Source organism: Crinia signifera, chromosome 2 (genome assembly GCF_055691185.1).
Source record: "Crinia signifera chromosome 2, ASM5569118v1, whole genome shotgun sequence".
NCBI lineage: Eukaryota > Metazoa > Chordata > Amphibia > Anura > Myobatrachidae > Crinia > Crinia signifera.
In genome coordinates, this window is record NC_139218.1 from 175672526 (window position 1) to 175738861 (window position 66336).

At 42.2% G+C, this 66336-nt stretch overlaps 2 pseudogenes; one reads left to right on the forward strand and one right to left on the reverse strand.

Annotated features, from left to right (window-relative positions):
* The first annotated feature begins 20503 nt into the window (after window positions 1-20503).
* LOC146061464 (5S ribosomal RNA) lies at window positions 20504-20626 on the forward strand (annotated as a pseudogene).
* Window positions 20627-38552: 17926 nt separating this feature from the next.
* LOC146058460 (piRNA biogenesis protein EXD1 pseudogene) lies at window positions 38553-39659 on the reverse strand (annotated as a pseudogene).
* Window positions 39660-66336: the final 26677 nt, after the last annotated feature.

Consider the following 66336-nt stretch of genomic DNA (forward strand, 5'->3'; position numbering starts at 1 on the left):
TTCCCTTAACTCGTCCTTGTGTATATTTTTACCTAATATTTTATATATTCTTGATACTAACTTTGATTTATTGCCTGATTTTAGTATTAATTTTAGTGGAGTTTCGCCAAATACCAGGATTTTATTTTCATTTTTGGCCTGTATCGCACTTCTTAATTGAAGATAGCGAAAGAAGAAAGTCTGGGGTAGTTCAAATTCCTCTTTCAGCTGTGTGAATGATTTGATTCCTGTCAAATATTTGACTAAGTTTGGTCACAGCATGGGGGTACCATGCTGTTTTAATTTGCAGCGTCTCTGATTCATTAGTTGTAAGGTAATCTTCCAAGAAGTAATCAATGTCTATAAATTTAACTTCTAATAGTTTGTTGGATTCTTGCCAAATTGTAATGGCTTGGGTTATCAGGGGGGGATCTGTCTTAATCTTTTTTCCCTGTAGAATTCTCTGTGTTGGACAGGACTCTGGGGTCGAATATAATATTAAGGTGTTCACTGTTTCTCTGTATTGGTCTTCCTGACAGAGCCATGGCCTTAGATGAGACAATTGAGCTGCCATATAGTATCTCCTAAGATCTGGTAAACCCAGCCCGCCGTCTTCTTTCTCCCTCATCAAGTTACTCAGTTTAATTTTGGGGCGGGCGTTATTCCAAACAAACGAGGCCAGAATACTGTTCAATTTTCTAAACATCGTTTTTGCCAAATATCTTGGGGATTGTTTGACCACATAAAGAATTTTGGGGAGGACCACCATTTTTACCAGGTTTATTCTTCCGGTTACTATCAATGGGAGCCTCCTCCATGCTTTAATTTTTTTACCCAGCCAGTCAAATATCGGTTGGATGTTAAGTTTCTCAAAATCCTTAGGTTCCCAAGAAACCTCAATACCCAAGTACCTAAAAGATGTTACCCACTGAATTGGTAGGGGAGGGTAAGGTTGGTATTTGTACGGGGGACCTGCCGGGAAAATAACTGATTTGGTCTGGTTAATTCTGAATCCGGAGAATTCCCCATATTCCTTGATCTTTTCCATCGTCTCCCCAAAGGATACTGAGTAGTCGGCTAGATAAATCAGAAGATCATCAGCATATAGTGAGATCCCATTTCTCTGACCATGGCTTTTATATGCTGTCTCACTTTACAGGCCAAGGGCTCAATCGCGAGAGCGAACAAGGCAGGGGAAAGCGGGCACCCCTGTCTTGTTCCCCTCGAGAGGGAGAATGCCGGGGAAGTCCACCCGTTGACAGCAACCCGGGCAGTCGGGTGGTGTACAACAGTTGGATCCATTTAATGTATTTTGGTCCTAGCCCAAATGATCTTAGTACAGCCCATAAGTATGACCATTCTACAGTATCGAAGGCTTTTATAGCATCAATCGATATTACCACCGGTCTGCTATCATCGTTTTCTCCCGTCTGCAAGTAAGTATACAACCGTCTTATATTCGTAGAGGTTTCTTTCCCAGGCATAAAGCCAGACTGATCCGGGTGTACCAGCCCATGGATGTATCGGTTCAACCTTTTTGCCATTATTTTGGCCAATATTTTGGCCTCCGATGGGATCAAAGATATTGGTCTGTAGGACTCTAGTTCTTTCGCATTTTTTCCGGGTTTTGGTATTACCACTATCCTGGCCTCTGTCATTGATGATGGAATAACGCCCTCCTCAAATTAATTTTCGAAGGTCTCTAGAAGCATGGGGGCTAGTGTTTTAATATATTTTTTATAGATCTCTATTGGGATCCCATCAACTCCTTGGGCTTTCCCATTAGGGGAGTCTGCAATGGCTTGGGTTATTTCTTCAATTTTTAATGGGGCTTCAAGGTCGGTGTATGCCTCTATTTTTAATACCGGGAGATGGATTGTCTTTAGGTATTCCTCAATTTCTATTAAATTTTTACGGGATTGAGTAGTGTATATGTTTGAGAAGTATGATCTAAAAGCTTCTCCTATCTCGGGGGTTTTATATACCACCTCACCTTCTTCGTTCGTTATCATACTAATAGTTTTAGATGGTTGTTCTGCTTGTGCCAAAAAGGCAAGATGTTTCGCTGCTTTATCAGAGGTCATATAGTTTACTTGTGTTCTATATTGCATATTTTTTAAATTTCTAGTTTTATTACGTCTAACCATTCCTGTTGTGCTTTTTGCCAATCCTGGTATGTTAGGTCTGTGTTTTTCTCCAGATATTCTTTTTCTTTGGCTACGCTGTTATCTGCCACTTCCTGTATCCTAGCTCGACTCTCTCTTTTAATTTCGGCAATATTTTTTTTAAAAGTGCCTCGCAGGTAGGCCTTAAAGGCGTCCCACAATATGGGAGCCTTCACTGATCCTTTATTTAGTACCCAAAACTCCATCCATTCATCCTCCAAATCTAGTTTCGCCCCAGCTCTATTTAACCACTCTGGATTGAAGCTCAAAAAGCTACATCCCCTATCGTAGTCCAGAGATATTTCCATGTATACCGGCGAGTGGTCCAATATTCCTCTAGGCTTGTACTCTATTTTCCGGACTTGGGGAGTGAGACCTTTGGAGACTAAAATCAGGTCAATTCTAGAGAATGCCTGATGGGAGGCAGAGAAACATGAGAATTGCCTGGAAGAGGGGTTCCTCAACCTCCAAGGGTCTTCCAGACCTATATTTTCTACAAAGTTTGTGAAGTCTTTATTACTCCTAGGTTTACTCCTTCCACCACTACTCCACCTATCTAAATCGGGGTCTAACGTGTTATTAAAGTCGCCCATACATATAACTGAGGCATTAGGGGCTGTAGCCATAAACTCGGTAGCTTTTACCAGGATATTAAAAGAAAAAGGGGGAGGGATATAAATGGACAAAATAATAAGCTGTACTGCGTTAATAATACAATCAATAAAGATATAACAGCCGTTTGGGTCTACCCAGCTCCTATTACATGAAAAGGACAGAGATTTTTTTATCAATAATGATACCCCCCTTGCTGAGGAAGAGAAAGAGGTATGGTATACATATCTGATCCATGGTCTTTTCAGAGCCATCTGCTTCCCACCTGTCAGGTGGGTTTCAGTGAGCGCAATGATGTCTGGTCCGTATTTTCTCAGTTGGTTTATTACTAAGGACCGTTTTATTTTTTCATTTAGTCCCCGGACATTCCAGGTTAATAGCTTCACTGTCATTTACCCGTTAGAGAGTGCCCCCCGATTTCCCCCTCCTCCGCAGGGCGGGTCAGCCATGGATTGTACCCAGTAAACCAGCGCAGCAGCTTCACACTTTCAATCAGTTGTAACTCATAAACAAACAGACAACAAACAAAATAATAACCTACATTTCCCCCCTCCCCCCCAATTATTCCCCCCCCCCCCTGTATACCTCCCATCCCTAGGCATACCTTTATCCCCCAGTCCCACCCACCCCCGTGCAAGAAAAAAAAAAAAAAAGGTCAAAAGCTGAGCTCTACCCGATACCTTGGGGGCTAAAATAAAAAGTAACTGGCCACCAATTTGCGGGGAGCTCCCTGGTTCGGCCATTATTCTATTATATGGCCTATCCCTCTGCCAGCTGTCTGGACCCGGGTGTGTGCTTATCTAGCCATTTAGCGGCTTCAAGTGGATTTTGAAAAAATAATGTCTCATCGTTATGTATCACCCGAAGTTTAGAGGGGAACACCATGGAGTACTTCAATTTTTTTTCTCTAAGACGTTTTTTCACTTCAGCAAATTTTGCTCTCTCTTTCTGCACTTCCAGTGCAAAATCTGGGAATACAGAAACACGAGTCCCGTTATATTCCAGTTGCCCCTTGTGGCGTATTAGACGTAGAATCATGTCTCTGTCCTGAAAATTCAGAATTTTGACTATCAATGTCCTTGGAGGGGACCCGGGTGGCAATGGCCTGGATGGCACTCTGTGTGCCCGTTCTATCGCGAATTGCTTGGAGAATGTATCTCGCCCAAATTCTGCATACATCCAATCCAATATAAACTTAGGGACATCTAACATTTCCTCTTTTTCTGGTATGCCCACGAATCTCAAATTGTTTCTCCTTAATCGGCCCTCGACGTCTAACATTTTGGATTTAATATCTGTTACTTGTTGGGATAGTTTGTTCACCTTGCTGGCCCATTGATTATTGGCGTCTTCGAGCGCCGAAATCCGAGTCTCAGCTACGGTAATTCTTTCAGTCGTGATTTTAAGGTCGCCTTTAATGGAAGCAATTTCCTCTTGGACCCCTTTTATCTGTTCGGACAGCCGCTGTTCTGAGGTGTTAATTGCCTCCAGTACTTGTTGGAGGGTAATTTCAGGTGCCGGCGGGGGACTCTTACTTTTGGAGGGAGTTGAATGTGGGGTTGAGGTGGGGGTTTGTAAAGTATTCCCCCCTTGTGCTCGGGCATATCTCTCCAAACGTGCCGCAGCCGAGGTCGTTCCTGTTTTACCCATTTTCACGGTAGGTAGTATTGGGATTACTTATTACGTTAATTTATCCTAGAAAGATTTTTTTGCCCCTTCTCCTCCTAGTGTCCCAGTGCCTGCCGGAAGGGTGCCCTTACTCACTCCTGGCCCCAATTGTTTACTGTGCAGGTAGCTTGTGCCCAATATTCAACAGTCCAGTACAATTGCAATACTATTGCTCAGTTGTTCTATTCTCTATCTGGGCCGTCAAGGACTGACTCTTCCTGCGCCCTTATCCTGCTGCAGACGTGGGCTGTGGGGATGGTGGTACAGTCCCAACACTTAAATACTTTATTCAATACAGTCCGTCACAGCCGCTGTACATCCAGCGCCATCACTCGCACGCATGGGGCCGGATCAAGTGTAAGCCCAGACAACACAATAAATAAGTTAGAAATGAAGAGTTATACTGCACCAATCTGATGTTAGGATTCTTAATGGAGCCACGGCTTGTTACCAGTGTTCAGGCATAAAGGTGCTTGTTTGTTGATTGAGGGGTTGTTGTCTTCTCTCGAGTCCTGAAGACCAACACGGCTCTGCCCCTGTTTTCATGGGGTTCCTATCGTCCTTTATGGTGATTCCAGCTGCAGTTGTTGCTCTGCTGCTGCTGGTCTGTTAGGGCAGATTTACTATTCAGTCTGTGGCAGCAAAAAGCGGGTGGCTATGTAGAAACACCGCTTAGCCAGGTTAATACAGAAATAAGTGTTAAACTTTGTCCAGGGACGGGGGGCCCTCTCACAGCCCCTCTCAGTTGTAGTGTCCACCTGGGGCTGGTTAGAACCCAAGATCACAGTTCCGGCAAGTATGTTTATTTAATTATTTTCCCCGGCGGGTGCTGGCTCAGTATACTCAGAGAGAGGGGTACTCTCTCACCACCTCGATGGGACACCTGCGTCGGCAGGCAGAGAGCACAGTCCGTCAGGTGCGGGTGCTCCCAAGCTGTTCAGCCTCCGGCACTCCACGCTGTTCGGGCAGTGCCGCGTCACATACAACGCGACCGCCAGGGAGGGGGAGGATAGGCGCTCTCACCGTCTTCTCCTCCAGACGCTGCACGGCCGGGGGAATCACCAGACGCCGCACTCCAGGCTCTCTCACCGCCAGCAATGCGTCAGACGGGTGTGTGGTCACGTGCCGCTCGAGCGGCAGGAAGGGGGAAGGAGTAGAACGCTGCACTGCTCGTTGGACGGAAGTGCTCTGTTCCCGACAGCGGCTCCCTCGGGCAGCGACTGATCCGCCACAGAGATCCTGCAGGTAATGGCTGGTAGGCTGGTGGGTGAAGGGTGTTGTGCCGCTAATTATGCTTGTTGGCCGGTCCCGGGCTCACCAGACAGACGGCATGGTATTACGGATGTATGTTGCCCAGGGAGCTCACTCCTCCGACACGCTCACTCCCGCACCGCCGTAGCCACGCCCCACTCTTTTTACTGCAAGAAAGGAAACTAGGACACGAGGGCAAGAAAATTTTGTTCCCTAAAAAGAAAAAATTTCTTTACGGTCAGAGCAGTCAAACTTTGGAACTCTCTTCCTGGAGAGGTGGTGTTGGCAGATACAATAAATACGTTCAAAATAAGGTTGGACAAGCATTTATTGGATAAAAATATCCAGGGGTACTAATAAGAACCATATTCTGTCTTTTACAAGGGATAAGCTATTAAAACGTAGGTTGAACTAGATGGACGCAAGTCTTTATTCAGCCTTATCTACTATGTAACTATGTAACTCTTATGAGGGGGGCCCTCCTACCTCACGTACTCACCCTACCTCTTTACCTCACCAGTGCTCCTGCCCTGTTCTTCCCTTCCTCTACTTCATCTTTAGTCTCCTCAACAATTTCGACACTTACTTCAGAACTGATGCTCATTTTAGTTCTACCAGCTATACCCCTATTTATGCTGTATTTTATCAACACACCCTGTACGATACCTTGTAATTTGTTTTTGTTTGCTATATACGGCACTGCGGACACCTTGTGGCACCTTATAAATAAGCATACTACTACTACTTCTCCTCAAATAATACCTCTTTCTTAGAGGAAGAGGAGATATAAGCAGTTACAACCATTAAATGTTTGGAGGGCTGTCTGTTTTGCCGAGGGATGGGGATCTTATTAGTGTGTCTGTGGCAGACACAAACACAGCTTCCTCCATCCTGCAGCGCTGAGGTAAAATCTAAGCCTTATACACAGTAGAGTTCACATGCATGACCTGCCATGCATGGGCACTGCCTGTGCACACTAGTCACACACCTGAGGATAAGCACACCCCCCTACATGCTCCCCAGGATGAAAAATACCAGATATTGTTTTTTGGTGCATGGTGGTGTATATTTTTTGTTAATGAACCTGCCTAGAAGACATAACACTTTCATGTTCAAGTTGCTTTTAAATGGATATTAAAATGGATTTATTTCCTATGTATGTATACATTGTTTTAGTCATTGAGTCATGCTTAGCAGGGTCCAATTCTCATTTAAATTTAAAAAGGTTTTTGAAATTAAGTTAATTGAAGAATCTTTTTATATTATTTGTTCACTACTGTTGGTGTTATTTTGCAGAAACATAACTGATATGTTCTGTATTCGCAATGTAATGGCCCAATAGTTTTTAATTTAGATCAATTATCTTATTCTATTTGAAACTGAATTTTGAGCAAAAATCTAAAATATTTGATATGCCTTCTTTCTTTTTCATCTTAAACAACAGCAACTCAGAAAACCAAGGGACTGCATTGAGTGAGCTCACTTCATTCTCACAACAGACTACTCCTGGCTGCTTAATATGGCTATTCATCCATAATATCACCATTTCTATAACTGCTAAAACTTTGAATATCACTCTTTGTGATTGTATGTGCACTGTCTGTTTTGAAAATGCCCAGCTGTACCTCTAATGACTTCACCTCTCCTGCCTTTCCATTGTTAGTAGGTGTCCCCAACATTTTATTCTTGGCCCTCTTCTTCTCTATCTCTATACTTCCTCTCTGGGTGAGCTCATTTGCTCACTCTACTTCCACTATCTATGCTGATAATACTGAAATCTACCGCTTCTTTCCTGATCTCTCTCCCTGTATCCTCACTCATATCTCCAACTGTCTCTCTGCTGTCTACTCTTGGATGACCCAACGCTTTTTTAGACTTAAAATATCAAAGTCTAAGCTGACCTCTTCCCAGCCTCCTGCATAAAACCCGACCATCTCTCATCCTAACTTACTGTTTATGCTCACTATGTGTCACCCCAGTCTGTCTAACCCTCCCCTTTAGAATGTAAGCTTTCACGAGCAGGGCCCTCTCTGCTTATGTGCCTTTCTTAGAATATATAAACCTCTGCCACCCTTATGATTGCTTCAGTGTCCTGTCCCCTGATGCAACTATCCATATTTACCATGTACTTGTCCTAAACTGTCTTGTGCTGTAATTCATTATGTTTTTGCTCATAACTATTCTCTGCAAAGCACTGCAAAATATGTACAGTATGCTCTATATAAAAACCTGTTAATAAAGAAATAAAATAAAATAATCTTATGTTATGAAAATGTGTGCCCATCCTTTGCATATACTGTTAGACATGTGCACCAAGTTGCCCTGTGTTTAAGTTTGTGGATTTGTATTATTTATCATGTTTTGGTTTTCTACGGTATTAGGAACCTCAATAGCATTCATTTCCAGTCAATTTTGACCACCTCAATGCTAGTGTTCTTTACCAATATTGGCCAAAGGCTGGCTGTTTAAACTAAGCAATAGAGCAGCAGTACAAACACACATCAGTTATTTCAGTTTAAAAATGTGTAGCAAATTAGTAATGTATTAGAATTAGAGCAATAACCAATAAAAATGTCAATGCAAAAATGACCATTCCTAATGACACCCAAAACTACAGCCCATTATGAAAAGGGAAGGTGGTGCAATATTGAATTGTCTTTGGGAACTACCGCCCAAACTTATGCTGTATATCAAAATTTGCATGGGCAATCATTAACCAAACTTTTGAAAGGAATACCTCTGATTATTATTGAGGATATTGATGATGAGGGTGTTGGAGTGGAGACTGCATGGTCTGGTCCAAAGTGCTGGTAACTGATACTGTACTGTGTGTTGCTGTTGTCATTGTTATTATTGGCTTTTTGGGGTCCTATGTCCAAGCATGACAATGGCCTATTTTGTATCACAGGCAAAAGCAGCTGCTACTGGCGACTGACTTACATAAACAACTTCATCAACATTGTCATTATCAAATCCTCATTAGTGTCAGTGCACCAATATCCATCTAATCCAGTTGCTCTAGCAGATTAGCATTCTCAATTTCTATTATGTCGTCATTGCCATCTTTACTTGTACTACGCACCCCCTGTGCTGAGGATACATAAATGGTGGAATAAGTGTTCTCTATGAATACAGTTGGAGAAATCTCAGCCTCAAGCAAAACTTCTGTGGACTCCCCTAGACTCTTCTCAAAGATTTGTGAGCATACAGTTCTTTCTTCAGCTTTAGTGTTCTTTTCTAATTTGTTTTGTAGATAATACGTCTACCTCTAATTTTAACATTGTGTAATATTTCATCTCAGCTGCACTGTAAAACTTTTTGCCCCCTCTACATTGTTACTTTAGTAGATGTTGCAGTACTATCATGACTGACAGCAGCTTTGTAACATTTTTTTTGATTTCACATGCACTTCAGCACTGGCTTTAGTTGATTTAGGAAGTACTACATACTAGCATAACAATTATCTTGACTTACAGTCACAGCACTAGTATTTGGCTGCTGCTCCTGCTCTTCAATCAACTGATCCAGATCCATATCAAAAGATAGAGCTTGTACTATCAATGCAGTGGTATGGCACCTACTGTGCATTATTGTAAACCAGTACCACTGTCTGGCCCTGAACATATACTTTTTAGAAAAATAAACTTTTTTTTTTTTTTTTACAAATGTCCACAACCTCATAATGTTACTCACACAGTTTTTATATTATTAACATGGCAGCACAGCACCTACTGAGTATTATTGTAACACATTGTTTACTGCATGAAACATTTCTATATTGTGTAACATTCAAATTTTATATAAGTTTTTATACAGCATGCTTAAGAAGTCAAAGAGTGCCTTCCTCCTTTTGATAAATGATTAATGATGCCCCTGTACTAGAAGCTCTGGAAAGTTACATGCTCAGTGTGACTGTGCACCAATTTAAGCAAAGGGTTTATGCTTAAATAAATGCTGCCATGTTGGTATTATTTATGAGCTCTGGGTAGTGTGGAGCAGCAAATGTCAGGATTCAATTATTGTTAAATCCTATTAAGTAAACCAAAGGACAGTAAGTCAGGTGTGCAGTTTGCGTAAAGCTATGCCAAACTGTCACCCTTTATACCTAACTACATGCGTACCTAAGCATAGTGCCGTGTAGCATACCTTCTCAACTTTCCATTAGCTTACTGTAATAACTTGGCCGAGACAGATGGATAAAAGGTCCAAACCAATAACCATATGTATTTAGTCCATAGCCAACACAAAGGGGTAACAATGTAACAAGGTATGAATCAACGATACAATATTAAAATAACATCTAACATACACAGGGGATAATAAACGCAAGTACAATCAGCAATATACAATTACACAGCTACACAACAGTTACCATCATACATACACAGCACGTCCTGGGCCTGGGGTCTGTAGTCAAGATTGATCACAGCATACTGAGTTCCTATCCCAGGGAACAATACTTTAAAGGGAAAAACAATTGGATCCAGCAGGTCTTCCATTGGTTAGGGGGTCAGCTTTCACCTCTTCTGATTCAGATTCACAGTTGTGTTTTTGTTCCATGCTCGTCACCTTGCCCTAGGGGTCCCGCTGTGAAGCTGGTTTAAACTGGTTATCATATGTCCCCTTTCCATGTGGCAATGCCTTCATTATTATTACTATGGTTGATAACCTGTGAATAATATGTGCTACTATTTCCCTTCAAACACCGGAATACTGAGCATGAGACGCTGTTGATACCAAACATGAGAGAAAGGAACTATGTTTTAACCTTAAACTATGTGTAGTGCATTTTTAAGCTAAATTACTATATTTTACTAATATGAGAGTTTAAGTATAAGACTATTTGTAACATGATAGCTGCCATTAACAAGTGCATATTCTCTCGCTTCCTCTGTATAAACTTTACGTAAATACGTGAACGCAAATGGCGGCTATAATGCTCAAAGGTGTGTGTAGATGCAATTCAACTTCGACAGTATATAATGCTGCCCTGGCAGTCATATGTGTTGTGTCTGGCATCATGTGTGAAATGGCACCCAAATTACAGCAGGAGGTATTTAAATTGAATCCAAAACACATGACATCTGATGCTGGGAAGATATAGTTTTGCCTCATTTTGGAATTTAATCCTGGTGGGAGAACCCAAAACATGGCTTCGATTCACTGGGAAAAGTTTGGGCAAGTTTGGTTCTCTGAAAACATTGTCAATAGGTATACCAGGCATTCCCAAGCACGGGCCTCAAGGCACACCAAGTGCAGGTTTTAGTGATATCCAGGCTTCAGCACAGATGTAAACAAGAAAGGAGACTGCCCAAAGGCAGTCAGAGGGCGCTGTTATGGGATGTGAGTCAAGTGAAGCTGCTACTTGAAGGGACTGAGTAGGTCCCTAAAATGAAAAAGAATAAAGGAAGAAAAAAAGTAGCGCTTACCAATGAGGGATAATCAATGTAAAAAACATTTAATAGGCATATGACCATAAAAAATTACATGAAAATGATAAACAATAAAAGATAAATGTAAAAACTCTCATATGGCCCTCTCTATGTGCCACTGTGTTAGAGATGTTGATAGGATCCGCTCCTATTAATGCCGCCTTGTTAGAGTCCCAATTGGAACGATGCAGTTCTTTGAACAGGGGGTACAATTTAGCTTTCCACTGGATTCAAATAAACATAATTGGAGATGGGTATAGTTACCGCTGATTGTCCCTTTGGAGTCTTGTATCCATGTAGGATTGCTGAGTAAGCTGTGATCTCCGTTGAAGGGGGGTAGATGGAACTTTCTCCGTTTGAGAATCACGATTTTTGTGGAGATCAGAGTGGATTGTCCCGAATGTGCAATTTCTCCAAAGATAAGGAGATGGAGACGGCTGGTTGGATCCAAATGAACACGATGTGGCGATGACAGTGAGCGTTTCACTGCCTCTAGGGGCAGCTTTTTCAAGGATATGCTGCTGTTGGTCCATTAGGGGTATTTATACCTGTATTTGATTGTCAAACATAATGCACCTGTGTGCTGAGCAACATCTCACTGGTTACATATGTATTTTTAGATTATAAGGAACAATAGAAGGCAACAGAAGAAAAGACTAACATTTAAAAAGTGTTTTCACATCAAAATAATAAGGATTTAGCTTATAATGGAAAATAGACATAAAATGTAGAGACACGCTATTGGACAGATGTCAGGTGTCCAAACTTGTATTTCCTCAAATGCTTAGGGTTTGTCATGGTAACATGTCACGTGTTAAAGGATCAGCCTATGGTAGGTGTAGGGCGGGACTGATTACAGCAGGAGAGGCTGACACGATAACGGCGTGCGTTCCAAGCCTCTTTCAGGCAGTGTACTTCCGCTTTCTGTGTGTAGTCGGGTTGCCTAGCAACCCAGCTTGCGTTCCACACCTCTTGTTCAGAACGGACAGTCAGTGAATAACGGGAAACAAATGTAGTGATTTATGTTATATGCGCATCTCTTATTATTTGCGCAAATATGTAACGGGGGCTCCATTAACATATCAGCATTTTAGTCACAAGATCGTGAAGCGCTGGAATATTGTTAAAGCGCGTGGTCACGTGACTTTAACATTGTGATCAGAAATCATTTATTTCGATTACAAAGAGATATATGAATTTTTACTTAAAGAAAGGTGCACTAATATTTTTTATAAAAAAACATATAATAAGAATGCATATCCATATGGTTATTTGGTTTGTCCCATGATGATCCATACATGATAGCAGATAGATCCGCCATCTAGTGGACATTCCTAATTCTATTTTTATTAGTTGTTAATTGCTAAACCATGTATGTCTCATCATCAGAAAAAAATATATAAAGAACACCGTAAAATAACAACTGTGACTACATGTGATGAAAACTGAAAAAATAATAATAAATATTTTTGAATTACAAATAGAATAATGAATGGATGATCTAGGATTTTGATAGCATTCATGTATCAGTTGGGAAAATTATTATTTAGGTAGCATACACATTATTTTGTGCCCCTATATACACATATACATATATTCCATGTTAATCACTCAGCACAGATGGCTTAATCAGAATCACTCAGGTACTAATTAAGTCACCTGTGCTCAAGCCTGGATATCACTAAAATCTGTACTGTTGGTGTGCCTTGAGGACCATGGTTGGGAATGCCTGAGGTATACTAAAGTCCCCCATACATTAGGCCGACTTGTCCTTAGGACAAGTCGGACCCAATTCTCCTGCGAGCCGCCCGGCAGCTCCCCGGGAGGCTCACATACAATTTGTCACTTGATGAGCCAATTTTTACATGTGATAAATCGCTTGCGATTTATCACATGTAAAACAAATGGGGAGCTGCAGGGCGGTGAGGAGCAGTGGGGCGGGCAGCGGCGATGCCAATAAGGAGCAAGGCAGCGGCAGTAGTGGGGGCGGGCGGCGGGTCTCAAATGTGTTCCCGGCGGGTCCCGGGTGCGTGCGGCGAGTGCTGCTGACCTGGCCGGGCATGTGATCACAATAGCAGCAGCGGGGACGGGCAGTGCAGTGGCGGCTATTAGATTTTCAAAATACCTGTCAAATGACCGGCCGTTCTCTAATTGGTTGAGAGAGCTCTCAGCCAATCAGAGAACGGCCTGTCATTTGACAGGTATTTTAAAAATGTAATAGCCGCCACTGCACTGCCCGTCCTGCAGCGCTATTTGTGATCACATGCCCGGCCAGGTCAGTGTGCTCAGGGACCCGCTGCCCGTCGTGCTGCTCCCGGTCAGTCTGCATGCATATGCCTGTCAGGTGGGCAGGCATATGCATAGCATACAGGGAGGTCGGACGTGATCGTATGTACTGACCGTCCGACCTCCCTGATCCGATCCGATGCGCATGGGACCGCGCATCGGATCGGATCAGATGTCACAACTGCGATTTTGGGCTGATTTCACCCGGTTATCGGGCCAAAGTGCCGAAATCGGATGAAACCGTCCCAAAATCGCATAGTGTATGGGGGCCTTAAAAGAGAATACATATTACCTACATTTTAAGTGTATGATCTCTTTTAGAATACCTACACGTTTGTAAAATAATGTCTGCTTTATTTTCGTGCCAAGTGCCCATATTGTGCTAAAGTTTTAAATATTTAAAACAATTATTTTTATAAATTCTTTATTTATAGTTTTGTAACTAGATCAAGTTTCCATTGTACCATATTTCTTGACTAGAAACAAAACAGCATACCGTATATGGAGATAAATACATATAGAGTAGTTACCTCTTTACTATGGCTTAAAACAAAAACAGAAGTATACAGTAAATGAGGTGTCTGACAAACAATCACTAAAACGGGGAGACAAGGGTAAAGGGGGAAGGAAGGTGTATGTTGGTAAGAATTGACATTCAGGTACTAAATAGAGGTCACTATGCAAGTGTGTCAGGAAAATGTATATTTAACATTTTTTATGTTTTTTTACACTTTTATTTTTGTGTTTTGCTATTGTACAAAAAAGAGAGGTATCTTGTAGCAAAATGGAAATGACAGCTCATAGGAGCTGCAATCATTTTTCTTTAATCATAAAAACAACATTAGTGGAGCTGATTTGCAATTGTAATGACAATCTGCAAATTGGTATGAAATTGGAGCTGTCAAAGCTTAATGTAAAAGTGCAATTGTCAATGAAGTGTTCCCATATTTGCCTCAGGCAAACCTCTGCTCAACCCTTCTCAAGTGACCTCCACATGTGAGCTATATCATCAGTGGGCCAGAGAGGTTCCAGTGATTTTCATTCAAAAAATGAATGATACATTAAATAGAGCTCAGGGATGGTGATCAGTATAGAACATTTCATTATTTCTGAACACCATTCTGTCAATCAAGTCATTATGGTATACATTTCACATGTGGGTATTTTTTGCTATTTTCTGCAGCTGAAAAATAAACACTAATAATAATAATAATAATAATAATAATAATAACAATAATAATAGTAATAGTAATAATAATAATAATAGTAGTAGTAATAATAATAATAATAGTAATAATAGTAATAATAATAATATCATATAGCTTTTTCTCCATTTGGACTCAAGGTACTTTACAGATAGAATGAACTAATGCAGTAGAGGAACAATGAAGTACAGAAAAGCTTTTCATACACTACATAGAGCATGGAGATATTCAAGAGAAAATGCTTGAGTAAACAGGAAAGTATTGAGTCTGTTTTTGAAGGATGCTAGAGTAGGAGTCTCTCGAACTGTGCTGAATGTGACTTCCATAGAGTCAGAGCACTAAAAGCTTGAAACCAGATAAAGATTCTAGGTACTGCCAAAAGTCCTTCATCTATACAGTATATTGCAGTAATTGGGTGGGACAGTATTTAAGCAGAAGCTGCTTCAGGTACCCTGGGGGTCATCATGTAGGGCTTTTAAACTCAGTAAATTAATCTTGAAGATGATTTGCAATCTTATACGTAGCCAGTGGTGGAAGTCGAGAATTGATGTTATGTCGCTAGAACAGGGCTGATTGGTTAACAGCTTGGAAGCTGAATTTTGTACCAGCTGTAATTGGTGCAATTGTTTTACTGGGATGCAAGATTAGAGGTCATTGCAGTAATCTAATCGATGATACAAATGCATGCATGACTTTTGGAGGGGAGTACGTGTTTGATTCTGGCTATGATCCCAGGGTCATCTTAACTTTATTATGGGCTCTTGGGAAAAGCAGTGCAATGAGGCCTCTGCCATATATATATATATATATATATATATATATATATATATATATATATATATATATACACACACACACTACACCTTGACAAAGGGGCGTGCTAGCCCCGAAACGTCGGTTTTTCGGTCACCTAATACAGTTTTTTGAAAATCCTGCTGAGTGCCGCTGTTTGTTACTTTTTGCTTTTATATATATATATATATATATATATATATATATATATATATGAACAAAGAGAGGGTACAGAGTGCACTTATGATATACTAATATGCATATCATGTAAAAGATATTTATTTATAACAGGTTTTACCTTTATAATATTTTGTATACAAAAGATAAAAACAAACAAATACAATTCAGTTCGTATCCTGTATGTGGTTCATTCACAGCATGTGATCAAAACATATGAATCTGGTCCCACGCGTTTCGTCAGCTAGGTGAATTCATCAGGGGTGAATAGTACTTTCAAAATGAATGATACTAGTAAGATGTCAATATGGATATAACCATAAGGGTAGGTAAGAGCATCTCCTTCTTAGGAGTTAGTTAAACAAGAATCCAATATGAAATTCAAAACAGATTGATGATCATCAAAACAGTGAATTTCTTCATACAATCAGGAACAGATTAAACAGCCCAGCAGTAGGTTCTTAAAGGTTCAGACAACCACAAAGGAATTTACAATGGTCCCAGGTAGATGTGTTAGCTCTGAAGTCCAAAGCTGGAATCTTCTAAATTTTGGGTCCCGTCTAACAGGGGATCCAACAGGGTTGCTGCTCCAGGATATCAAGGCGCAGATTGGGGTACCCCCCCCTTGTTTCTATATCTATATATAAGAAGGGGCTGCAGGCTTAAATGCATTGATCAATTCATGAACCAAATCTCCACTATTTATTATCAGTTAATTTAGTGTGTGCAGAGCCCCTACAATGTCTATATATATATATAGGGTACTTATTTCCTAGCACGGCGCCACCGATTTTGATTAACCATCGGGTCGGAAAAATCGCGTCAATCGCATAGCATGCCAACCAAATCGCATGCGATGCGATCAACGCGATCGACCCGATTTTTACATTGGAATCAATGTAAAATGGTCCCTGAGAGACCCGATTTTACATTGATTTCAATGTAAAAAGCCCCCAAACCCCCCATTTTAATACCAAACCCCCCTCATGTTTTAAATGACGTGGACAGACGGGTTGGCGTCAATAGTGGGGTGGCGTTAACAATGGGGGGCATTAAACATACTTTTTAACCATATTCAATGTGAAATGGGCCATATTGGCCCATTTCACATTGTCACCTATGTAAAATCGGGTTGATCGCGTTTATTTTCACTTTAAAAATAATTTAACATTGTTCCTATGCGATTTTGTCTTTCACCGGCAAATTAGCAAGATGGGCGCCGTGCTAGGAAATAAGTAATATATATATATATATGTAAACAATGAATGTGTGGCGCCACCTGTGTATCCTTAGTCCAGACACCAGGTGTAATAGGCAATGTCCCCCTTCTAATTATGGGGTGTCAGCCAATCTTCAAAGGTAAAAGTAAGGGTAAGTTACTTGGGGCAAAACGTGTGTGTTCAATAAATGAAGATGCGGCGACTGATTGCTCTAAAATAGTAAATACTGAGTGTGCTGGTCAGCACTTGTTAAAAACCGTTAAAAAGTTATCTAATAGCAGTGGACCTAGAACACGGTATATAGTTCACTATGGATATGATAAAAAAGGTCAAAAAGTACGTATAAAAAGTATATGCATTTATTTAAACGAGGTTGAAGAAATTTCCTTTAAAAAAACAGACAATTAATAATTTTTAAAAAATATGTGTTCTAACCTAAAATAATCCTAAAATCAATTATAAGGTGCAAAAAGAGAAAAGGGTAGCTTATCTTATATAGATGAGACAGGAGGGCTATAGAGCGCCAACGCGTTTCATCCTTCTGACTTTATCAAGGGGTGCAAGTAGACTGAGGCCAGACCTATATTTATACCAGTATAGCTCCTGTTTCTATAGTGACATCACTTCCTGTCACTCATTAGTTCTATCTCAATATCCGGGTGAAAAACAGTTAATATTTAATCTCCTATATCCTATACAATAGGGCGCTAGATTAGCATTCAAACTATATAAACAGATGTCATAAAAGCATAGTAAATCCGCAGTTAAGGGTAAATTGGATGTGTGTGCGGTACTTCCGCCACACATCTGGTGTCCGATTAGCGCTACTGCGCATGCGCCCGCGTCTAGTTCATACAGATGCTGGCTTTCAATGCAGGACCGTTTCGCGCTACTGCGCATGCGTCCGTCTCTTCCATGCGACATGACGTCCAGGTTCTCTAGTATTTAGAACGCCGTCTTGAGGCTGGGCATGGAGTAATCTTCTCTGTATAGTTCTTATTGCGGCGGCCATTTTAATGTAGACTGCTGGTCTTTTCTAAGTGCAGGAATTGCGGTGGCCATTTTTTAAAAGATTTTTCTTATGGCAACATAGAATGGAATAGAAAAGAAAACGTAAATGGACTTTTAATGACATATTGTATTACTTATATTTAGAATACGTTCTGTTAATGTGACTAATTGACGTAATGTGGGTGACTAGAGGTGTTTCCCATAATAAACATATACCTTATGGGTATTGAGCGTTTTTAAAGTGATAAGTGCACAAAGTGACTAGTGCTTTATTGGTTGATTATTACAGATAATCGATTAATGTGTATAATAAATAGTGATGTGCTTATAAATAATTAATTCAAGGGTAGCATGATTAAATATATTTATTGGTGAATAAAGGTATCTAAAAAATTGACATACAGTGTTAATAATGAATAATAGATATAAAATATATATTTTAATAGTTGCAATATAATTCGAAACCCTCCCTTCGATACCACAACAGTATTTATATATGACATCGCGTTTAAGCTGCAGCGTGTGTGGAGCGGGCGGCGGTGATGTGAAAAGCCGCGTCTGTCTATGCTCCGCCGCCCGCTCCACACACACTGCAGCTTGAACGCGAGCGCCTGGATAGAGGTAGGGACAGCTACAGGGCTCCCCACAGACTTCTTAAACAAACAATCCTACAAAGGAGCGTAAACATTATTTCATTAACCGTTTCTTTTACAGGTGCCTTTCTACTTTCAATTTCTTTCATTTATTTTTTTCATTCTAACACAACTCTCTTTTTTTACCTATTATCGCTTATCTCAAGTTTTCCTTATCTTTCTCTCTTCTCATATTAATTATAGCCTTCTTTCTTCTCTCACATGATAGCTCTCATTTTTTTCTCATTTTTACAAGCATTTTATTGAGCAGCTTTTTTCCTATTAGCGCAGGTGAACCCCACACCCCCATCTTTTATTTACTGCCCAAGATACATAAGACTCTAGAAAACCCACCCGGTCGCCCCATTGTGGCAGGAATTGACTCCCTTACATCCGGACTCTCTGAGTATGTGGACATTTTCCTGAGTAAATATGTAAGAGACCTCCCGGCATTTTTAAAGGACACCACCACAGTTTTAAACCTTTTAAAAAATCTTGAATGGGACAACTCCTTCAACTGGGCAACCATTGATGTCCAGTCCCTTTACACATGTATCGAACATGAGATGGGAATAAACGCGTGCAAAGAATTTCTTGAAGAAGACATCGAACTGGATCCGAACCACAAAACATTCATATGTGATGCAATGAAATTTATCTTAAGTCACAACTATTTTAAATTTTTAGACCAGTTCTTTTTACAAAAATGCGGGACCGCAATGGGGACGACCTTTGCCCCTAGTTTTGCAAATCTTTTTATGGGAAGCTGGGAGAGACGTTTTATCTATAATAATCATGTTTTTAAAAATAATATCAAATTTTATAAGCATTATATAGATGACATTTTAATCATTTGGGAAGGTACGGAAGAAATGTTTGATGAATTTTTGAAATACATAGGAGGGAACCAGTTGAATCTGAAATTCACATCAAACTTCAACAAAAATCAAATCGAATTTCTGGACCTTATATTACAAGGGGAAAATAAGTCCATAAACACACTCAACTTTGTAAAAACAGTGGACACCAACAGTTATTTACACTTTAAAAGCAACCACCAACGCAAGTGGAAAGAGAATATACCTTACTCCCAAGTTCCACAGGATCAAGAGGAACTGCAGCAAAGAGGATAAGTGTGAAAAACAATTAGAAGTATATAAGAAAAGGTTTGAAGAGAAAGAGTACCCCCAAAACATTCTACAACAAGCCACATCCAGAATTCAGAACACAAACCGAGAGGAACTCCTACAGTATAAAACAAAAGATGAGAAGAACAACTCTACAGCTTTTATAACTACCTTCAGCCAACACAAACCAAGAATAAGGAAATCATTGAACGACCATTGGAATATCCTTCTAATGGATCCAATACTCAAAGAGATTCTCCCCCAACGACCTGCATTGATCTTCAAGAAATCCAGAAACCTGAAAGACATCCTGGCAACCAGTCTTCTAACTACAAAAGGTAACCAGAACCCATCGGGACCAAAGTGCAAAGGAGCATATAAGTGCGGCAAATGCAAAATATGCAAGCATGTACACCCAAACAGGAAAAGCTTCACGAACTCAGATAACAGCAAAGAATACAAAATAAAAGACTTCACAAACTGTAATACATCTTCGGTGATTTATCTGCTAGAATGTCCTCGCAAATTAAAATATGTTGGTAAAACAAAACGGATTCTGAAACTACGTATACAAGAACACAGCAGAAACATTAAGAACAAAGTGGATACCCATGCGATTTACAAACACTTCCAGACGCATCATGAGGCTAACCCAGAGGGACTTACTTTCAAGGCAATTGAACATGTGAGACTAGGCCCCAGAGGAGGCGACCTAGCTAATAAACTTTCGCAAAGAGAGATGTTCTGGATATTCGAGCTCAAAACCATGCACCCAGACGGTTTTAATGAAAGTTATGAAATTGCCCCGTTTTTATAAGGTCCTATCTTTTTATTCATCGTTAACAATTTTCACCACCTACCTAATCCCCACTAAGCACCATCACTTTAGAATACCCTCCCTTACGAACCACTGATTTGGACGACTATACATCGGACCTGTTCACGCTCCTACAGTCAAAACACATTACTGGTACACGCCCAATCTCGTCCGATCTTGGAAGCTAAGCAGTGTTGGGCTGGACAAGTACCGGGATGGGAGACCTCCCGGGAAAATTCAGTGCTGTAGCTTACGCCGGTGAACATTGGTCAATGTCATATATAAATCCTGTTGTGGTATCGAAGGGAGGGTTTCGAATTATATTGCAACTATTAAAATATATATTTTATATCTATTATTCATTATTAACACTGTATGTCAATGTTTTAGATACCTTTATTCACCAATAAATATATTTAATCATGCTACCCTTGAACTAATTATTTATAAGCACATCACTATTTATTATACACATTAATCGATTATCTGTAATAATCAACCAATAAAGCACTAGTCACTTTGTGCACTTATCACTTTAAAAACGCTCAATACCCATAAGGTATATGTTTATTATGGGAAACACCTCTAGTCACCCACATTACGTCAATTAGTCACATTAACAGAACGTATTCTAAATATAAGTAATACAATATGTCATTAAAAGTCCATTTACATTTTCTTTTCTATTCCATTCTATGTTGCCATAAGAAAAATCTTTTAAAAAATGGCCACCGCAATTCCTGTACTTAGAAAAGACCAGCAGTCTACATTAAAATGGCCGCCGCAATAAGAACTATACAGAGAAGATTACTCCATGCCCAGCCTCAAGACGCCGTTCTAAATACTAGAGAACCCGGACGTCATGTCGAATGGAAGAGACGGACGCATGCGCAGTAGCGCGAAACGGTCCTGCATTGAAAGCCAGCATCTGTATGAACTAGACGCGGGCGCATGCGCAGTAGCGCTAATCGGACACCAGATGTGTGGCGGAAGTACCGCACACACATCCAATTTACCCTTAACTGCGGATTTACTATGCTTTTATGACATCTGTTTATATAGTTTGAATGCTAATCTAGCGCCCTATTGTATAGGATATAGGAGATTAAATATTAACTGTTTTTCACCCGGATATTGAGATAGAACTAATGAGTGACAGGAAGTGATGTCACTATAGAAACAGGAGCTATACTGGTATAAATATAGGTCTGGCCTCAGTCTACTTGCACCCCTTGATAAAGTCAGAAGGATGAAACGCGTTGGGGCTCTATAGCCCTCCTGTCTCATCTATATAAGATAAGCTACCCTTTTCTCTTTTTGCACCTTATAATTGATTTTAGGATTATTTTAGGTTAGAACACATATTTCTTAAAAATTATTAATTGTCTGTTTTTTTAAAGGAAATTTCTTCAACCTTGTTTAAATAAATGCATATACTTTTTATACATACTTTTTGACCTTTTTTATCATATCCATAGTGAACTATATACCGTGTTCTAGGTCCACTGCTATTAGATAACTTTTTAACGGTTTTTAACAAGTGCTGACCAGCACACTCAGTATTTACTATTTTAGAGCAATCAGTCGCCGCATCTTCATTTATTGAACACATATATATATATATGTATATATATATATATATATATATATATATATATATATATAGATGGCGGAGATGATTCAATCAGCTGCACTCAACAGGATTTTGTAAAAAGGCAAACTTTAGTGGAGAAAACTGATGTTTTGGGGTTACAACCCCATTATCAAGGTGTACAGACAAAAGATCTTACCTTAAATAGCTGTAAGAACAATGTGCACACGATCACAGGCAGGGAGCAGGGAGCAGGTCGCCTGTGTCTGACGTGGTTTCCGCACTTAAGAGAAATGCACATACTGTATTTATTTATTTTCACTTTTTCACAGGCACGGAGCGACACGGCTCTGACTGGTGGACAGGCATTGCCTAGTTACAGGAGATAAGGGAGATAAGGGAGATAAAGGAGAGGGCGCTCAGTGCGCCCTCTCTAAGCTGAAGGGAGCATTCTACCGTTACTGCACAAACAGTTGCTGTGAAAACCCTGACGCCGCATGGCGCATTCGCCCAACCCGGAAACTACATCAGACACCGGCGACCTGCTCCATGTCTGTGATCGTGTGCACATTGTTCTTACAACTATTTAAGGTAAGATCTTACAGTTTGTTGTCTGTACACCTTGATAGGTGGAGTCATACCTCTCCTTTGCTGGCTTGGATGATACCTGGTCAGCTCTATGCGCGAATATCTATTTTGAGGGGTTGCAACAGAGAACCAAAGGGAGTGGTGGTCTGACCACATGACTGGGTATATTTTTAGGTCAGTGACTTTTCATCCAAACTGAGGGGAAGATTTATTAAACTCGGTGAAGTGATAAAGTGTTTGGTTTTTATCACCGGCCAATCAGCTCCTACCTGTGGTTTTTCAAACCAAGCCTGTAACTTCACAGATCGGAGCTGATTGGCCAGAGATAAAAAAAAGACCCTTTATCACTTCACTGTGCTTAATAATTCTGCACCTGAAATACAAGATCCAGAGTATGGACACTTTTATGTGTGGCAGAAGGAAGGATTTGTGTGAACTCAGACCATTAATTTTGCACAGAAGATCTTGTCCAAGGTGTAAAAGCTCATCATCACCCCATTCATTGAAATTTCTGATGATAAGCCATCACTGATTATCCAGAACTAGACCAGCAACTGTACCTGCAAGTTCTTGTAGAAATAACTTCCATTTCCAGGGGAGTGCAAAATTTAGAAGTATTTTAAAACCTAATCTCGTAGAACGCCAGGCAGTGATGAGTGGGTCATTTCTATAGGGAGGTCTATAGGGAGGGCCCTAAGTTTGAGTGATTTTTTTAAGCAGATAGTCACCACGCTTCTCCTGCATTCCAGCCTTGAGTAGTCACCACTCTTCTAGTGCATTCCAGCCTTGAGTTGTGGATGACAATTTGTTTGGACCGCAGCTTCTAAGTTAGGTGCTGCATTTTTATCTAATTAAATATGCCCATGCGTCTCCTGCCTAGCACCTGCAATCTCCACCACCGGCATCTTTTTTTTCCAGAAGGACAATTCCACCTCACACCTCTTTTCTTTGCATCATGTCTTCTTTGGAGCATTGGCAGCTTTTTTTTGGGTGGGGGGGGGGAGGACAATAATTTCAGCCACAATAGTGTGGTAAACTCTGTCACTGAGATGATTGGTTTGTTAAAGTGTGCATGTCCTGCAGGGAGGTATTGCCCAAGGACAATGGGTGGTCTTGGCAAAAACAATCCAGATCCATAACATGAACAGAGATCCACTGCCGACATCCTTTGGATGGGACCATTTTGTGTGTTCATTTTTTTTATCCTATCAAAGAGCATCAAAGAGATTTGGGAGTGTGGGCAGGTCCATGTGATGTCATGACACACAATACTCCTCTGTGCACCTTTTGGGTGGCCAGGATAAAAATGATCTTTATGGGGTTCCGTGAGACCTGCTGGGCCAAGAGAGGTGCCTAGGTTTCCTTGTGGAAAATCTGCTTCTGGTAATGCTGAATCTTAAAAGAAACTGCAGGTGCTGTTGGAGAACTGTCTGTTTTCATCAGTGTGCCTTTTCATACAATCTGTTTTAGTAGAAATTACTCCTATTAAAATAGAATTATCGCCCCTTCATTAATTTGCCCCTGAGTGATGAAATGTAACAGTATTCCATTTGAGAATCTTTGCAGTCATATAAGTCCCACATTGGATTTTTTAAGAGGATTTTGCTCTGAATTGCCTACAATGTCAGGTACAAAACTTTCTGTTGAAAAAAAGTGCATAGTGTATTGAACTAAAATATTAATGCTGGTAGATAGTCTCCCAAAATCTATCCAATATTAAATTATGGGCCTGTTCCACAAAGGCTTGCTAAGCAGCATTCATGCCCTGTTTAGCCAGCTCATAAACGCTGCCCTCCTCCTCTCCGCTTCACCTCGGTACCATGTGAGGTGATGTATGCAAACATCCCCTCGCATGTGGCCAAAGGCGAGAGAAATCATTCAATGTTCACCGACAATTGAATTATTTCTCGCCCTTTAGGAAAAAAAGTCAGTCTAAGCTGACGTCATACGACACCTGTCCCCAGAAGGCATCAGCCTGAATGCGTTCTCAGGGGAATGCCCAGCATTTTCAAGGGGACATCCATAAAATGCTTTCAGGTGGCAATGGTTAAAAAAATTATCTTTAGCTTGATAATAGTACAAATTCTTATGTAATGCTCCTTTCGCATTCACATTAAACCTGTGTTGCCCATTATACAGAGGGCGACCTGGGTTTAACCCTTCTTATAACCTGGAATTGTTGGGTTGCTCGACCCAGGTTATAGGTTCTGCAGCTTTCACACTGTACATTAATGCAGTAACCCAGGCCCATGACCCCCACCAAGCCCACAGCCTGGTGAGCGCAGTGAGCCCACAAGGGGCTACGTTGTGCTCACCCCATTGTCAGAGTTCTGGCAGCTAAAGAGAAAAATATTTTCTACGCCGGGTATAGTTAAGACCTAGCAAAAAAATAGGTTTTTGAGTAAAAAGGTGTGTTTTCCAGATTCTGCTCTTTTGTGTCTATACATCTGTTAAGGGTGAACATACAGTATTTATCTATTACCCCTACACGGGTCGATGTGTGGTGTGAAAGGGTCTAAACAAATGTTCTGGGTCCAACAACCCGGCATTCCGGGATAATATGAGTTAATCCTGGGTTGGACCTGGGTTTCTGTGCAGTGTAAATCGGTAACCCGGGTCAAGCGCCCTGTTCACACCATAGGGGGGAAGCAGTGTTAGCTCCAAGCACTGCCTCCTCCCCCGCCCCCCAATGATGCACCGCTGCTCCCCCTGCTCCCTTTCTGACATCAGCGAACTGGCTTATTGCCATTTCGCTGTGGGGGCTCACCTTGCAAATACTGGGTCGCTCCTGGGACGGACCCATGTGCAAATCTCTGATAGGACCCGGCATTTGTGATGTGAAAGGGGTATATGTTTTATTTTTAAATAACCAGTGAAAATGCAGGAATAGTAGTACAAAATAATAACTTTCACTATTGATGAACATTTTATAATTTGCAATTTCAGATTGCTGAATAGCAGTATGCTTATTTTTTTGTGATTTCAACATGAATGTTGCCATTGAGAACTAAAATCCTGTTTGCAGAATCAACGCTCAAGCATATTCCTATTGTCAACCAACTCTTTGTAAATAGAAAATTCCATCAGAGTAAAATTAATCACAGATCAATACATATCCAATTGATGTGCAAGAAAGTACTTCAGATCTAAGAAGTACTTAGTCTGGTTCAGGTAATTCTAAATGGTACTCAGGGCTAATGTGTTTGGGGTACTTGAATGCACAGAGCCTACTCAAATTGTAGTGCAAAATACAAACTGAACTGTGCATGATCATTATACAACTGAACTACATTTTTAGTGAATCAAATAAATGATAATTAAATTTCAAAATTAGATTATCTTATATCGGTCAGATATTTACTTTTCTCTACCAGTAGATATGAACAGTTTTGATTTTGCTGAAAAGCAAATACAACTTTACTTTAGGGTCCCAAGTCATACTGAGTCAAACATAGGGAGGGAGGCTGTCTGTGTCTGCTTCTCTCAGCCACACAGGGGAAGGTGGTGGTGTTAGTGATGGTGGTGGTGGGGGGGTGTAGATCTCTTCATGGCTCTACTATCTTCTCCCAACTAGGCAGCAGCAGTAGGGTAGCAGGTGGTGGGTGGAAAGGGGGTTCTCTATCTTCGGCTGTATTACCTTCATACCAGCTATGTATACTTGTTGCTTTTTATAATTTTACAATTTTGTATTATAGCAGAAAAAAGGAACTTTCTTGTTTTCCCAATCGAGTCTGTTGTAACATATTCCATATCTATAAAGATTGCTTACATTTAGGGCTTCATTAAGGCCTGCTTGGTATAATATACTTGGAGACAGGGTAGGGATTGTCACGGGTGTGGTGCACCAAGGGAGAAAATAACTTCTAGACTCTAAAATATACCTTTTATATGGTTTATTTAAAACTGCGAAATATACAAACTAACATGAAACATTGAACAGTGATTACAGTGATTATTAAAAACTGTGCGTACGGTATTGGCATGCAATACCTCCTAATATGTAGATCACTTCTCCTGATGTCACCTCTTAGTACTGACCCTTAGCGTATCTGATGGCTTGATATCGCCTTTGTAACAGATATCAGCGGGTAGGGGTGCTTATGTTGATATATTGGGTGATCCGTATTTGTGCCTCTGGGTGTCTGGATTACTACTAAGTGTGGTAGTGTCCCTATGTCCGTGCTAGGGGTGGCAGCAGTCAGTCGATGCTTAACAAGGAAAGTTCCTTATTGTGGAGAGTAGTGAGTTCAGATTGGATCAATTTCCAAATCTCCTGGTGTGTATAGATTTGGTGTACGTTTTTTAGGGGCAGATTGGGTTAATCTCCCAAAACGTCAAGTGTACGTAGCCCTGGTGCACACCCAGATTGGAGATAGACCTTTATTGGGTTCTACTGATTGGTCAGTCGGATTGGGTACTGATCTCAAATCTCCCAATGTGTGTGGCTTGATTGATCTAAAAAAACTCCCAGTGTATAGGCTGAATTGAATTGCATTCCCAGCTCTCCTTTTCAGTGTGTATGGATTTAGTGCACATTCACATTGTACATATATGCGTTTAATATTTCATTGGTAATAGTATAAGCCAATGATTTTTTACCATGTGAGTGTGGTCTGAGGTTTTATTTGGGGGGATAATGCCCCAACCGGGTCCCCTCTCACAATTAGCCACAGACGTGCTTTTTGCACTATCTCATCACACATATGACTGTAACATACAGACTATTTGACTGCTTGCTGTTCCACAATTATACGGACAATAGTCCTTTAGGATATATGTTTGTATAGAGTGCTTTTCGCTTATGTGGGTGGCCTGACCTATTCCAACCTCCTTGAATTAATGATCGGCTGCTGGGGTGCTCACTTGCTCGCCCCGGGGTTTGGCAGCAATGTTTAGGGACAGGTATATATATTTCTGTCCTGCTGCCCTTATCAGCCCTCTGTGCGGCAGTGTGTTTCCCTATGCAGCATATGATTGTATATGGCTGTGCGGTTAAGCAGGAGGTTTGGCAGCTCGGTATCAGCTGCTAATTCTTGTTGGTGAGATACGTACACCCAAATGGGGCGATTCGGTCTACCGTTTAGGATTAGGGACCGAGTCCTATAACCCTCTTGGGTGCTCAACGGAGTCCATTAAGTGGTCAGGTTACCAGTAACATATAATACATATAATAGCACTACAACATTATATCATTAGAGTCCTTATAAGGACTAGTAATTCAGACACAAAGATAGTAGTGGTAGGAGTCCAAAACACCTGGACACAGAAGGAGGTATGCATGTGAGGCGACCGCACGGCTGTGTTGGCCAGCGTACGCTTCGCAGATTGCTATAGCTTAACTCTATGGATAAATTAAAATGAGCCTTAAGCTTTTCTCTGGGTTTGTTGGGCCAATCGGCTCAGAACTGAGTTTGTATGGAAGAGGAGATGTTTATCTACCAGAGAATATGAACCCCAAGTTTCTAAGACCCCCAAAAGGCTAACTGCAAGCGTCAGAACCAATGGTGGGTCAGAATTAATGGGTCCATTCTAGTCTATGGGGAAAATGTCAATATATCTCTGGTTCTATGTGTCCTAGAGACTTGAGACTGCAACTATATGAAAAATGAAACTCAGCTTTCAGAGCTGCCTGACTAGTAGTTTATGTGACATCGGGAAGGTAAGGTAGGGTCCGTAGGTAGGGTCCCCTCCAATTGTCCGCCTAGCTTGCAGGGGTTTCTGGCTTCCTTTGCAGCCAGGGAGCCATCACTGGAATGTGGGGAGGTGACAGTGAGGAAACCTGCTCTCTAGTGGGTCAGCTCCTGCTAGGTGCTCAGCTCCCTGTTTCCCAGCAGGTGTGCCCAAACCTGGACAGCGGTGCGAGTAGGGGACAGGAGCTGCAGTTGATCATTGGACTTGGAGACAGTTTACAGTGTTCACACTGGCTTTGTTTACTATGAACAGAGCAGTCTCCAAGGGGTGGGGGAAAGAGGATAAGGGAAGTGGGAGCGACCACCTAGTATTACCCAGCATCTCATTAGGCTAAAAGACAGAAATGGGGAAGTTTTGCGAGCGTCTAAGTCCCATAGTTAATATGGCCAATGAGCTTCTGGTTAAAATGATAATCTGTCCTTCTGTACTTACATAGTGCAGCATGTGTTACAGTGTCAGCAGCACTGCTGTCAAGGCAAGCTGCTATAGATTTGCTATTGCTTACTCCTATGAATTAATTACTACCGAGTACCTCAAATAGGAAATATTGTATAGAGAGGCTAAACACAGTGTTTTTGCATCCAGGAACTTAGGGGGGAGCTTTTATCTCTCCCCATTATACTTATAAAGATATCACTTATAGCTATAACTGTTACAGCACAGTACTATAAAAGCTGTTCGTGCTACTTAGTACACAAAGTACTGCTTAGTACACAAGAGCTATTTAGTACTCAAATAGGAAAAACTCTATGGAGGTGCATTAGACATCTGACGCATAGTCAGTGGTGATTTTAAAAAGCAATATCTGGTGGATGATCGTTGGTAATGCATTCATCCGGTAACGCCATCGCCAAGCTGTGATACTTATTGCACTGCGTTGCAACTAGGCGCACTGTGACGGATTGGCGGAACAATCGCCATAGGCAGATAAGATAAGAGCGGCTCCATCTGTAACTAATATTAATAAACAGTGGAGATTTAGCTCATGTATTGATCAATGCATTTAAGCCAGCAGTCCCCTTGATTAGGCTCATTGTGGTCTCATTCTCTCATTCACACTGTTTTAACTTATTTTTCATAGCTTATGTTAACTATTTCCCTAGATGCTTTGCAACAGGTGTGTGGTAATTGTTCACCCTTAAAAGGATAGTCTGCTGTGAGCATTAGACCAGATAGCATGCCTGAATTCAACCATTAATGTGATAGCTATGTTTATTGTAATAATTTTTAGCAATATATGCAAAGATGGTCCCACTTAATATAGCCATCTGCAATGGCTGACAAAAATTTCACTGCAAATTAAACATTTTCATTAGGATGTTTAGAAGAATAACAATAAAGTGAACAATAAATATCTTAAAACCAGGTTACGCATTGCTCTGGCTCCCGCATACTCTGCTGTTTAGAGCCCTGATTCAGGGCCCTTTCTGGTTCACTACCAAAAGCAAATTATCTCTTTAATGGACAAAACCATGTGCACTTCAGGGGAGGCAGATGTAATGTGCAGAGAGAGGTAGATTTGGGTGGGGTTTGTACTTCAAACTGATATCTATATTGCAATGTAAAAAAATAGCAGCCAGTATTTACCCTGCACAGAAACAAAATAACGCCCAAATTTAACTCTCACTACACATGTTACATCTGCCCCACCTGCAGTACTCATGGTTTTGTCCATCAGAGAGTATTTGCTTTTGAGAGTGAACCGGAATAAGGCCCAATGTCTCATGAGACCCATACCTAGGCACAGCAGCCATTACTAAAATAGAGTAAGTTAACAATCAAAACATAAAATGTAAGTGAGTGAAACAGGGAATATCAAATTAAAATAAAAGAGAAGAGCAATGGAAGCCTCTAGTAATATTAGTGTATTATCTGGGCGCCCAATTTTTTTCATTGCATGCCACTACTTAAGGCATGCGATGCGATGCAATTTGATGCAATTTTTCATTGTAAAGACCCAATTTTTAATTGTATAGCCATGGGTGATTTCATACCTCCAGTATCCAACTATGCATGGAGATGATTTTATATAGTGTGGCGAGCACAGCGAGCCACCGAGCCCGATGCATGGCGAGCGCATCGAGCCCTGCGAGGGGCCGCAGATTACTTTACATGTATTTTGCGGCCGCTCGCCACGCTTTGGGCTCGGTGGCTCGCTGCGCTCGCCACACTATATTAAATCAACTCCATGCGTAGTTGGATAGTGGGGGTATGAAATCACCCATGGGTGACTATACAATTAAAAATCTGGTCTTTACAATGAAAAATCGCATTGCATGAATTATATGCCTCTATATTGCATGCAATGCGATGCGATGCAATACAATGACAAAATCGGGCGCCCAGATATTACACAAGTACCGTAATATTAAATATGCATGCATGACTACAGTGTATACAGTACTATTCATAGGCGTGCGCACATTGAGTATTAGGGGTTGCACAGGCTCCCTCTAATGCTGTGCACACCCATATGAACACCTCCCTGCCGCTAGCAATACCATTTATCATAGACTTTTGCTTTTCAGAACTGTATTCCATTAAAAAAGCACCCAATCAATGTGTGTTTTGCACTGGTAATTGTACTAGGCCATTATCATACACTACATACCTGTGTCATCCATATATGTTTGACTTTTTTGCATGTATTGTTACACAGAGTAATTAAAAAATAAAACTGAAATAGGCAGGAGATTATGGTGTGACTGAGAAACGTTTTATATTGTAGCGAGTGCCAACAGATGATGGTTGGCACACCTCATTGGCGGAGTTAGACACGCCCAATAGGTGGTTCTAGACACACCCCTTTGATGGTGCACTCCCTAATAAAATGTGCTGTGCATGCCTACGCAGTGGCGTAACTATAAATTTAGCTCCCCCCTGCCAAAAAAATGTTTGCGCCCCCCTTCTTTAGTAAAACATGACAATGGTGCAGACTGGTTACCTGGGACACTGTGCGCCACCCTGTGTAGTGCTGCAGCTCCCCAGGAGTGATGTGTGCCCATGCGGTGTAACAGGGAGTACATCCCATCCACTGACATACTGTAGCCTTCCGCCACCAGCCTCCGCTTCCAAGGACCGACCAGGGTTACTAGCGGAAGTGTGTGCGGGCAATAACACTGGCCACCCCCAGGCGCAGAGGAGGTGAGGAAACTAGGGAGGGGGGATGGGCTGTCACCTACAGTATGCAGTTACATTACACAGCCACCACCACCCACTACTAATGAGTGACACCAAACTGTGTTTTCATATAGGACAGCATGTTTTTTCAGTGCGCCCTGAGACCACTGGCTCCCCCAAACAAGAGCTGGGGCTGCCAGACCATAGTTACGCCACTGTGCCTATGGTACTATTATTGCTACAAATAATCCATAATGGTATAATACAGGTAAATTGTAACTAGTGCAAAACGTCAATGCATGCTGATGGATATACTACATGACTGACTAGAATTAAGTAGAGATGAACGTGTCTGGATTCCGGGAATCCGGACACCCCAAACACCCCCCTATCCGAACGCGTTCACGAGCCTATTCGGGTTTTCCCTCCCAGACTCGGAGCGCGCCTTTCCGACGCCCGAGAGTTCCCGCTGTCAGATCTCAAGAGATCTGGACAACGTCACTGCAACTTCATGATATGTATATAAGAACGGCTGGGCGGGCGCCATGTCCACTCCAGTCTAGAAGATTGAACAGTGTGCACGTCTGGCTGTCTTCCCTGGCACCCGCCCGCGTGCTCACTCTCCCACCCCGCTGTGCACACTGCTGATAGTGACAACCTGCATGGTGTAGTAGTTTTAACTACTACACTGCTGATAGTGACAAGTTCAAACTGCGTGGCGTATTAGTTCTACACTGCTGATAGTGACTACCTGCTGAGTCTGACTGTGTTAGTGTAGTATAGTGTGGTGTTACAGTCTGTGCTGTATATTATACATTTATCCCTGTAGTCTGTGCCTGTGCCTCACATAGATTGATTTACCTTTCCTCCAGTGTCCAGTCCCACTCCCTACCACCAAATTCCTTAATAATAATCCTTTTCAATTTTTCTGTGTCTGCTACTGTGTGACTTAGCTGGAACAGGGTACTACAAGTCTCACCTCACCTGCGCAGGCCACAAGTCAGTGCAAAATAAATTGCAAAATATAATTTTTATTTTAGAATAAAGGGGTTAATAAATAATACTGACTTATTAATAAACCTTCAAAAATTTTCTGTGTCTGCTGCTGTGTGTGTAAGCCAGAGTCTCACCTCACCTGTGTGCACACCAATGCTACAAAATAATCGGTGCCGCAAAATAATCAATCTAATTTTTTTGGATAATAAGGGTTACTGACAAACAAATTCCTTAAAATCCTTTTAAATGTTTCTGTGTCTGATGCTGTGTGACTGTTAGCTGGGACAGGCCAGGGTAGTACAACTCTCAACTCACCTGTGTGCACACCGCACATCGGTGCTACAAAATAATAAATCATTATTTTTTTACAATAAGGGTTACTGACATAAAAAATAATCCTTTTAAATGTTTCTGTGTCTCTGCTGCTGTGTGAATGTACTCAAGAAAGATATTGGAGAACCAAAATATGAAGGCTCCAATAGTACAAAAACAACTTCCTCCAAATGCTGAAGCTGCTGCCACTAGTCAAGACATAGAACATGATGATGAAATGCCATCAATGTCTTCTGCCAATGCCGATGCCCAATGTCATCGTCAAGGGCGTGTGAAATCCAAAAAGGCCAAGTTGAGTACATTTAAGAAGAAAAATAAATGTAAATCCTTGGGGGAGAAACGTAAGCTTGCCAATATGCCACTTACCACACGGAGTGGCAAGGAACGGCTAAGGGCCTGGCCTATGTTCTGGACTAGTGGTCCAGCTTCACACGACGATCACAGCCTTCCTCCTCATCCTCCTTCCCCCCTAGAAATGTAAAGAGAGTTAAGCTGTCAACAAAAAGACAGCAAACAACTCAGCCTTATAAAAGACACAGTATCACAAATCCCCAAGGAGAGCCCAAGGGTGTTGGTGGTTGCGAAGCATGACCTTCCAATCACTGTACGGGAAGAGGTGGCTCCTTTCACCATTTGCAGCACGCCCTCTGCATATGCTGGAAGGATCACCCACAGTCCAGTTTCTGATTTTGAAGTTGTCAATGTTGTACACCAGGAGGAGGAAATTGATGTAGCTGGCACTGGGGATGAAGTTGATGAGGAGGAGGATGCTGCTGATGGTGATGACATATTACAATAGCAGACCCAGATTTAAACTAAGGCAAGGCCAATTTTATTTGAATGGAACCCTGTGCTAATCTAAATATTGCACCATATGCTGAAATCACAAGTGCCAGACAAGGATTAAAAATGGCGGCTGCTTCTCACACCTGTCCTGCTACTGAATCACACTTACATAGGGCGTTACATGTATTTCCAGGAAGCCATTCTGCAGTGTTAATGGAAGCACTGTACCTTAAACACAGATAACATATACATGATTGTGTCACAGACACACTGTAATGAAGATGAAGATATTCTGAATATTATTCCGGGAGTCCGCCACTGCCACTCTTACCCTGCATCACACAACCAGACGCCGTCGGAAGACAACCTAAAAAGTGACAGGAGCGTGCAGGAGATGCTTGAGGTGGACTGCAAAATTGCTGGACACTTTTGCCATTCTACCACTGCCAGCCGAAGACTGGAGCGGCAGCAAACACTCCTCAATCTGCCCTGCCATCACCTTAAACAAGAGGTTGTGATGCACTGGAACTCCACCCTCTATATGAGGTTGGGTGGTTGCGCTAAACAATAATATTCAATTTTGCATAAATTAAAACTGATATTTATTCAAAGTTAGTAAAATATTCAGAAAATGATAATATCAGTGCACATACTCAGCTGACAAGCTGTTAATAAGAAGAATTATTGAATAAAATATGAATATGCAAAAAAAAATGTAGCTGCGTTTTTTGTGTGTGTGGGGTTATGTTGCAAAAAGTCACCTCAAATCCAGTTGCGTCCTGTCCTCTTTTGGGCCCCAAAAAAAGATGGTCTCAAAGGGGATCAGTAGGCAGTGGGGTAAGATGGATTTACCACTGCATTACCTCCACTGTTTTGATGTAGCGGGGTCACTCCACAGATCGGGTTGGGGAGATTGAGGATGTGGGGTCCTGGCTTGGCAATATTAGAGAGGTGGCGTTCCTCCACACTTTTTGGAACATGACTTCACACACAAAAAAACGCAGCTACATTTTTTTTTGTATATTCATATTTTATTCAATATTTCTTCTTTTTTAACAGCTTTTCAGCTGAGTATGTGCACTGATATTATCATTTTCTGAATATTTTACTAACTTTGAATAAATATCAATGTTTTCATTTTTTCGTACTTGAAGGGGCTGCACCGCAAGAAAGCACGCGATCTGGAGGCGCAAACGTTAGAACTAGAAAGAGTTTTTCAAGCTAGCAACTTAGAGTCGGACAGGGTGGGATGGCAAAGGATGCAGACGGAGTGGCTAGAATATCTTCAGAAAGTAAATTACCGTAGACTCCATGCGGGCTCTCACCAATGGTATGCCGGCTCAGATAAAGTGGGCAAATTTATGGCCCTTTTGCTTAGAATGGACAGGCCGTCCAGTATCATTGCTAGTATTAGAACTAAACAAGGTGAAATTTTGTCATCTACTTCAGACATAGTGGATGAATTTGTCAGCCATTTTGGCAAAGTCTACCAATCAACTCAGAAAACAAGTGATGAGGACCTGCGGCAATTCTTCGCAGAGCGGCATCTCCCCTTATTAACTCAAGATGCTCAGAGTCTCCTAGATGCACCAATTACTAGTGAAGAAGTGGAAAGGGTAATTAAATCCCTGCCCGTGGGCAAAGCCCCTGGGCTAGATGGCTTGCCTGGGGAGCTGTTTCAAAAATTCGACAAAGTTCTGGTCCCCCGACTCGTAGCACTCTGTAATGCCATGATGTTGGAGGATGACTTGCCCTCCTCTATGGCTGAATCATCTATAGTGTTTATTTTAAAGAAGGGTAAAGACCCAACTAGTGTGGATTCGTATAGGCCTATCTCGCTCATGCCTACTGACGCAAAAATAATTGGCAAGGTATTGGCAAATCGATTAAGCATTGTGATTCAAGATACTGTACACCCTGATCAATCTGGGTTCATGCGTGGGAAATCCACTACGATCAATGTAAGGAGGGTCTTTTCCTACATACAACATATGAATGTGAAGGGGTTGAACGCCGCAGTTGCCTCATTCGAACAAGGCGTTCGACTCCGTCGAATGGGGCTACCTATGGGGCGCCCTTTAAAGCATTTGGCTTTGGTCCAGGCTTTGTCAGATGGTTGAGGCTGATGTATAAGAACCCCAGGGCAAGAGTTTCCATTAATGGATATACATCCCAGTCATTTCCCCTGTTTAGAGGCACCCGGCAGGGCTGTCCTCTCTCCCCGCTGATCTTCGCGGTACCAATAGAACCCCTTGCTTGCTTGTTAAGATCTAAGCTGCATTGTGAGGATATGGGAAGAGACATGAGATATAATCTTGTATCCCTCTATGCTGATGATCTCTTGGTTGGCACGGCTGACTCAAATAGAGATCTTCCTATAGTAATTGAGCAACTAAGTCAATTCGGAGAATTGTCGGGGCTCACTGTGAATTGGAGTAAGTCGCATTTGATGGCGGTAGGAGAGGACAGCCAGTGTGTTAGTGGGCCCGGTATGCCATTGGTGAAGGCCCCAGGTTTTAAATATCTAGGGGTTAGGGTGTCAGCGCAAACAGAAGATTTCCTAAAGGATAATATCACTCCAGCGATTCAGGAGGCAAGGGCTAAGTTTAAGTGTTGGGCCAAGCTCCCCTTATCGGCGCAGGGTCGGGTGAACCTGATTAAAATGGTAATCCTGCCTAAAATACTGTACCTACTTCAACACTCCCCAATATACATCAAGGATGAGTATTTTAGAAGTTTGGACAGTATAATCTCTTCGTTTATTTGGGGCGGCAAGCGCCCGAGAGTTAAAATTGCCACTCTTTGTAGAGATCGCGATAATGGGGGCTTGGCCCTCCCAAACTTTAAGAGATATTACTATGCAGCCCAACTAATACACCTAAGGTCATGGGTCAAGCTGGAAGAGCAGTCTTGGGAATTAACTAGACTAATAAGGTGCATAGACTCCAACATTACCCCGTTGCAAATATTGTTATCTAGGTCCCTACATAGATCTCATCCCCCCATCGTCTCTCAAGCTGTGAGAGTCTGGAGAAGGGTATGTGCTATGAAGAACTCCTTGGTTGAGGATCTAGAATCCTCTTTTCTCCTCTTGCCTATAGCCCCGGAGATCACTAGACAGCACGGGGGGAGGCTCTGGTCCCAATATGGAATCCTCTTGTTGGGTCAACTATTCCATGATAAGAGAGTTAAATCCTTTGCCCAGCTTCAGGCAGAGTACGCACTGCCAAGGTCAATGTTTCACAGATTCCTACAGCTTAGGAGCGCGATTATTAGGTATGGCAGGGATAAGGATCAATGGCTTATAGAGACCCCTATCAAGGTCTTCTTGAGAAAACTTACCCCACGGAAGGGTGTCTCGAAAATATATAAATACTTAACAGCCGCCACCACCGACGATGGGCTTATTCAGCTCATGCAGAAGTGGGCGGTGGACCTCACAGATATTAAAGAGAGTAACTGGCAGGCAGCTTTAGCAATCCCGAAAAAGGCAACAAACTCTATACGGGTTCAACAAATTCAGTTTAACATCATTCACCGGACATATTTGACCCCCATACGGTTAAGAAAGATGAGGGGTTCTGGGACTGATGAATGTCCAAAGTGTGGCGAAAATGGTGAAACATTTTGGCACTTAATGAGGACCTGTAATAGAGTTGACCACTTTTGGAATAGGGTCTGCCAGGTAATTAAGGGTCTGGGGGTAGTATAGGCTAACCTTACTGATATCAATTTGGTAATGGGGTTATGGCAAGAGGGCGATACGACTAGAGAATTGAGTCTCCTCCTATTGTACCTCACCGCAATTGCTAAAGTAGTTATAGCACGCTATTGGATGGCAAAAAATGGACCGATATTTAATGAATGGATTAACTTGGTGAACACGACATATGAACACGAGAAATTCTATTACGCATCCAAAGGGCGTAGCACTTTATTTTTATCTATTTGGTATCCTTGGTATTGTTCTGAATTTTACCAGTTTAAAGGGTAGCTCTATGCCAAGCACTGTCTGCGAGTCACGTATAGCCCCAATTGTTATATTATTGTCAGTTTCTGTAATGGTTTACACTTTGTCCCTAAATTACGTACGTTTATCACTGCTTTAGCTACCTATATTAAAAGAGCAGGGAAGAGAAGTGGATCGATACTCTCTGGACACCACCAATTTCCCGAATTTACGATCGGATGACCCCTTGGGCCATAGTACGGACCCTGGTCCCTGCCCACTTCACACTATACTACACATTATCTCTAGGCGAATGCCAGAAGTAAAATATGATACATAAATTCGCCCTTTGAATATTTGGCACTTTAGCACTTATCACTTTACGCATCGCTGCACTGACTTATCTTACTAAGGCTACATCCTGCCTTCTCATTTTCGAACCACTCTCTTATCTACTCCTATATTCATTTTCTTTCCTTAATAACCTTTAGATTCTCACTTATATCTTTTTATAACCAAGAACTTAGTCAGCATTATTATTTAATGTCCCAGCTAGGTCCAATAGTCGGGTTGACGGAGTTAACACCTAACATCCTTCCCGCTAGTGCTAAGCTCACAAATTCAAATCCGCTCGATATAAGGTGTCCATCTCAGTATATGTCTCCTCTGTGTACACTGCCATGTTTTATGTAATTTCCATTCTGATACTTATCTTCTGTATATCGATTTTGTCATGTACTGTATATGTATTGTATTGTCTTGTCTTTTTTATATATATGTATGTTGAAAAATGAAAATAAAGACTCAATTAAAAAAAAAATAATGTATTTGTGTATTGCTTCCGCTCGCCTAACTTGCTGGAAAACATTTTTTGGGGGAAGCTCCGAGCAGATCTCAGTGTGGCCCAAATTATCCGCTGATCCTTGGTTATGTGTATTTTAATGCCCATCAAGCAATGATGTAAAATCAGCTAACATGGCATCCAACAGTGCTAGATGCAGAGCCAAGCGGTGTAAGACTTCCAGAGCCAATTCTTTGAGCAAATGTGTAGACATTGGACGATCAAGCAATATACTGTTGTGGGGTATCGTTTATTAAACTGCTTGTAAATCTGCTTGTAAGTCTCACCTAACTTGATGGAAAACACAAAGTTGCTGAATTTCTTTTGGAAGCTCCGAGCAGATCTCAGTGCGGCCCAAATCATCCCCTGCTCCTTGGCTATATGTATTTAAATACCCATCAACTAATGATGTCAAATCAGCTAACATGGCATCCAACAGTGCTAGGCGCAGAGCCAAGTAGTGTAAAACTTCCAGAGCCAATTCTTTCAGCAAATGTGTAGACATTGGACGATCGAGCCATATATTGGGGTTTTCCTATATTAAAGTTTGCTTGTAAGTCAGGAATGAAACTTGTGAAGACGGCCTGTTATCAAACATTCCTTAAGTGAACAGATACGATGAGGAAGGAAGCCCCCGGTTTCCATGAAAAACAGGTATACTGTACATATCCTACCTGTGTATCAAAGACATTGCAGAACCACCCCATATTGGTGGGACGAGACATCCCCCAGCTGGCAACAGTCATGGACCACATTTAGAATGCTTTTGTCTTTAAGCACCATTTGTAGCCCGTTCCTGAAAACTCCAGGCCCCAAGAGTAGGACATCAAAAAGGTAAAAGCATCTTTTCCTAGCCACCTGCAGCCAGCACAAATTTCCATGGCAACACAAGTTTAGTCCCACTGCAACTAAGCTCAGGACTTTCTGGCTCTGTAGATGTCGCATTGCAGGACCAAGCATAGGCTGAAACTGGTCTATCACAACATAGTCTGCATCTGCATCTTCAACTGCCCGTTTAATGGCCTGTAGGATACTGTTATGCATACCATGCGGTGCAGGTAGATCAGGCTCTCTCACTTCCCCGGCAGTTTTCCCAGCATCTTCAACCCTCTCTTGTGATAAGGTATCATCTATTTTATTAGCTGTATTTTCTGGCTTTTGAAGGACCAGACGATTCTTCTTGGTTCCACTTTCAGAATGGTATGTCCAAAGAGGATTTTTGTCCAGGCACTTCTTTCCCAGTTGTTAAATCCTTAACTTTTCTTAAAGTTATTGTATGGCTCGCATCAATACTCATTGGCACTCCCTGAAAGCATATATTGGTGGTTGTAAATTTGATATTTTTCCCAATGACCTTCGTTAGGAAGCTGGTATCAGTTACTATATCCATGCTAAACGTGTATTACGGGCACAGGACCGAGCACAGCACACACCACCAGTAGCAACTGCAAACAGCCGCACCCTCCTAAAGACATTTAATCACAAATCCCCTAGGAGAGTCAAAGGGTGTTGGTGGTTGCGGTGCCGGACCTTCCCATCACTGTGGTGGAGGATTACTTTGGTGACAGCATCCAAGTAGACATGTCAGACAGTCCTTACCTGTACTGGCAGGACAAAAAAGGCATTTTGAAAGCCCCTGTACAAAGTCAAACTGGCTCTATTTTACCTTAGTTGTCCCCCCCCCCCCCCTCCAGTGTGTACTATGAAAGAGTTTTTAGTGAAGCGGGGAAACTGGTCAGTGAGCAGGTTGCTTCCGCAAAATGTGGAGAAGATGGTGTTCATCAAAATGAATTGGATAAGGATGAGGACAACAACTTGCCTCTATAGAGCCAGTTTGTGCAGGGAGAGATGACTTGCTTCTTTTCTTGTGGGGCCCAAACAAAGCAATCATTTCAGCCGCAGTCATGTGGCAGACCCTGTCGCTGAAATGATTGGTTTGTTAAAATGTGCATGTCCTATTTACGCAACATATGGGTGGGTGGGAGGGCCCAAGGAAAATTCCATCTTGCACTTTTTTGCCATTATGTGCTTTTTGGGGCCTAGTTTTTCAAACAGCCATCCTGTCTGCCGCTGCAGTGCCACTCCTAGATGAGCCACATGTTTGTGACGCCCACTTAGTGGCTTAGTATAGTTATCCAGCTACCTCAGTGCAACCTTTTGCCCTAAAAACAATATTGTGAGGTGTTCAGAATAGACTGGAAATGAGTGGAAATTAATGATATTGAGGATTATAATAGTGTAGGAGCAAATTTTTGCAGTTTTTATGCTTTAAAAAAAAAATCAGAACCCAAAACACAATACACGAAACACGAAAATGGTGGTGTTTTGGAACAGATCCAGATCCAAAACACTGCCCGAGATACAGACCCAAAACGTGTTTCACGGAACACGAAAAGTGCCCGGTGCACATCCCTAGAATTATGCACTGATGTGATGTGATTTTGACCACATTTGTTTGAATTTGCAGGCATGTTCACCCGATTTTGGTCCATTTTTTCCCATGCTGATTCACCCTCAAAAAATAAGTGAAAAGGCATTTGAATTGACTACTAAGGGGGTGAATTAGTGCCGTTTCTTATGCCAGATGAAAAAAAAGGCACTTAGTTGAATATCCATATCTGTGTTTTCAACACCAAATTTTAAAATGGCAATGATATTAAATGCAAAATTGCCTGTTACCTATTTTAACCACATGCTTGCCAGACAGTGGATTACAGAATTACTGTACTACTGTAGATCATATGTCTTGTTTTCTTTCAGTATAATTTAAGATTTGTTATGTGGACTGCAGGCAGAAAATATCATTTAAAATCTATCACATCCATAACTGTAATTAGCAGTAAACGGGAGAACTTATTAATGTAGCAATTTGCTGTAGTATTTCTCAAGCAAATTAATCACGATTGAATTAATTATGCATGATCTTCAAAATCTCAATTTAGATTTAAAAGCAAAAAAACAAAGAATATTGCCACTTGAATTGTACAAATATGACTTTGTGGTATTATTGTACAAAATATCACATATCATATAGAAAACTATTATCTTAAACATTCTTATAATGTAAAAATAATTGCAATAAAATAGCAAAAATGTCGGCTAAGGGGCCAAACCCTAAACAGAAAAGCATTTTACATTTTTATATACTATAGTGTTTTACAGACATGGCACTACAGCGACTTTTCCATGAACTCAGAGCAGCCAAAATGAATATGAAAATTGTAGTGTTTCATAAAAAAAAAGATATGTAGGTGTCTGTAAGTGCCATTTTATTTCTCGGTGAGAGGATAAAATGTTTTTTTCTACATAATTTCTGATGTAGCAGCTAAATTAGGCCCAAGAAGAGGGACAATGCAACTTTACACATCATTAGTATTCAAGCTACATAACCCAACCAACAGCAGTTATGTATTTTTGCAAGTATGCATATAATTTATTGTGGAGAACACAATTTACATGGGTAGTCGATGCCTGTTTTATAGCCTCACAAATAGATGTATGAACTCAAGCATATAATGGCTCAACCAGCAGGCGCAAATACGTTCTAAATCTTCTAAATGTGCTTCACAAAAATGTAACTGAGGAATATAAAACAGATCAATTCTTGCATGTTATATATTGGTTTTTGATTTACAAATCTAATCTGCCAAATTTCTATAGAAAATGAATGGATTTTTTACTGAACTTCTTTTATGACTTTTCTGTGTCTGAATGTTCTCTCTGAAACATGTATAGATATACGATAGACATAAATACATGTATGTGTTATTTATATTTATACATACAGGAAAATACTGCATATGTTCAGTGTGTGCATATGTTGTTTACATGCATTCATTCTAGCTTATTTTTTTTTTTTCAGTAACAATGCATTTCATTAAGTATAATTTTAGTACATTACTAAAACATATTAAGTATAATGGATCAACTGACAGCAACTGACTGCCCCCCCCCCCTTATAATACATCCATCTGCTATAAATGCTAATCAGAAATAAGGGTCCACCCAGTCTGACAGGGGATAGAACTGTGAAAATAAAGCTATTTTTATTCATTGCCACAGTACCATTGCACATATGCAAAAATCTGGTATTTATCGCCAAAGCTGCAGATGTAGACATCATGGGCATACAGAAATTTAAAAAATAAAATGCAGATTATCTCTGTTTATAATTCATAACCCCAGTATCAGGGCACCACGGATCGTGCAAAGGTTAGCATTACTGCCTGAGATCATGGGTTTGATTCCCACCGTGGCCCTAACTGTTTGGAATTTGTATATTCTCCCCATGCTTATGTTGGTTTTCTCTGGGTACTCCAGCTTCCTCCCACAATCCGAAAAGATACTGGTAGGTTAATTGGCTCCCAAAATGTTTCTACCCTAGAAAGGCTGTGTACATTTTGTAGGGAATATAGACTGTAAGCTCCATTCGGGCAGGGACTTATGTGAATGTACAAATATTCTCTGAAAGTGATGTGGAATTTGTGTGCGCTATATAAATAACTGATAATAAATAAATAATTAGACAGTGGTTTACGAACATTGCTGTCTCATAGTTGCCCAGCCGTATAGCTAGAGTGGCTGATGCAAAATGAGCGCTATGCAAGTTGGCATGGCATATTCTTGCACAGAAAGTGAATACATGTAAATGTGCAGTTACAGGAGATTTATGCACAAATATAACTTCATGACTGGACAGGAGAAATGGGCATGTGCATGGGAATTCTCAAATAGGCCAAGTGCTCCCGAGCTCCGGATGCCGAGACATCAAAGGGTGCCGGAGCCGTGCAGCCTGCTCCCTCCCCCACCTGCTCCCTGCTCTGACCGGCTGAGCTCAGCTGCCTTGTCTGCTGCTATTAACCCTCCTGCTGGACCGCTAGCTAATAGGTGCTTGCGGTCCAGCAGCCAATCAGAAGCAGCATTGATGGCTGCTGCACCGCAAGCACCTATTGGCTAGCGGTCCAGCGGGAGACTTAACTTAATTGAACATACTGTAGCTGTGGACAGGAGCAGCTCAGCCAGGCAGAGCAGGGAGCAGGTGAGCAATTTTAGTCCCCATTGGAAACAAGCAATTTTAATCCCCCTTAGCAACGAGCAATTTTTTGTCCCTCTTGGCAACGAGCAATATTAGTCCCCCTTGGCAACAAGCAATTTTAGTCCCCCTTGGCAATGAGCTATTTCAGTCCCCCTTGGCAACGAACTATTTCAGTCCCCCTGAAGCATGAAGCCCCTTGGCATCGAGCATGAAGCCCCTGGCATTGAGCATGAAGTTCCTAGCAATGAGCATGTAGGTAAGTAACACTTATTTATCACATGTGTAATGGGCATTACGGTTTGTTATATAGTATGTAATGGGCATTACGGATTGTTATATAGTATGTAATGGGCATTATGGTTTGTTATATAGTAGGTAATGGACATCATGTGTGGCCTTATGTGTAATTGGCATTGCGGCATGTGTCTTTATGTGTAATGATATTACAAAGTTCGCTAAAATGTGCAATGGGCATTACTGTGTGTGGTATAATGTTAGGCCATGCCCCTTTTTGCCACACAAGTCAGGGGGGGGGTGCGAAACATGCCTTTGCTCCGGACACCGTGGCACCTAGCTACACCACTGCACAGATGTGACAAATGCACACAGACAGTATAGAAAATACATGCTTGATGTGAAGCGTACAATTTGCACCAGCTCTAGCCATGTGCAAATTGAGTTTGTTTTGAGACTGTCCAACAAGAGACTTTGCTTGTCAGAGGAGAGCAGCGGGGAAAATATGCTGTGTGCATGCATCTATTCATCTATTCACATGAGTGAGGGACAGGGGATATGGTCAGCAACTCACACAGCGCTGGCCATGCCCCCATAGTGACAAAACAGAATGCTGCGATCATAGGCCCCTGTTAACAATACCATGCCCCCAAATGTCATGTGTCCCTACTAGCCTTTGCCTCTATCCAAAGTTGGGAGGCATGTGTGAGAGCTTACATTCTAAAATAACTATTCTTTCCCACCAACCACCAGACAATGGAACAGTACAACAAAAAGTAATAAATTGAAAGCCATTGGGAACACCCCCAGGCTGCTATAAAGGCTGTCCTCCTGCCTTTGTGGCTTCCCAGTAAATCTATTGGGATGAGAAATTATGCAGTTATTTAAATTAATGTGCAGTTTCTTCCTGTCATAATTTATGAGATATAAATACTGTATATCTGTACTGAAGCTACATTCATTGTTGCAATACATTACTTGTTATAATTGTATTTGACCCCACTCCACCTTCCTACTACCCCAAAATCCAATTTGCATCACTCCCCTTTTTGTGCTCTTCACTCCATCCTACTGCCAGACGCCCCATTTACCTCACTTCTGTTTACTTGCTTCCTGGCCCCAATCCACCATGCTCACTGTTTATCGCAAGTTGCAACTGATTCTATCACTTAACACTTCCAGTAAATATCAGATGGCCGTACACAGTATAGGTCAATCTTTGTCATCCTCTCCCCAAATTGATTTCTGAATATACAGTATGTATATATATATATATATATATATATATATATATATATATATATATATATATATATATATATATATATAACTCTCCAGACGGCGGCACTCGACAATCACGGAATGTCCAAGCAGGTAAACGATATCAACGTTTCGAACTTTTACTTAGTTCTTCATCAGGATATAACAGTACAAAAAGAAATACACACATTTATACATACCACCAAGTGATGTACACCCAAAACTCCACCTCCCATCCCGGCGCCATTGGATTCACAGCCACACTAGCGTCACCGGCGCACACCAAGTGCGTCAGGACGTCAGCCGGCGCGTACCATACACGCGTGCGGGAATACTACGTTGCCATGGAAACAGTAAACAGAATTGCGCTAATACGAGATAATGACATGTGTGGAATACACTAAAATTGATCAGAGTTAAACACTGTAACCATACATGATTCAAGATGCAACGTAATAGATATAACAGTGCAAAAATGAAAATTATGCATAGAAAAAACACATTGAAAAAGATTAAAAACAAAGCGGTTAGCGGACGTAGTCAGACACACTTGGAACTACACTAAACTGGTCACACGGTAATAATACATGTGAGGGTGCCAGCTCACACTTAAAGAATGGGCGTAAGAGAAACATACTAATACATGAAACTGGGCAGACCAATGGAAAACAGAATGGACTAATATAGGGCATAGTGAACGGTGGGACCTAGGAAGGGGTCACAGCGATCAACTCAGGCATAATTTAAAGGAAACAGTGCAGTCCTTTAAATTCGTTCAGACCTCGGGGCGCAATGGTATTGAGTCTCTGAATCCATTGTGCTTCACATTTTAGAAGTTTTAGGGATCTATTACCCCTGCGTATCGAGGCCGGAATATGATCAATGATCATATATTTTAGGGAAGGAATGGTATGACGAGCCTCGAGAAAATGTCTCGCTACCGGTTGATCACTGGTCCCTTTTTCCATCGCTTGTTTAATGGAATAACGGTGCGCAGCCATTCTCTCTCTAAGGGTCCTGTCTGTTTTGCCGATGTAATACAGAGAACAAGGGCAGAAAATCATGTACACTATGTACCGGGTGGTACAAGTTACACGATGTCTGATAGAGTATCGTTTGCCACTGTGTGGGTGGCTAAACGAATTACCCACTGTGAGCGCTCTACAGGTAACACAATTTAAGCATCTAAAGCAACCTGGGCGAGAGCCCAAAAACTGCTCACTGCTGGCAGATTGTAATGAGGCCACGTCTGACTTCGGAAAAAGAAAAAGTGGAGCGCTAGGTGGATCAATTGGATATCACAATTTTATTCTTTAAAAAATTATGTATATATAATATAAAAACAATTAATAAATAATTATAAACAATAACAGGGTATAAATGACAGTAAAAAATGAGTGGACAAGGAAGATTATACTTATGTCTCTGCGTAGCTGCCGTGTATTCCTGATGATTTTTGGGGCTTTTATGCGTTGGTTTTAGCCCTGGAGTGTAGAAATAGACAAGTTGCCATCCCGGATGTTATAAATTGAACGCTGGAGGATGATTTTGATTCCCAAATTGGGGTCCTCACTATAATGCGCAAATTTTCAGGGGGAAACCGGAGTGGGTAGCTCGCTGGAGGATGATCTGTTTCCTTCTGTTGAAGGGTCCTCACGATGTTGCGAGTGTTGGGGTCCACGATATAGTGGTGGAAGGTTTACCCAAATGAAGAGAAATTGGAGGGCAATCCGGAGGAGTGACAATGAAAGGGAAAAGCCAGGGTCAAGGGGGGGGGGGGGGCAGCAGAGGCAGAGATTCTTCCAGGTCCAATTAAAATTAGCAAGTGCTGCCTAACATGTTTCGTCATGATGTCACGACTTTATCAAAGGTACATACCTTTGATAAAGTCGTGACATCACGACGAAACATGTTAGGCAGCACTTGCTAATTTTAATTGGACCTGGAAGAATCTCTGCCTCTGCTGGCCCCCCCCTTGACCCTGGCTTTTCCCTTTCATTGTCACTCCTCCGGATTGCCCTCCAATTTCTCTTCATTTGGGTAAACCTTCCACCACTATATCGTGGACCCCAACACTCGCAACATCGTGAGGACCCTTCAACAGAAGGAAACAGATCATCCTCCAGCGAGCTACCCACTCCGGTTTCCCCCTGAAAATTTGCGCATTATAGTGAGGACCCCAATTTGGGAATCAAGATCATCCTCCAGCGTTCAATTTATAACATCCGGGACGGCAACTTGTCTATTTCTACACTCCAGGGCTAAAACCAACGCATAAAAGCCCCAAAAATCATCAGGAATACACGGCAGCTACGCAGAGACATAAGTATAATCTTCCTTGTCCACTCATTTTTTACTGTCATTTATACCCTGTTATTGTTTATAATTATTTATTAATTGTTTTTATATTATATATACGTAATTTTTTAAAGAATAAAATTGTGATATCCAATTGATCCACCTAGCGCTCCACTTTTTCTTTTTCCTATTCTATACCCATAGGAGGGTTGACATCCCTCCAGTAGGAGCAGCTGAGCAACACACCCCACAGGGCGCCTATTCCTACTCTGAGTACCCCATCTCGAGTATACCCCCTTTTCCCACATGTCTGACTTCACCACATAGTCACGCACACTCCTGCCACGAGTGTAGCATGGCATAATAGTGGTATCGGTCAACCGTAGTGACTCATCCATCTGTACCAGAGGCCACAGTTTTTTGGTAGCTCTATTGATATGGGTGCTAGACACATTAAAGTGGTTGACCCATGGGAGTCTTTTAGTGTTGACATTTTTCTCACGATAAATCAATAAAGACTCTCTAGTTCTACCAAGAGCTTTAGCCTTAGCTTCACACAGTAAACTAGAATCATAACCCCTCATACGGAATTTATTCGACATGTCATCAATAGCTGTCTCAGCTAGAGCATCTGTGCTGCAGATGCGCCTAGCGCGCAGAAACTGCGAGTAGGGAAGGCTAAATTTATTGGAGCCAGGGTGGCAACTTGTAGCATGTAAAAAGGTGTTGCGATCTGTCGGCTTGGTGTAGACCGACGTCACAACATTACCATCACAGACAGTGAGGGACACATCGAGAAAGTTGACTGACTCCGTGTCGACCGTGAAGGTCAACTTAACCGGGCTGTCAGTCCTATTGTGCTTAACAATCATATCTACAAACTTCTCCTTAGGTCCTGTCCATATCATGAACAGATCGTCGATATAGCGCGTATAGAAGAAAATCCAACGCGCTATATCGGGATCAGTAAAGAACACATCTTGTTCGATGTCCATCATGTACGCATTGGCGTACGATGGGGCAAAATTGCTACCCATCGCACAGCCAACGCGCTGTAGATAGAACAATCGATCATACAAAAAGTAGTTGTGTGTGAGCACTAGTTCAAGCAGGGCCAGTACAAACTCCACACACGGGCCGAAATAATTGGAATTATCAGTCAAAAGTTTTCTAACAGCCTCTATACCTGCCCCGTTGGGGATGATGGTATAGAGGCTGGTAACATCGATACAGCAGAGGAGACTACCAGGCGGTACGGGGCCAATTTCAGTGAGGCTGTTGAGAAATGCTGTAGTATCAAGAAGGTGACCAGGAGATGATCTGATACACGGTTGCAATAACGAGTCAATGTATGTAGATACATTTTGGAAGAGGGATCCCCGGGCAGCAATGATAGGTCTACCGGGAGGGGCATCAAGCCCCTTGTGGATTTTCGGTAGAGTATACAGAAGAGGTACCACAGGGTTAGTAACAACTAATGCAGAGGATAACTCAGCCGAGATTATCCCATCAGATACAGCAGTTTTAAGCATGTTGGTGAGGATACCTGTATACTCCACCGTGGGGTCCCTGTCCAATCGGCTATAGACGGACAGATCATCCAGTTGCCTGGAGATCTCCCGTTTATAGTCGGAGAGGTCTTGGAGTACCACGGCACCGCCTTTGTCGGCGGGCCGGTTGACAATATTATTATAACTACCCAAATCTTGAAGTGCTTTAAACTCATCTCTACTTAAATTGGCTTTAGAGGGTACAGCACCTTTATGGGGCGGATGCACTACATTAGATACATTGACATCAAGTGCTTGCATAAACGTTTTAATGTTGGGGTTGTTAGATAAGGGGTCAAAAACAGATTTAGGCTGTAACCTAGACAGTTGTACAGGTATATCAGACACAGGCATAGGTAATGATTGACCATCAGGCTTTTTACCAAAATGCTCCTTCAATTTCAATAATCTGTTAAGCTTATATTTTTCGATTTCCCACTGCATGTCATTAAAACGTGCAGTGGGTACGAAAGAAAGCCCCTTATTCAAAACCCTTTGCTCAGCATCAGTGAGGACGTGAGAGGACAAATTATAGATTATGTTCTCAGAGGGGGACGGACCCTTCGGCCGCGACCTTTGCCACTGGCCACCACTCCTCGTCCTGTACCTCCGTCTTGGGCCAGGATCCGTCTGGTGCGAACCCCTAAAGGGGAAATCGCACGCTTGCCTCTCCTTTTAGGCTTGGTAGCACCATCAGAGTCACTTGTTGTTTGGACCTCATACGATGAATCGGTGTTAGCCCCACGGCGACCTTGGCGTCTCTGTTGTCGACCCTGATGATAATTTCTAGCGGGATTACCTCCGCTCTGAATCCAGGAATAAACCTGGTTGTGTTCATAGTCCATATTGACCTTATTAAGCTTTTGCTTTTTGAATTGAATGAGGTCACGCTTGTAACATGCAACCTGTTTGGTGAGTTTCTCAAGCCAGTTGGTAGATGAGTCCTGAATGAATGACGCTTTATTGGCATCCTCAAAAGTCTTAACCCGTTCACGGGCGATGCCTAATTCGTGGCCGGACTCCTCAATGACAAGGAGGATGAGATATTTGTTTAATACGGCTGTCCATTTCTTGCAGAAAGTTATATTGAAACGACCGATAGTCGGTGCGTTCCTAACTCGGAAGCCTCGTGGAATCCGTTTGGATTTGTAGTACTCACTCAATGTTATGCCGTGGTACATGTAGTCTATCTCAATTTGCTTGAGCTTCAAACAGTCGTAGAGAAATTCTAGCGGGCGAGTCTCAGTGGCTTCATCGTCCGCCTCTTGTCTGGATAATATACCGTCAGCTTCTGACTCTGAGAAGGACAATACGTTGCCCTGGGTCAGAAGGGCCAGGTTAATGCTGTCCAAGTGGTCAACCACGTCCGCCACACCACCCTCAGCCATGATGTTGGAAAAAGGCAAGGGGTGTACAAAGCCTGATGTAGATAAATATAATAGAAAACGGGGTGCTATGCGCTCCACTCCAAATCAGCAGCCTGCTAGCTGAAAAGGTAATACAAAGTCATAGTCCAGAGCAGCACACCTCAACCTGTAATGTAATGGACGCGGTGCCTTCCAAAAACCCCATGGGGTATAAACAACTCTCCAGACGGCGGCACTCGACAATAACGGAATGTCCAAGCAGGTAAACGATATCAACGTTTCGAACTTTTACTTAGTTCTTCATCAGGATATAACAGTACATATGTATGTATGGTTACAGTGTTTAACTCTGATCAATTTTAGTGTATTCCACACATGTCATTATCTCGTATTAGCGCAATTCTGTTTACTGTTTCCATGGCAACGTAGTATTCCCGCACGCGTGTATGGTACGCGCCGGCTGACGTCCTGACGCACTTGGTGTGCGCCGGTGACGCTAGCGTGGCTGTGAATCCAATGGCGCCGGGATGGGAGGTGGAGTTTTGGGTGTACATCACTTGGTGGTATGTATAAATGTGTGTATTTCTTTTTGTACTGTTATATCCTGATGAAGAACTAAGTAAAAGTTCGAAACGTTGATATCGTTTACCTGCTTGGACATTCCGTTATTGTCGAGTGCCGCCGTCTGGAGAGTTGTTTATACCCCATGGGGTTTTTGGAAGGCACCACGTCCATTACATTACAGGTTGAGGTGTGCTGCTCTGGACTATGACTTTATATATATACAAAGGATTTATTTATGCGCGCGCCACGGAAAAAAGGGGTTGTGGCCACTTAAAAAGGGCGCGTGTCTTTAAGTGTAGCGTACCATACCACATACCCCTTATATATCACACTAGTAGGATATATATATATATATATATATATATATATATATATATATATATACATACACACACAAAGTAATGGCTGGGACTGGCCAATTATTTACATATTTAAATAAATTGAAAGTCAGTTTCTATTTTCAGCTATTTCTGCAGCTGTCCATTATATGTTTAGTTTATTTTTGTGCCCCCTGTTATATTTTGTTTATTTTTGTGCCCCTGTTATATTTGTGCAACCTGCACCTTATGTTTTATGATATTTCTCTGCAGCCCCCCCTCCCCTTTAATTAACTTACTGGGGCCCAGATGCAATAAGATTAAAAAGTGATAAAATGGAGAGTGATAAACAGCCATCCAATCAGCTCCTACATGCCATGTCACAGACTGTGTTTGAAAAATGTCAGACAGGAGCTGATTGGCTGGCTGTTTATCACTCTGAATTTTATCACTTTTGAAGCCTAGAGAATCTGGCCCCTAGTCTGGCTGTCTGGTTGGTTCTCTCTGTGTTATCTTGAGATTGGCTGCCTGTTGTTGGATGCAGACATGCAGAGATTGTTGCCGCTGCACCCATCCATGTCCGCCGACCAACATGCTGTGCCTGCCAGATCCGGCTGTCGCATACCCCCTGTCACCCGAGGTTGCGCGGCTTCACACACATAAAAAAAAGGAACTTGCTGCATGCCAGGAGGATGGCAGCACCAGGCCTCCTTAACCCGTTCCACTCCTGGATCAGCTGGTTGAGCTGGTTTGTGACTTCAGATACTAGAGGGCGGAGACAAAGCACCAGTTAAAACTGGAGTGCCGCGGTGCTCTACTCATGCGCTTTGGCTCCGACCCCATGCTGCCCAGCATCCAACGTCACATAAGGAAATCCTGGTCGGCCTCCCATGTGATGCAACCAAGCTCTCCTCAGCGGCGCTGCTTCTCAGGACTGCTGTAATGCAATAACAAGCGGTTCAGGCACTCGGGCCACTTGTCATTGCGCTTAGGGTTGGGGCAGCGGGCCAGTCTGTATTGGTTCGCAGTCCAACCTGCAAATGCATCTGTAGCCATGCTCATCTTTGCTGCAATGCTGCATTCTGCATGAGGAAATACTGTAATAATTGCCGGTTGTAAATAGAGATGTGCAGACTTGGATTCCAGAGATCCGAGCCCCCACGGACGTCATCATTCCGAGCCCGGTTCCAAGCAGCGCTCGGAGATTCACGCCTGACTCGGGTCCGTCCGCGTGGTCAAAGCATCATCTCCCGGCGCCAGATTTCGCAAGGCTTTAAATAGCGGCTGCTGCGCCCGCCATCTTCACTCCAGTCTAGTAGTGGGTTGGGAGATTGTGTGTTGGTGCTGCTGCTGGGGCTTAAACTTGAGCTTGAGCTTGAACTTAAACGCAATATTTTTTATTCTCTGGGGCTGTCTCTCAGTGCTGCTGTGTACTCTGTTCTCCTCTCGGCTTAGGGTGAGATCACCCTAGCAAGGAGGACAGTCTAACTGTGTACTTGTAGTACTACTTTCTCCTCTGTGCGGTCTACCTCTGGTGTGCTGTGCTCTAATTATTTTATTCACTGGGGCTGTCTCCCTCAGTGCTGCTGTGTACTCTGTTCTCCTCTCTGCTTAGGGTGGCTCTCCCTAGCAAGGAGGACAGTCTAAATGTATACTTGTAGTACTACTGTCTCCTCTGTGCTGGGGCCTACCTCTGGTGCTGTGCTGTAATATTATATATTATATTAATAATTAGTTATATTATATATATAGTCCACTGGTGCTGCCTGCACTGAATCTGCCAGTATTATTTAGTTACTCAGTCCACTGTTGCCACTGGCAGTGCTACTGCCTAAGTGTACCTACCTAGTACATAGTAGGCTGCTATATCTAATTTAATAAAAAAAATAATACTTGTGCTGCGTGGGACTGTAAAAAATAATTCCATGCTGCTGGTGCACTGACGTGTGCCACTGAGTGCCACTGCTAAGCAGTACCTATAACAAAATTAATTATTATAAATTCTGCTGGTGCACTGCATAAAGCTACTGGTGGTGTACTGGTGGTAATAACTACCTTTTGTGGTGACCACTGGCAGTGTTACTGCCTGCCTGCCTGCCTACCTACCTAGTAGTTTATTTTCTCTACCTACTAGGCTGCTATATTATTAATGCTTAATTAATTGAATTATATATAGTCCACTGGTGCTGCCTGCACTGAATACTGTGAATAGAGGTTGCCAGTATTATTTACTCAGTCCACTGCTGCCACTGGCAGTGTTACTGCCTAAGTGTACCTACCTAGTAGTACAACTACATACTAGGCTGCTATATCTAATTTAATTAAAAAATAATACTTGTGCTGCGTGGGACTGTAAAAAATAATTCCATGCTACTGGTGCACTGACGTGTGCCACTGAGTGCCACTGCCAAGCAGTACCTAATAATAAAATTAATAAATTCTGCTGGTGCATAATACTAGTATTGCTGACAGATCTACCTGTCTTGTGCCTAGTACTGTCTTAACTACCTGTCTGGTGCCTAGTACTGACGTATCTATCTGTCTGGTCTGGGGCCCACTGCCTAATACTGCCATATATACCGTCTGTTTTGGGGTTCACTGCCTAATATTGCCGTATCTACCTGTCTGGTCTGGGGCCCACTGCCTAATACTGCCGTATCTACCGTCTGGTCTGGGGCTCATTGCCTAATACTGCCGTATCTACCTGTCTGGTCTGGGGCCCACTGCCTAATACTGCCTTATCTACTTGTCTTTTGTCTAGTACTGCCGTATCTACCTGTCTGGTGCCTAGTACTGCTGTATCTACCGCTGCAGTTCCACTCTTACATGAGCCACGTGTTTGTGCCGCACACTTGTGTGGCTTAGCATAGTTATCCAGCTACCTCGGTGCAACCTTTTGCCCTAAAAACAATATTGTGAGGTGTTCAGAATAGACTGGAAATTTATGTTATTGAGGTTAATATAGCGTAGGAGCAAAAAAAAGTTTTTTATGCTTTTTTAACAAACAAAAAAACAGAACCCAAAATCCAAACACAAAACAGGAGGTGTTTTGCCAAAACCCATTAGAACCCAAAACCTCAAGGTAATCAGAACCCAAACCCAAAACGCTAGTTGCAAATAGTCAAACTCAGGGAAACACCATGCAGCATGCTACATCACAGCAAGGTGAGCATAGCTGCATCTGTATCTTGTTTTTCTTTTTGTTATGGTCAGATTCTATTTTATAATAAGTACTAATTTTGTAATTTAAGTTCATATATAACTAAGGCATGTGTTTCAACAATCATTATACCATTTGCTTTATACAATTCATTCTGTAAATAACATGAGAATATCAGATAAGGAAAACACAGTTCTGTTTCTCACAAAAATGTTGGATTTCCCAATAAGGGGCCTGAGTCAGAAGCAATGCAGACGTGCAGACGTCCATGACTGTCATAATTATATCATTATGCAGGTTGACTTCCAACATCGTGCAAATATAAGCATCCATCCATCTATGCATGTATCGTTATAGCTTCATAAGTATGTATCTCTTCACCCATGTTTTTCAGACTGCAATCATTATTAGTACCATTACTTCATTAGTATCATTACCCATCCTGGATGCAAATTATCCCTCTGAAAGAGGCTTCCTTTCACCATCCACTTAATATAGACAAGCACAGAATGAACATGCTGGCAATACTCCTAGTGCCGGATTTATCACTAGGCCCTTGAGGCACAGGCCTAGGGGCGGCACCTATCATGGGCGGCAGGCTTTGACCAGCCAGCCGTCACCAGCCAGGGACTCCGAATTGACAGCCTGGCAGAGAGCTGTGAGCTGCCCAGCTGTCCTCAGAGCAGGTCCGCGGCTTCCCCGCCCCAGCACAGATTGGATCTCTCTTAAGAATCCGATCTGCAGCGCTCCGCTCTCTGTTTCCTCCCAATGCTGCGGTGATTGACAGCTGAGCCATTGGCACCCTAGCTAAAGGGCAGCATTGCGACAGCTCAGCTGTCCGATTGTGTAAGCAGCCTGCGCCTCGGTCACTGGCTGTGCGCGCAGGCTGTTCAAGGAGGCGGGATCCAGGCACTAGTTTGTGCTTATGGATAGTGGTAGATGCTCAATTAGTTCAGTAATACCACTCAGGTGCATGCAAGGGAGGAGTTAATACTGAGTAAGTAAACAAGACATTTTTTCCTCAAGCTCACTGAATGGTATTAGTAACCAATCTTGAACACTACATGATAATAGAATTCAGAGATATTGGTTACATATACCTGCGCAGGTGTATGATATGCCCCCAAGCCACGTCAAGGCTTCTCTGTATATTGGGGGTCCCTAGTGCTATATCTAGGTGCAGGGTGTGGCACCCCAAAAACTGTCATAAGCTAGAAAGCCCAGTGCAGCATGCAAGTGAGATACTATAGTGTTAATAAATTAGTGATAGGAAGCCGAAGCTATATATAAAGAGAGAGATAAAAATAAAATAAAATAAGTGTAATTAAAATAGAAGAGAGTTAGTGTTAGTGAGTGAAAAGTGTTAATAGAATGTAAGGGCATGCCGCACTAAAGCCACCCAGCTCAGCCAGTCCAGGGGCACCGCACCCCACACCACCGTTACCCTAAATTGGGTCTACGATTAACCAGCAAGAAGCCACATGATAATGGCTCCTTACTTGATATATCTAAACTAAGAGCTACCTACCTTGGAGCAACCCCAGACTACTCCATGTGGCATATCAGGACCCACATCTCCTCCCAATATGGACTCCCTTCTGCCTCTCGCAATATACATATGGATAGTGGTAGATGCTCAATTTGTTCAGTAATACCACTCAGGTGCATGCAAGGGAGGGGTTAATACTGAGTAAGTAAACAAGGCATTCCCCCCCCCCCCCCAGCTCACTGAATGGTATTAGTAACAAATCTTTAACACTAATGATAATAGAATTCAGAGATATTGGTTACATATATCTCTGCCCCCCCCCCCCCACACACACACACACACTTAGGCCACACCCCCAAAATTTTACCAGGGCCCGGCATTCCACCCGGCTACCCTGGTTATGGTGTACATTATTCGGTCAAAGTAAAAATTCCAACGCATTTCGTCATAACCATTACTTTATCAGGGGCATTTTAGAAAAACGATTAAACTAGTGGTAGTTCTTAGATTACATCCAAAGTATAGAAACAGTCCAATTTATATAAATGTTCGAATAAGCACTATAGACATTGTCCTCTGAAGCCACTCTTACAGAGAATAAGACATTTGCTCAGCCGAGCCAAGTTCATAAATATTTACCACCGTCAGCTAATAATAACTAGTGGAGTGAAGTGTGCAGCATGGATCCACAGCAGGGAAATACAGATGGGGCTGGCTTCATCTTTGTGGGTCTGGCGTTAGAAATGCCAGCCCTGCAAAGATGAAGCCAGCCGTCATGCCAGCCCCGCCAGGGGGCACGCACGTAAGAGACGCTCGCGCGCCCCCTTGGCAACGGAGCCTGCCTCCAGTCCCCCGCCGCCTCCCCCACTGTCGCCCGAGCGCCCCCATAACCCTGCCCATCTCCCTGAAGCTGAGATGTGCAGGGACACGCAGCGTCCCCGTTGAGAGACTGGGACGCGTGTGCGTGTGGGACACACGTGCGTCCCAGTTCAGTGTAGCCCCTGCTGCCGGCACTCGCCAGCGGGGAGGGTCTGGGGCTCCATCTGTATATATATATATATATATATTTTTTATATCACCAGTCCATAAAAATCAGCAGACCTCAGATCAATGTGGGTGACTAAACTGAAAATGAAACAGAATGTTCTGCAGCAGAAAAGCCATGAGGGGCCATATGATGAGCCTGGGGAGACCACAGCCTGGAGCCTAAGGAGACGGAGCGGCTATACTGTGAGCCGGGAGTGTGTCCGGCTCTCCCGGGCTGCTTGGATCAGGGGGGGGGGGTCTGTTTAGTCTGGACGCCCCCCATCCAGGCCCTTCCCAAGCCTGACTGCGGGGTGCGTGGGTATGTACGGTTAGGGTTATTGGCTGTGGGGTGCGTGGGTGTGTATGGTTAACATTATAGGGTGCATGTGTGTATATTTAGGGTTATAGGGTGCATGGGGGTGTATGGTTAGGGTTATAGGGTGTATTGGGCTGTATGCTTAGGGTTATTGGATGTCTGGGGTTGTACGGTTAGGGTTATTGGCTGCGGGATGCGTGGGTGTGTATGGTTAGGGTTATAGGGTGCGTGTGGGTGTATGGTTAGGGTTATAGAGTGCATCGCTGTGCATATTTAGGGTTATAGGGAGTGGGGGTAATGGTTAATGTTAGGATGTGGGGGGGGTTATTATTAGGGTTATAGACTGCAAGGTGGTATGGTTAGGGTCCGACTGTGGGGGGCTATGGTTAGGGATATAGACTGTGTGTTTGGGGGAGGGGGGGCTCCTGATGACCCTGAAGGTTTGAACACCTTTACCCCACTGTAGTCACTAACCTTTGCCTACTGTGCTTAAAAGGGCTGCTTGTGGTGGTTATCTCTCCAGAAGGGACCTTCATTTCCTGGGATCCTTCAGCACCCGCAGCTTTCTTTAAATAAATGGGTGTCCGCTCCATCGCTGGTCTGTGGTTGATGCAGAAGATGGTGGGGGCCAGATACTGTATACTTCCAATCCCACAGCTGGTGCTGTGTCCCAGTGCCCTGTACACACCTTTTATGTAGCAGACAGCCTGGCCCACACAGATATGGCAGCAGAAGTCTGCAGTAAACAGTGAGCCAGGCGCTTCCACTTTAAACGCAAATTAAAGAAATGCAGCAGCCATCATGAGTCGTGAGTCATGAGGATGATCGCATGTATCTATCCCTGGCTCCAGATTGCTGGAAGTCCTAACGCAGGCTCCGGATCCCTATTTGCCATGCTCCAGGCACTCATGCCGCCAGCTACCCGGCAGATCTCCCTCCATTGGTTAGAGCTGGGGGTCGCTCTCGGCTCCTCTGTGCGCCTTCCTCACAGGGTCCTGATTGGCTGCCCTACATAAGTCCCGGCTCCTGATTGGCCGCTATTGGCTATCGGCTATTGCTGCTACCTCATTTGTAATGAATCAGTGCTGTCCATGTCTCTGCCATCCGGGCCCAGGACTCAAGTAACCCTAGACCCCCATGATGATGGCCCTGGTGTCCCATATCATCCCAGGGGTGCCCGCATGTGTCCCGTATTAGTCCAGGGGTGCCCGCTGTGTCCCGTTTCAGTCAACGGGTGCCCGCATGTGTCCCGTATCAGACCAGGGGAGCTGCCCTTTTTTTAATGAAAAGAAAAAAAGGTGTTTTTTTGGCACTTGTTTCCTAGCACGGCACCTCCGATTTTGATCGAAGTGCATCTTATACTCTTATAATCACATCGCATGCAATATAGCGGCATGCGATGCGATTCGATTTTTAAATGTACAAGCACCTTGATGGATGCTTACAATGATAAATGCACCCCCATTGTCAACGCAATCCCCACTATCAACGCCAACCCGAAGCGTGGCGAGCGCAGCGAGCCCGTGAGGGGTGGCAGTACGCGTCCTCCGACCTTTTCATACCCCCACTATCCACGTCGGAGTGGAGTTGATTTTAGATAGTGTGACGAGCGCAGCGAGCCACCGAGTCCGAAGTGTGGCGAGCGCAGCGAGCCCTTCGAGGGGACACGGATTACTTTACAAAGTGCAATATTGCCATCCACATCATAAATATCGCAACTTATTTTTTCAACATTTCAAAGTTATTATTTATGCTGAACTGTGTGTATACTCAAAGCAATTTCAGTGTAAATTCAGTCATACAATATATTCTGCACAAGTGGTACAGATTGAGCACCCCTTATCCAAATATCCGTTATCAAAATTATTCCGAAAACCGTAGTCTCCAAAATGTACTTTTATTTTATTTTTTGGGATAAGGGATACTCAACCTGTAGTAGTACTTACCATTGATAGTGATGATGGCTACTCACTCAGTCAGAGATTTGAGGGCTTTGCAACCACATTGTACTGTATGCATACAACTCCCAAAAATTAGCATATAGTCACGTAAGAATTCCTTTTAGCTATAGGAAATCAGAATTACTATTGTACTATGTGCTGCCCAGAATCAGGTAATCAGGTACATTATCCGAATGGAGGCAGACAGTCTGTCTATTTATCAAGAAATATATCGTTTGCAAAATAATATTTAGAAAAATCTAAATTGGGGAGGAAATGCAATTTTATAATACTCTTCTGCTAAATAGAGGGGACATATCATTATGATATTATCTATATTATCTTTATCTTATCATTTTGCACAGTAGTGATGAATGGTTTCGTATACATGTTTATTGCAGCTACCAGATGCTACTTATTCAATGTGTACTGGAACTCTATATTGAATAACCACAAAATGAATGTATATGTTTCAAGTTATTACAGAAAATACATAAAACTGCACGAACATGGTAATGATTCTATGGACAAGCTGTAATAAGATGGACAGTACATGTGCCTTTCCCCTCTATTATTCTAGATTTATAATACAATAGCAGTTTAAAGTTACTTGATGTGATTAGGTATACCAGCATCTACAGATTACCCAAGCCTATACTTTTATTACATAAGACTGAAACATGATATCACTTTATAACAAAAATATGTAACATGCAAATAATAAACAGGACCAAGTATCTGAGTCTTCAACAATCCAAAGCTCATCATATATGCTGGAGAAAAATAATAATCTATATATCTTTTAAAAAACAGAATATTGTGTATTGTACTTGCATATGCCTTCAGCTAGCCTTGAAGAGACTTTTATTATTTGTGGATAATCAATACAGAGACCGGCCTTGAACTGCTTTCCGCTATGCCATGTTTCATAGGCTATTACTTTTCTTTGAGATGTTTTATTTCTCTTCTCTTATGTTTGGTTAGCCTTGTACTGACACATCTTGTTTACATAATAGTTCATCTGACTTAACTTTCTCAACATTAATATGTGATAATGAGCTCTTTAATATGATGGATTATACTTCATTAATGTAGCTTCAACATATTACACATTGCTGTACAATCACAAAATGGTTATTTATTTACATTAGATCACTCTTTACTCTAGTGAAGCTAGTAATATAAATTCCTTATCACAAACACACTAGAAAAAACTTAGGGGGTTATTCTAGTTCACTCGGAAAGGCACAATCACTCTATAATGGACAAAACCATGTGCACTGCAGGTGGCTGATGTAACGTGTGCAGAGACAGTTATATTTGGGTGTTTTATTGTTTCTGTGCAGGGTAAATAGTGTCAATTTTATTTTTACACTGCAATATAGATATCAGTTTGAAGTACAAACCCCACCCAAATCTTACTCTCTCTGCACATGTTAAATCAGTCCCACCTGTAGTGCACATAGTTTTATCCATTAGAGAGTGATTGTGCTTTTCCGAGTGAACTAGAATAACCCCCTTAGTATAAAGCTAGTTAATAATACTATAATACCAGTATATTTTTTATAGTGGGAGAACCCAGAGTCAATCTATACAAAGACAGGGACACAAACATAGACATATAGACACTCACACACACACACAAAAAACACAGATCAGCATTCCTTGAAAATCACTGAAAGGTGAAGTGAATACACTGTTATCTTGCTACAATGGCAACTTTCAAGGGGTGGGATATACAGGTTGAGTATTCCTTATCCAAATATCCATTATCCAAATTATTCCGAAAACCATACATTCCAGAAAGTGTTTTTTTTTTTTGCTAAAAGCACTACTGGGGACATGATATGTAACAGGCACTATATCTAATGGCATTCAAATTTAGTATCTGTGATTGTACACAAACTTTGTTTCATATTTTGAAACCTTGTTTTACAGGTATGCAAGGTACCTCAAGATACATTATTGAAATATAAAAATATTCTGAAATATGGAATAATCCGTTATCCAAAATTCTTCTGGTCCCAAGTATTTTGGATAAGGGATACTCAACCTATATTAGGCAGCACATAGAACACTCAGAGGTACATTTCTTATACCCATATGTATTGTGTGGGCATAACACTTCCTTCTTTGCCTTGTTACAAAGTGAAGCAAGAAGAAGTAGCTCTGAGATGAATTGCCTTCCCCAATACCAGATATACTGAAGATACTTGTAGGTGCAGGAAATCAGTATAACTGGAGATAGCTCTTAAACAGGACACACAGAGTAGGTGGTGACAGCACTTAAAACAGGCATATGGAAATGCTGAAGACATTGCTGAACAGGACACATGGATTAGCTGGATTTAGCACTGATGCAGGTAGGGCCGGTGTTAGACACCCTTGCGCCCGCTGTTCCACCCACTCTGGGGGGGGGGGGCAGGCACAGCACACGGCGGGGGATGCGGCTGCCGGGGGGTCAGGTGCTACACCGGGGGGAGGGGGGTGTGGATGGGGTGCATGTGGCCGTATCCCTACATGGCCGCCTCTAACCTGTTCCAGGGGAGGGAGGGGGTTTGCGGCGCTGCTTACCTGACTCCACAGGGGAAGGGGGTGCGGCAGCCCCAACGCTCACCCGCCACCGACCTGCTCCAGGTCTACGGGGGTGCCGCTCACAAGGCTCCACTAAGGGGGGGTGTGGCTGCTCCCAAATGCCGCCCTCAAGTGGCCGGCACCCCAGGCAAATGCCTAAAGCTGCCTGGATGCAGGGCAAATGGAAGTATTGGACAGGACACACAGTCAGAGGTTAAAGGCAGGAACACATTGACAGTGGAGTAGGACAATAATATAGCACTTGCAGCATTCAGGAAGCAAAGACCTGTGATCAGGATATATACAGTACCACATGTAGGTGTTGCTCTGGCCAGATTGCTGGGAGTCCCAGATTTAAATAGTAACAGGATGAAGTCCATTGGTGAATGAAGTCAGATGACCACTGCAACACTACAGTTGGCTGAATGAATCACACGACAAAGTTCTAGATAGCCACGGAGAGCATGCAGGATGTTTAGATGTTAATAACATGTATTAGGCAGCAAAAATGATCACTTGTGCAATTAGTACCTGCAGTCATGTGGATCACAGGTGCACAGAGGATTACTGCAATAGCACAGAATCTGAATATAGCAGTGAGATTGGAGATTTACAGAGTATGCTAATATCACAGTAATGGGTTTGGTAAGTATTGAAAAGATCTTCATTCATGACAACCAGTCAGATAGATAGCCATCAATGATCAATGGTCAACAATGGTGCAGTCTAAAGCTGCAGTGCATGATAACTGTATGCTGCTGTAGCAGTAGTAAAGACCGGTCTTTCTGAAGTATGGCCACCTTAACTTTGTCCAATCTGCTGGTACCCCCTCCATCACCTGGGGCTCAGCCATATCTGCCCACCTTGGCCCGCTATGGGGGAGTAACAAGGCTCCCACATTTGAATGACTTAGCCCCTTTTGGTGGATAAGAAATAAGCAGGAGATTTTCCCCCAGCATACCAATCAGAATCAGGAACAAGACTTGAACTGTATTGTAATAGAAAATTCAGATATCTTAGATACATATATTTGCAAATATATTGTAAGCCTCCAGCCCAACTTCATGGCATCTAGGAAACTTTAGGCCCATATACTAAGTTTAAGTTCAGGTGCAGAATTCCACAAAAGCCATAGAAAGTCAGCCATTTACCTTAGCTTTTTACTAGTGTGCTGCCTTTGGGTGATTGACCCTCACCAGCTTTTGTGGGGTTTCACCTGCTGGGGAAAACACCCATTTTTATATCTTGTCTCAAATATCCACCTCTGTTTTAGTGATGGGGTAATATGTGATTGAACAGCTTCTATTCTGTGTCTTACAGCTGCTTGATCACAATGCATCTATTGACAGCTCTGGTCCCAATGAGGATTTTTCTGCATTGATTGTATCGGTAAATATATTAAATGTAAATAGTAGACACAAAGTTTTTCTACTAGTAGTCTCATTGAACTGGCTATATATACTGTAGTTGAATTTGCATGTGGAAGGGCTGTTGAGTTGGCTCCTTTTTTTGCAGCTATACAGCTTCTGCTCTTCTTGGAAGGCTTTCCACAAGATTTAGGAGTGTTTCTGTAGGAATTTGTGCCCATTTAGTCTCTTGAGTGTTTATAAAGTCAGCCAGTTCATCCGATAGGTGATCAATGGAGTAAAGGTCAGGTAAAGTACAGGCCAGTCTTCCACACTCATCAAACAATATCTTTGTGCTTTGCGCACAAGGACACAGTCATGTTGGAAAAGAAAACTGTAACTACAAAGTTGGAAGCATAGCATTAGTTAAAATGTATTGGTATGCTGAAGCATTAAGATTTTCCTTCACTGGAGAGAAAGGGCCCTGCCTAAACCCTGAAAAACAGTCATTATTCCTTGTCATTTTCCCTCCTCCACAAACTTCACAGTTGGCATAATGCAGGCAGGTAATGTTCTCCCGGAATTTCACAATAACACATTTTAACTGCTCTACAGTTCAGTGTAGATGTGCTTTACACAACTCCATCCAACGCTTAGCAGTGGACTTTGTCATGTGAGGTTTACAGGCAACCTCTCTGCCATGGCAACCCATTCTGTCAACCTCCCGTTACACATTTTTTGTGCTTACATTAATTCCAGTGGAATTTCCCAACTATGGAATCAGTGGAATGTTGATAACTTTAAAGCACCATTTGCCATAGCAGTTGTTGACCCCGCTCTGATTTACAATTTTAAAAACCATCCTATTGCTCTTCAGAACAGACCATTTTGTATCACAAATGTTTGCAAATGGAGACTGCAGGGCTAGGTACGTTATTTTATACACCTGTGGCAATGAATGTAATTGAAATACTTGAATTCACTAATGCAGCGGTTCTCAAACTGTGGGTTCTGACCCCAAAGTGGGTCCCAAACTTCTCACCATGGGGTCACGATTCCATGTTGCTGACCATCAGGCTGATGACTTTTCTAATGTCAGTCAGTGATTCAAGGAGTCTGAAAAATCTGTTTAATTGTCTGTTAGTTTAGACTCCTCACATCACTTTGTGCCTACACAATGCTGCCATATATGTGCTATCTGCTGACCACACACATGTGATGTTATGACCTTCTGCGGTAACTGACTGGGGTCCTGGAATTAGTTGTATGGCCTGATGGGGTCAAAACAGAGCAAAATAGTTTGAGGACCCTTGCACTAATGAACATGTCTGGTCATATACTTTTGCCCATATCGGGTATATTACATAAATATTTACTGTACATGAGATGCAGTAAGCATCCCAGCAGGATGCTGGTGTTCACTATAACGATTTTGCCATCCCGACTTCAGATAACCAACACCAGAACCTCAAATAGATCAGGACCTCGATGCCGGAATATAGACAGGTGGCATCCCGATCAGTAAGTATGCAGTAAGCAGAAGCGGGCATTCGGGGAAGGGGGCACTAGTGGGGGAATCAGGGTCATTAGGGTTAGGTTGCAGTGAGGGGATTTTATGGTTAGGAACCAAGAAGGGGGGGCAGGGCCAGACTGAGCAGTGAGGGGGGATAAGGTTTAGGCAGCGGGGTGTGGAGTTAGGGTTAGGCACTAGTAGGTAGGGTAAGAGACAGGCTGTGGGTGGGGAGGGTTAGGCTGATTCAAGGGAGTGTTAGCGGTAAGGATGAGGGTTACCCTGCCATCAGAGCCCCTGTTGGAATTTCCACTATCAGGATGCAGGGGTCGGCCTTATTACTGCCAGCATCCTCAATGCCAGGATATAGTATGCATCCCCTTGTATATATGGTTATATTTTCTCACCGGCTCCCCCCCTGCACTATGTAGTTGGCTGCAGCCACCTCCGGTTGTATGTCCTAAACTCTCAATTGCCTTTAAAAAAAAAACACAGTAAGAAAAAAGCTTAATTAGTATAAAATAGTATGTCAAGAAACTTGGCAAGTTTTGCTCTTTTTGTGTTTTTATGAACATATTCGTTTTATTCTAAGCCACATGGAAGTTGGCAAAAGAAGAAGACAATTCATGTAATTTTGTTTCTATAGTGTCAGCGCTAACCTTTCCCATGGTTACTTGTTCTATGTAATGTTACACTTGTCTTGCTGCAACACATGAATAGCTGAGCCAATTTTGTGATGCAAATTAATTCAGTTGGATTGTAAATTGTGTGAAAGAACACTAGTTTTTTTCAGCAATCTGCCTGGATGCACCCAGCTGATTTCTCCTATTCACACTAAAGTGTACTGTTTTCTTTTTGAACCTGAGAGTACATCTAAAGAACCCTTTTGCCAAGGTTTGTACATTATTATTTATTTATTCAGTGCTATACAATTCTTCACTAACAAAACATGCTGCACCGCAATCATAAATAAAAATACCTGTGGACATATTTATATTTATTGAGGTCATAAATGAAGCTTGTATTTGAATGTGTTGGGAAATAGAGTGATAATAAGTAGTTATAAGGTGCTTGTTCCTGTTGTCATTTTTCATGAAGTGAATTGCAACCTCTCAGTTACATGACAATGTGTTGCTTGCCTCAATACTAAAGGCATTTTTGTAAAATGTATCAAGTTTGTAGAATCTTAGCATCGTTAAGCAAATAGCATATTGCGTGTTTTATAATACATATTTGAAAAACATTAAAAAATACTGATTGGTATAACATTATCATGGCTAAACATTACAATTACTTGGTGGTGTTAAGAAGGTTTTGCAGGATGCAGTAATTGCAAAATGTCACTTGTGCTGGAAATCTTTTGACTGCAGCACGGGGCCTGTGTTTGATCGCATCTGACTGCAGAGCACTGTGGCTATATTAACTAATTTTTCTAAAGTATAATTGCAGGTCCTCTGTGGAACAGGCTACACAATGTTTTATGATGGAGATAGATATTCAACATGCAGTTGAGTAGTAGCTCTCCAATCTACCCCATTAGGGACAGTACTAACATGCGACAGTAGTGATTCCAATAGTCAGTATACTGACACTGTAATCCAAGTGTTAAACAGTCAGGGCTACGGGGGCTATTTTCTCTCATGGCCCACAGTGTGGTGAGCCCAGCAAGGCCCTAAGCTTACAGCGGTGTGAGCTCAGTTAGCCGACATGGGGCTTTGATGCACTCACCCCTTGTAAGAGTTCCGGCAGTCTGGATTCCGATGTTAGTATACTGACCGTCAGAATCTTGACTGTCAGGCCACCATACCACACCCCTTACATGCATGTTGTAGTTATGCTAGTTAATGCTGATACATTAGTGTCAATGAAAAATCACATGGGTAAAGTTACTATAGCCGCAAAAATGAAAAAAAAAAAAAAGGTGATGTTGCCCATACCAACCATGGGGGGTGGGGGGGGTCACCTGTTTTTGACAATTCTCTTGCATCTGGTATTGGGCTACTGCATGTGCAGATACCATTAAGGTTACCAACATAAAATCAATGGACAGAACAGGTTTTCATTTGCACACATGTGACCAT